Here is a 72,089-nt window from a genome sequence, read left to right on the forward strand (position 1 = left end):
CAGGTGGGGTGCATGAAACTCCTGGGCCCACATGGGGCTCTTGGTCCAGGCTGTGCCTCACATGCAGCTGAGACTCAGAAACCCCATTGCAGGGGTTGCAGTGCAGCTGGGACCCAGAACCCCAGCATCTGTGGAGACTCCAGGTCCCGGCTGTGCATGGTCCCTATGGCTGGGAGTCCCCTCAGCAAAGGGGGCTTCCAGCCATGGGTTCCCGCTTCTTGCTGATGTGGGCCCCCCTATACCCGCAATAGGGTGCAAATGGATCCAATGCGCAATCTTATAATTACACCTCCTGCAATGCATGTGTGGTGTGGCAGGATGTATGATTGTGTGGATTACACATTAGCTCCAACTGCAACTTTCCTTGCACATACAGAGGGGCCTTAGATGCTTCATTCAGTGTTGCTCAGTACTTCAGGATTACACTGGATGCATTCCTTCTCATAATCATCTGTACTTAATATTTCATATTTGGACCCTTCCCACGTTTACAACATTTACAACATTCCCATAATAATAGTATAAAAATAATGAATATTTTCAATGCTACTTAGGCAGAATATCTAAATGATGAAAAGCATGCACTGGAATTTTTAACAGCCCACAGGCAGGTTTTTAACTGTGCCTGGAACAAATTAATTTCAATGTGAGTTAGGTACCAAGCTTGCTTTGGGGACATAGGTTGTAGCCATGTTGGTCTAAGGACATAGGCGACAAGGTTCTTTGGGTAAATCCAATATCTTTTATTAGACCAACTCAGAAAGTTGGAAAAATTCTTCTTAGCAAGCTTTTGGGGGCAAACACCCTTCATCAGCCTGAGGAAGCATCTGCAGACGGTCTGTTCTCTTCCTGGATGGAGCAGTAAAGCAGCCTGAGGCCAGTACGTATGCAAGAAAGCCAGTCAGCTAAAATATAAATTTATTTTCCATGGTGTGTAGTACCCATCTCAAATGGCAAAATGCAATATCTTCCAATTTTCAAGGGTGTAGTCTGTAGCTGTGTTGGTCTAAGGACATAGGCGGATTGATTGGCTTTCTTGCAGATGTACTGGCCTCTGGCTGCTTTACCAGAGTAATCTAATGGACAGATTCTGTTGCCTTACTTCCATTTAGTGATGCTTTTCTCTACTAATATATTCTCTGAAGCCTGTGGAACCTAGGGCTTTTGAACTCAATCATATGGATCTAGCTGCAAAGAAAGCAGAATCAAGTCCTAGGATGGTTTTCAAATTTTGCAGAAAGATTCAAACACAGTAGACTAGATTATTAATGACATTTTATCTGTGTTTAAAGGGACAAGATTTCAGGTCAGATTTTTTTGGGTTGGTTATGACACATTAAGGGTCCAGAGAGATATCATTTGAAATTATTGCACCAATAGCAGGAACAGCCACATGGAATACCTGTGCATCACACTAGGCATTATATGGTAACCTCTCACAGTGATATAAATCAACTGTGGCAGGGCAGCTTTTTCCTTCAGGCTGTTATCCTTCTACTGTTTTTGTTGGGCCCATTTTACATAGGCAAAACTGGGTATTTTCCTGCTTATACATATATTTTAATTTTAGATTCTTTATCAGTTGATCTGAAGACATATATTGACCTAAAACATAGTTATTTATAGACCTGACTCAGTTTTGTTGTATATCTAAGATTTCTTATAATGTATAATTTATAGCAGAAGGAGAACTCATCTGATGTAAGAAGAGAGCTTATGCTTTATAAAGTGTGCGTAGCTGCCAAAAACCTCATGCATATGAACTGACTCGATGTTTGACGGTGTGTGATGGGAATACTAGATGTCAACTAATCAATGTATACAGAAGTTCCAAGAAAACAAATTTACAGATAAGAAGTTACCCATTTTCTCTTTGAGCTGCTGGAATGAAAATCAAGAACTATTGAACAGCTATGTTTGTATGGTTGTGACTGGGGTTGTGTTAAACCAAATGGGAAGAGATACTCTTGGAGAAGCAATTCTATGAAAAGTCTTTCCTCTATTTGATGGGAGAATAAAATATTGGGAAATATGATAAGCACATTGAAAAATGCATCAAGCACAGGCTCAAAATGTTGTTATGAAGCATTATATTAAAAGAAGTCAAAGATTTATATACCATACCTTAGGATATGTAAAGGGAAAACGTTAAAATCCTAAGCAAGCTGCAGCTGGGCTATGCAAGTGATTTTTTTCCCCAAATCATTTGGATCTACACCAAAAAGGTTAAAGATTTTAAATATTTAGCAAGATGTACCTTTTAACCTTCACTCCTCCTGGGAAGCAATCTAAACTCTACCCAAATCATTAAATTAATCCTTGGTGGCCTCTGTAAAATTTCATTTCTTTAGCATGCAAATGATACTATTAATGTTTGAAAATATACAGCACAAAAAATCATCCACCTGTCTAATTAGGTTTTGGCCTGAAATCTTTAGCATAGTTACTCTATAGAAATGCAATATAAAAGTAATTTAAAATTTAGTATTATGATTAGATTGGAAAGACTAGCTTCATTTGAAGGATAAAAAGATTAGTCTTTTCCAGAAAGCATATGTGCCTGTATTGTAAACTGGATAACACATAAAAAGATTGTATTACTGTTTGTGTTATTTTGCATTAATTTAGTAACAGATTATGAGCATATCCCTCTTCTGTAATTAAATGGTCCAGATTTTGAGAGGTGCTAAACATCTGCAACTCTATGCTGGCCTACACTGTAGTATTCCTGGGGAAACTGAAAAATACCACAAATCCCTTTCATGCACACAATAAAAATGTTTAATTTTGACTTGGACCCAGGGTGGATTGATTTCAGTTATTGATTTAAATAAACAAGCCAAAAGCCCAAGGGAGCCATGCCCCCAAGAGAGTTATGAACAGACAGACAGACACACAGACAGGCAGACTAAGCCCTTTATATATATATAGAATATATTTAAAACTATATATGTGTGTGTGTGTTATCATATTTGGAATGACGGTGGGGATGGAGCATCCCACTGCCCTGCTCTGTGTCTGGCCCCGTGCCACCCTCCCCCCAGCTCTGTCTCCTCCATCCCCATCATAATAACGATGCTCCCTCCCTGCTGTCACTTTTGACAGGCAATTTGCGCCCCACTCAGCACTGGCTGGAGCTATGCCCTGCTATGCACTCAGCACTGGCGGGAGCCATGCCCCGCAAGACTGTTATGGACAGACAGACAGATCGACTAAACCTTTATATATAGAGAGAATATATTTAAAAGTGTCTGTGTGTCTGTGTTATCGTATTTGCATTGTCACAAATCCTACATTTTAGTATGCTATAAAGTGGTGAAGTATATATTTCTTATTCACTATATGATTAACTTTTTCTCAGATTTGTAGTAAGCTGTATTAAGATGACAACTTGAATTTAATTAAATGCACAAAAACAGCACTTCAAATTTATTAAACAGAACTTTAATGTTTAGATTACAGAAACTTTTTATCAAAATAAGGTGCAAATTTACAACTAACCAATTTATTAAACACTAGTAGTAACTGTTATAGCATTAGAAGTTTCTTTCAAGTTTTTAGAACTGATGAATCTCATCATCCTCTACCTTTTTATTCTAGATTGAAAGAAAAAAAATAAGCTTTCCTGCTTTTTCAACTCCCAGTCTATTTCTCAGCTTCGAAGGAACCAGTCCAAATGAAGAGGAGCTCCTTACTCTGCTCCATCTCCCTCCTCCAAACAAGACATTAACAATAAACCAGGACTCCTCCTTGTAACATAACCTATCACACCTTTCCTACCTCTTCCTCACCCTCCCCAAAAAATGACTCTCCCTACTAATAATCCATGATTTCTAAAATTGTATTTTAGTTTAGAAACACTGATAGAGCATTTGAGACATTAATATTTATGTCTCTGTACTTATGCAAATAGGCCAAGAAGGCCATTTAACTGAAGTACCCAGAACCATTCAGAAGCAGGGAGTTGATAGTTACTGAGCACATTTACATGAGATGCTTAATACACAATAGCTGAATAACACTGTGCAGTAGCGTGTCACAGTACGGACCGTGCTAATATCTACTGCGCGGTATTATTAGTCTACTGTATGGTAGTGTTAAAAAGGCATTTGCTGGCACTACTGTGTAGTAACTCTAGTGACTGCGCATTTAATTAGTACTCCTATGGAAATACACCCATGGAAAATCTATTTTATCATCAGAATAAGAAGTGACATAGCATTATGGCTGTAGGGGCAGAGTAGGCTCATACTAGAAAATGTTAAAATCTGGCCAGTTCTGGGCAACATAACTATCAGGTCAAGGTTCATAAACATTAACTGGAAATTGTGACTGGCTCACCCTTATTTTCTAGCATGTCTCATTGCAGCAGTATGTAACCCATCAGATTTCATTCAAGGAATCTCTAACCTGTATCCACAGGGGTATTTTCATGGGAATTTACATGCCTAAGTACTGCAGTTAGTGGGTTAGTGGGCTGCTGATAACATTTGGACATAAGTCAAATTCTCTGACCTCATCTGTGCATGCACAATTGATTTCTTGTGGAGTGGATGCACCTATTTGAAAATGGAAACTGACTCTCACACAAACCTCTAAAAATTACATATATATCACAGACTGGCAAACTGAAATAAGCACCAAGAAAGTTAGGGAAAATATTCCTGCTGGAAGGTAGGCTTTTTTTATTAATGAAAATGATTGAAATTGCTTGACTGGGGTATTGAAGAATTACAAAGCACATATTCAGTCACTTTGCCTTTTTAGACAGCTTGCCATTACTAGTAGACGTGGATCAATGAAAGCTACAGAAAATTGAAGCTACTGTACTTATTGAATACAGTGAGGGTTTTTTATCTAATCTGCTCTGTTGCAAATAGAAGTACACTTTAATGACCTTTCATATGATTATGGAGGAAAAAGAAAAAAAACCCTAGAAAATATGAAATATGTATGACATGCTGGAGTGATATGGCTATATGGCAATAAAGCAGTCACCTGAAAAATGTTAACTGAAATGTTAAATATTGAAAACTGGTAAAGGAATTATGATGAAGTAAAGCTTCATATTTAAGCTTGGGTCCAGTCCTAATGTTTCAGCTAGATCATGTCTTATGAATAGCATCAGTGGGGCTGTAGTTTAAGGCTGTGTGTAGATGAAATGAGGGGCATGTGTACACAGCACTTTAAAGTGGGTTAAATGCTTTTGTGCAGCTTTAACAGTGTTGGTGTTTGCCCGTGTTGGCAGCGTATTGCACAGTAATTCCAGCTGCTGTAGCAAAGTTGGCGGTGTAATGCGCCTTAAATGACTTGGGGCACAGCAGACTAAAACTCTGAGGAGGAGTTTTAGTTTTCTGCCCTACAGCTGTAGAGTGAAGCACTAGGCTCTGTGCAGCTCAGGGGCTCTACAGGAAGCCTGTGCAGGCAGCCTGGAAGCAGCCTGGGAAGGCAGGCCCACCTAAGAAAAGGAGTGAGTTTTATCTTTTGGGTTTTTTTGGAGACTACCTGCCTGAACTGCATGGGGGCCTGGTGCTTCCCTCTGTGGCTGCGGTGCCCCCCAGGACTGCCTGAGCTGGGTGCCTGCAAGTGCGTGCCACCTAAGCATGGGTTGCCACTGCTATGGAGGGAAGCACCAGGCCCTCCCACAGCCCAGGGACCACTGCACCTGCTGGCAGCTTGCTCTCCCCTCCCTGCCACTGAAGAGGCAGGTAAGTTTGGATGTGTGCATGACATGGGGGTTTAAAGGGTCCTAAATTGTAGCGGTGTTTTTAAAAACCCACCGTTTCAATTTAGGGCCCCCATTTCATCTACACATGCCCTAATGTGCCATTTTTAAAGTACCTGTAGATATAGGTACTAAAAATCAGCCTTTTAAATTAATGCACTGAAGTGCACATGTAGAGGCTGATCAGGAGCAAGTTACTCCCAGTCAGCTTAGACAGCAGGGGGCCGCAGGGGGTGGACACAGCTGTCCCAGCTTAGTGGGACAGAGCCTGCCAACCCCTTCAAGATCAGGACCTATTACAATCTCCACATGGCTGGGAAAGCTGCCCTGGCTGCCAGGCAGCTGCCTCTCAGCCATGTGGAGACTGGAACCCATCCAGATCTCCACGTGGCTGGGAGAGTAGTCCTGAGTGCTGAGAAGCTGCTTTCCAGCCACATGGAGATCAGGACCCATGTGATTAATTTCTACACCCCAAATATGGAAAGTGAGGGGACAGAAAGGCACTGTTTCTGAATTCTTTCTGTATGTATAGTAATCCATTATGGGGGCTACATTTGAATAGTATGATTTTTGAAGATCAAGATTGCTGAATTTACTTGAATATAAGACAAGGTTTTTCTCCCCAGTCAGTAGGGGAGAAAAGCTGCTCATCTTACATTTGTATACAAAGCAACCTCATTAAATACATGGCCTATCATTAAACTGTTGCCAAAAGCAGCACATGCTCAATAACAGAAACCAACTATGAAGCTGATTAAAGCACATGGCCCATATTGGACAAATATACTGATGGGAATTGTTTTTCAAAACAAATTTCTATTAAAAACACACTTATCACCCTACACTTAGAAAGTTATATATATTGAGTTTTATATATATCTATATATCTATATCTCCTTGTTTTACCAAGACTTCGTATCACAGAAAAAACTCCATATCAAAAACATACAATTACCAAGTTAAACCCTTAAACAATATAACTCAACTACCCACAAAAAACATATTTTTTGCGCTTACTTATTTTGCATAGACAACCAATCCCAAGTCCAGCAGCCTCCATCCTCCTATCTCTCTTGCTTTGTACAGTTCAGCTCTAGCCAACCTTTCTCTTCTGGCATACCAGAAGAATACACGTTTCCCCCTGTATTTTTGTTGTATGCCACCACATTGGTGAGAACACATTTCCCGTATACAGAATAATCTTCAGTAGCACAGCTTTAAATGCCACCACTTTTCCGGAAAAGAACAGTATCTTTCCAGACAATAACCAAAGTATTTGCTGTAGCCTTGTAGTCACCTTTTCATATGCTATTACTTTCCCCGTTGGTGTTCACTGGCATCCTTAGCACTCTGATTTCTCTCTCTCTTATTTGAAAGGCCATTCATTGCAATCTTCCACTGATGACTACTTCCACTTGCTTTGCTCTCAGCTTGGGGTTCTTGAATAATATTGCTTTTCCTGCCACATTTGTCCCTCATTACCAAGGTCCCCCATCTCTATCTTTTCTCAAAGTGTTTATAATTCCTTTCCCCTGGCATACCACATTCTTGCAGGCAGATTATATCTGTCCTTACTTGGTATAACACTGGTTCAATCTATTCCCATTTTTTTCATGTTAAGATATTCCCGATGTTAAGCAAAACTATTACTAATGTCGTTTATGCTTGTTTTAAAATGAGAGTTCCTTTCCCTTTAAGGTTTGTACAGGTTTGCTTTGAGCTGAGAGCGCCTGCCCCTTTAAGGTTCATCTGTGCTCCTGCTCATGGTGGTCAAATCTCCTCCGCTGCTCCTGTCTTCCTTCTGTCATTATCACTTATTGCTGCCTCCACCACTGCTCCTGCTGTCACTTTTTCTTTCTTCTACACCTTTGTTCACTCTCCATCTATCCCCAGATCTTCATTTTTGCTCTTCAACTCTTTTTCCACCTCATGCTTACTTGCCACCAGTGTCATTATTTTGAGCTTTGGGTCTCCCTCCTTTACACCTTACACTCCAATACTCTGTCAATCCCTTTCTTTGCCTATAAGGCATTGATCAGTCTTAATATGGTAATGGAAACCTGTTATAAAAAAATCAAAACAACTAAAAGAAACTACATTAACACAGAACTTGACAACCTCCCCTACAACTATACCTTGTTCTTTGTACACTCTTTTTCACCATTAGCACAATAACCAGTCATCAACTACCCATAACCTGGGTGGAAGCAACAACTTTCACTCCACCCCGATGTCCACTTTTACCGTATTCATTATTGGCATAATCTTATCCCACCTCTGTCTCAAAAAACACAATTCTGACATTTATAGATGCAATACACAAAGTTAAGCTTCTCTGTTTAAATTTCACATCTCTAACACTTTACAAGTCTTCTATTCTGGTACTTGACGCTGTCAGCTCTAATCTTCTCCCTCTTTGCATCCCTGTAGTCTTTGCCAGTTGTGTATTACTTTAACATTTAAGAAAGGGTCTTCTTTCCCCTTTCTCACATCTTTCTGCTTCCCCCCTCCGCTTCCCCTCTCTATTAAACCCAGACCACATTGGCGCAGATGTGCTTTTTGTCAGCCTCTCCCCTGCCCCCACTTTTTCCCCCCTAAGCTGCATAGGAGGTGATTTCTTTCTTTTCGCAATTTGGATTTCTTCTTTCTCCTGCTCTATCCTTATTCTTCCTCCTTCTTCTTGTATCATTCTATCCTCTTTCCCTTCTCTTTGCTCTGTTTCAAAGTCATCTGTTCCACTTATCTTTCCTTTCCTTCCCTCCTCTTTTGCCAGCTGCTCCAGTTCGCCTACTTCCTTTTTGTGGTGTTTCCTCCACTGTCATGCATTCTGACTCAACACCATCTTCCTCCCCACTTTCCCTTTGCTGTTTCTGCTACTTTTCTGTGGATGTAACTTCATTTGAGAAGGACCATAAGCACCAGTGCTGTACTTGTCCCTTTTCCCTGCAAATAACACACTTCAGTATTTTTTAACACTCCATCACCCCGTGCCCCTTTCCCTTCATATCTGTAGCATATTGTATACCAGCAATATCTAGCCTTGTGTCCTTCTTGCCCACACATGCTACAAAATTTAGAGTGTCTGAAATACATTGTAAACTCTTGGTGTCACCCTACTTGGATTACTGATGGTAAATGATCCCATCAATTCTGCCAGAATGAGTGATTCTACTCATCCGATGCCAGTCCCAAGCCTAGATAAAGGAGGGTGGTTAGCATCATGAACAGAATCTGACTGTAAAAAACTTCGCCAAATCATCATGATATGGATCCAAAGGGCCCATTCCTGTTCGTGGTCATGATGGATGTGTCTACTGAACAAATAAGGAGGCTATGCTGGAAGATGATGTTTGTGGATGATGTGGTCATTTGCAATGATTGTCTAGAGGAAGTGCAAGCTGGATTGGACCAATGTAGAGAAATGTTGGAGGAAAGAGGAATGAAGATTAGTCAATCCAAAATGGAATATATGCACTATGATTTCTCTGAGATACCTGATATTGGAAACGGAAATGTGATAATCAAGGAGAAACGTGTTCAAAAAGTTGACATGTTCAAGTATTGGGGTTCAACCATTTCATCTAACTCTGCATTTAGTGGAATGCAGAGTTAGATGAAATGCTGAACCACTGAATAATGGCAGGTAGGCAAACTGGAAATTGGTAACAGGAATATTGTGGAACAGGAGAGTATCAGTGAAGCTGAAGGGGAAAGTCTACAAGACATGTGTGTGTCCAGAGCTATTGTTCAGAGCAGAGACATGACCTCTGAAGAAAACTCAAGAAAGGAGGCTGAACATGATAGAGATGAGAATGTTTCAATGGATGTGTAGAGTGAGTGTGTCAGTGACAAAGATGGATAAAGTGAGGAATACTTACTTACATCAGGGGATTGGTGAAGATAGTGGCATCTAAGAAAGTACAAAAGAAAAGACTGGCATGGGCATATTCACAGAAGTCTGGAAGAATATCTGGGAAAAGAAGTAACCAGAATGGCACTACCAGGGAGAAAGGGAAGAGGAAGGCTGAGGATGAGATGGAGAAATATAGTGACAAAAATAATATGTATGGCTGAAGTTGGTGGAGAGCGAGGATCCACAATAGCAACCCCACTCAGACAGGACAAGTGAGGGAAGAAGACGTGCATTATCCCACCAGGACTGCTCTAATCTGCCCTTATTACCACCCAAGCTCTCTATGATCCATCCATATACTATATTTATCATGTATCTTCTCAATGTACATAACTTTTTGTCCTTAATTCTCCAACCATTTTTCTGTCTCCTTCATCTCAAGCACATCCGTGTGCATTAGAATAATTATTGTCCTTTCTCTTGTCTTTTCATAGATTTCATAGACATTAGGGGCTGGAAGGCATCTCATGAGATCATCAGGTCCAGCCCCCCCTGCCATAGGCAGGAAGTCAGCTGGGATCAAGTGATCAAATGATCCCAGAAAGAAATAAAACCAGCAGTTTTTTGAAGAAGTCCAGAGTAGGTGCTTGCACCATCTCTGGGTGGACAGGGGTGGTGCTGGTGGTGGTGGTGGTGGTGGGGGGGGGTTGTTCCAGACCCTGGACACACACCATAAAGAACTTTTTTCTTATATTCAATCTAAATCAGCTGTCCTGGAGTTTATGGCCATTAGACCTTGTTATCCCTTGGGGAGCTCTGGTGAACAGGTGTTCTCCCAGGTCCTGATGTACCCCTCTTATGAAGTTGTAGGCTGCCACCAAGTCCTCCCGAGCCCTCTCTTCTCCAGACTGAAGAGTCCTGAGCCCCTCTCCTTGTATGGCCTTCCCTCCAGGCCTTGGATCATATGAGTGGCTCTCCTCTGGACTCTTTCAAGCTTCTCCACACCCTCCCTGAAGTGGGGGACCCAATACTAGACACAGTACTCCAGTTGTGGCCGAATAAAGCGGGAGGATGACTTCCCTGGTTTTGCTTGAGATGCATCAGTGGATGCACGCCAGAGTTTGGTTAGCTTTGCCTGCCACCACATCACATTGATGGGTCGTATTCATCTTGTGGTCAGTCAAGACCTCCAAGTCCCTTTCAGCCATGGTGCTAGCAAGTGTAACACTGCCAGGCCTGTAAGTATGCTGAGGGTTCTTCCTACCGAGGTTCTCTGCATTGAAGGCTGTCTGGTTTTGGCTGGCCCCCCTTGAGACTGTGTCCAAGTCAGCCTGTATTCCCAGTCTGTCCTGTGGTGTGACAGCTGTCCCCCATAATTTGGTATTGTCCATGAACTTAACCAGTTTACATCTGACTCCTGAATCTAGATCATTGATGAAAATGTTAAAGAGTACTGACCTGAGTACCGAGCCCTGAGGGACTCTACTGGTAACCCTGCACTACATTGATTTGCTCCCTTCAGTTAGTACTCTTTGGGTCCAACCCCATAGCCAGTTGCCTAGCCATTGATCAAGGCTACAGTTGCCCAGCTTAACCATGAGGACATCATGGGGAATTAGGTCAAAGGCCTTTTTGAAGTCCAGATATATGATGTCCACATCATCTCCCTTGTCCAGGGCATATGTTACCTGGTCATAGAAGGAGATGAGTTTGATCAGGCCTAACCTGCCAGTCACAACACCCTGTGGGCTGGCATTTCATAGATTTCATAGACATTAGGGCTGGAAGGGACCTCGGAAAATCATCGAGTCCAGCCCCCCGCCCAAAGGGCAGGAAGTCAGCTGGTGTCATAGGATCCCAGCAAGATAAACATCCAATTTACTCTTGAAGGTGTTCAATGTAGGTGCTCGAACCACCTCTGATGGCAGGCTGTTCCAGACCTTGGGGGCTTGGACAGTAAACAAGTTCTTCCTTATGTCCAGCCTGAAATGGTCTTGCAGTAGTTTATGACCATTTGACCTTGTCAACCCTTGGGTGCTCTGGTGAACAAACATTCCCCAGGTACTGGTGGTCACCCCGATAAACTTATAGGTGGCCACCAGATCACCCCTGAGCCTGCACTTTTCCAAGCTAAAGTGCCCCATGGCTCTCCGCCTGGCGTCATAAGGTCTGTTTTCCTGAACCTCTGATCATGTGCGTGGCTCTTCTCTGGACTCTCTCAAGCTTTTCCACATCCTTTTTGGATTGTGGGGCCCAAAACTGGATGCAGTATTCCAGCTGTGGCCTCACCAAGGCCAAGTACAAGGGGAGAATGACGTCCTGGGATTTGCTTGAGAAGTGTCTATGGATGCAAGCCAGTGTTTTGGTCACTTTACTAGCCGCAGCATTGCATTTCAGGCTCATGTTCATCGTGTGGTCAATGATGACACCCAAGTCTCTTTCTTCCATAGTGCTAGCCAGCGTAGCACTGCTGAGCCTATAAGGATGATGCAGGTTTTTCTTCCCAAGGTGGAGAACCTTGCATTTTTTGGTGGAAAACACCATCAGGTTCTCATCTGCCCATTTGCTGAGCCTGTCCAGGTCAGCCTGGATCACTCGCCTGTCTTCTGGCGTGGATGCTTTGCCCCAAAGTTTGGTGTCATCGGCGAACTTGGCCAGTTCACTTCTGACTCCAATGTCCACATCATTAATGAAGAAGTTGAACAATATGAGTCCAAGGACAGAGCTTTGGGGGACCCCTCTGGTCACAGGACACCATGATGATTGACTTCCATCAATTACTACCGTCTGGGTCTGACCACAGAGCCGATTTCCCAGCCAGCGGATCATGGTGGACCCAAGGCAGCAATTGGCCAGTTTTGCCAAGAGGTGATCATGGGATATCAGATAGAAGGCTTTTTTGAAGTCAAGATATATGACATCAATCTCTTCTCCCTTGTCCAGGTGATAGGTCACCTGGTCATAGAAGGAAATGAGATTGGTCAAGCAAACCCTACCTGCAACAAACCCGTGGTGGCTATCCCTTAGGATGTTGGTGTCAGCCAGTCCATTAAGGATGGCCTCTTTAATAAACTTTTCTAAGATCTTCCCCTGTATAGAGGTCAGGCCTGATGGGCCTGTAGTTTGCTGGATCCACTTTCCTCTCTTTCTTGAAGATCGGCACCACATTGGCTTTCTTCCAGTCTTTGGGCACTACACCAGAGCACCAGCAGTTTTCAAAGATCCGTGCCAGAGGCTGGGCTATGATGCTTGCCAGCTCCTTGAGTACCCTGGGGTGTAGTTTGTCAGGGCCAGCTGACTTGAAGGTATCCAGCTTCTCAAGGTGTTCCTTCACAAGGTCAGCATTAATAGAGGGCAGGGGATCTCCCTCACCCGGACCTCCCTGTCCTGTAGCAGGCATGGGCATCCCATGGGATTGATGAAAGACCGATGCAAAGTACCCATTTAATAGGTTGGCTTTTTCCTGGGCGTCAGTTGTCAGTTGCCTCATCTGGTTCAGCAGTGGTCCAATGTTGCCCTTGCTCTTCCTCCGGCTCCCCACATATCTGAAAAAGGACTTTTTATTGTCCTCGATGCTCAAAGCTAGTTGGAGTTCAGTTGCAGCGTTGGCTTTTCTGGTTTGCTCCCTGCAGGACCCGACCAGTGCAGAATAATCCTCCTTGGAGGTGAATCCCATCCTCCATCCTTTGTAGGCTTTTCTTTTTAGCCTCAGGAGGTCTGCTAGATCCCTGCAGAGCTAGGGGGGCTGCTGTGCCCTCTTGCTGCCATTCCTCCGAGATGGAATAGAATTAGCTTGTGCATCAAGGATTGCTCACTTGAGGAGCAAGCACTCTTCTTGAACTCCCCTCTCCCTGGGGTCGTGGTCCCTTAGGGCCTCACTGACAAGCCTCCTGAGCTTGTCAAAGTCAGCTTTCCTGAAGTCAAGGAAAGCTTGCCTTCCATTAGTTTGGTGTTGATGGATCCCTTAACAATTTTCTCCAGGATTTTCCCCGGGTCATCCCTCCTCCCTTTCTTGTAGATAGGGACCACGCTGGAGCTTTTCCAGTCATCCGGGACCTTGCCCAATTGCCATGATTTTTCAAATATCCCTGCCAACGGGGATGCAATGATGTCTGCCAGCTCTTTCAAGACCCTTGGGTGCATTGCATCTGGGCCTGCAGACTTACGAATGCCCATTTTCTCAAAGTGTTCCCTCACCTGATCCACATAAATTTTGGGCCTGACACCCACTCCCAAATTGGCTTGTGCCATTCCTGGCAGTGTGATCCTCATAGGAGGGTGAAAAACTAATGCAAAAAAGTCATTTAGGAGATTGGCCTTTTCTTGGGCATCTGATGTCAGGTTCCCCATTGGATCTTTCAGGGTCCCAATACTATCCTTGTTCTTTTTTCTACTTGCCACATATCAGAAGAAGGACTTTTTGTTGTCCTTGATCCCCATAGCTAGCCTAAGTTTTATTTTCTCCTGCACTAAAACTTATCCCCTTCAGTTCACTTCTCTCACCTACTACTGCATACATCTTCCAAATATCCTCATAAATTTCTCAGCTCCAATACAAAATTTCGCAAGATTTCTAGTTAGGAAAGGTGACCAAGCTGTTCAAACGTTATGCTTCAATATCCAAAATTTCAAACAATATTTTCTCCATAAATTCATATCTATTTATTGTCTGACTTCTCTGTTTTTCTTCCTCTGTTACTAATGCTCTTATTCTCATGCATAGATTACCTTCTGCTCCATCTCTTGCTTTCTCTCATTACATCTTCTCTCTATTTGCAGATATGATTTATTCCTCCCACTAATCATCTTCTTTTTTCAATCACCATTTCATTCCTCATTTCTCACTCATGACCTCCTCTCCTCCTGTTCTTCCTGCTGACAAAAACTCTTCCCTTGTTGCTGTCTTCAATAAAGTCTCCTCCAACACCACCAGTTCCACCATACCTTTCTTTCCCATCTTCTTTCTTTCATCCCTTCTTCCCCACCTTTATCCATCTTCCATCAGACTGGATCTTTGCTTCTGCTCTCCAATTCACTTTTATCTCCTGGTTTACGTTCCCTTCCTTAACTGTCACTCTTCTCTGCAAAACCACCTCCAATGCTGTTCCAGGCTTTGAGAACTCCTCCTCCTCCTACATTCTAGTGCTCCATCACTATTCCCCAAATGCTTCTGGCATCAATCCAAGTACTATGCTGGGCCTCTGCTCAGCCACCAAACTTGGTCTTAGCCAAAGGAAGCCAAGACGTTGTGCTGCTCTTTGGAACCTACCACAAGAATAGGTTAGTCCAGCCCATCAAAATAAGATATAGTTCAGATTATGCTCAGTGTCCCTCAGCACCAACTTTTTTTCAAGACTTGGTGAGCCACTACACTGAATACATTTTAACTTATTCTTCTCTTTCACAGCTGAGCTGTGCCCTTTTTCGCATTTCCAATGTTCCTATTTAAGGCTGTTTCTTCATCAGCCTTAAGTATCTGGCAAACATCATCAAATGGGGCCACAAACAGTTCACTCAGAATCCCTTTGTTGCTTCCTCTCTCAGCCCGTTGCATATGTAGCCCTGCCCTCCATGAAGTAGAGCCAGATGAGGTTTCACTATGCCTCATTTGAATGACTGTGCAGTAACTGGAGTTACTGTGCAGTAGCATTGTTGAATGGCTTTTACTTGACACTGACTATGCAGTAGTAATGAGCATTGCATCATGCTTCATGACATGTGATGCTGCTATGCATGTCATGTAGATGTGCCACTAGGTACCAAAGTCCTGCTTTATAGTATACTTATGGGGTACCTGCGCTAAAACTGGCAGCAGGTTCAAAAAAGGTAAAATATATCAATTCTGGATGAACTAAGTCTATTGGGGGGCGGGAAGAATTTGAAGGGTAAAAGGAAAAAGGGTCAACTGACCCCCCCAGCTTTATTTTCTGTGTTGTAATTATCTCCAATAATTAGATTCTATACCTGGAAAATTATAACAAATGTATAAATTTTCCATATAGAATTGAATTATTGGGCAGACATCTTATATTCGAGTAAGTACAGGTGTTTTGTAAGTATCATTTGATCATTCATCTACTTTTGCCTGTAAGTATGAATTTAATGTCCTAAGACAAGTTTCACAACTTGTCAACTCACCAAACCAAATCTTTTCCAGCTCTATTTAGTCCATATTGGCTGCAGATGTCAACTGTCAAGAGGACAGGAAAAAAATCAGTTTTCAGTTCTCTTAAGTAAATTTACACCTCCCCATTGTTCACATTAAATCTTTGTGTTTTACACTAAGCCCTTCCCATTCTCCTTTTCCCAACAAAGTCTCACCTTTGCAATTCTGTATTCTAGCTACTTCATTACATGTCCTAGTTCAGGGTGGGCAAAACATGGTCCACAGGCTTGATCTGGCTCATCAGGTGACTGGATCTGGCTTGTAGCTGCTCCCACAGTGGTCTGCATAGAGCCAAGCCCCACCTGCACCACCCTGGCCAGCGCATGTAGCTTGTAGTGCAGCTGTTCCCAGTGCAGCTGCAGCTGTGTCTTCTCTGCTCCTCCTGCCTACAGCAGCAGCTTCCAATATTATCTCTGCCATGCTGCACTGCACTGCTCCAGGCCACCTTCCTGGGAGCTGGAGCCAGAGCCCTGGATGCCGGGGCAAGACCCACCTGGCTGAAGCTGCCCGCACATTTACCTGCCTACTCATCTGGTGCAGTGCAGAGTAGCAGGGGCAAGATCAGGAGCTGGAGCCACCACTGGAGGCAGGAGTATGGCATGTGTTGTCTCAGTGCAAATGGGCAGGGTTCAGTCCTATGCAGAGTGCCAAGGGGTCAGCATGGACTGCACCACCCAGGCAAGCTCTGCTACATGCACCCCTCTGCCTTTGCTCCCTTCACTCAGAGCAGGTTCCTGGAACCTAGTGCTCAGGCAGCCCCCCTGCCCCCCTCCTCCCCCCACACACATATGAACATGCCCTCCCAGCCCCCAACTCCTGTACCCCCTGGAGCTGTCACTTCCCCACAACCTGGCCCTATGATCCCAGCCTCACCTACCTTTCCCTGCTGCTGTATGGGAACTATAGTATGAGGGGGACAGAGACACATGCAACCTAAATGTGTGTTTTAATATAGTTCTCCCAGGGACTAACTTTTTTTTACAGTCTCCCTTGTATAGCCTGAACTCTGTGACCACTCCACATTTCCCTTTGTGGTTGGATTTGTCTCTTTCTTACCACAGGGGCTGCTACTGCTTAGCAAGCCTGAGCTGTTACAGAAGAAAGAATGGTCCTTCACTTTTTGAAAGATGAAGAGATGTGACAAGATACGAATGCCACTGCCACTTCAATATTTAAATAAATAAGTTGCATAATGGATATTTTATGTTCATCTGGTGATGTTATAAAAGGATGAACCACATATACTTAAAATTAATTAAACCAGCTATTCAGTTGCCAGTGGTGGTTTGTGTATTTTTGTATGCCATTGTAGGAAATGTAAGATGACCTTTAGGCCTATATTCCCAATTTTTCATAGATACATAGATTCATAGGTATTAGGGTTGGAAAGGACCTCAGTAGGTCATCGAGTCTGATCCCGTGCCCTGGGCAGGAAAGAGCGCTGGGGTCAGACTCCAGCTAGGTGCTTGTCCAGTCTCCTCTTGAAGTCCCCCAAGGTAGTGGAGAGAACAACCTCCCTTGGAAGCCCGTTCCACATGTGACCTTACTGTGAAGAAGTTATTTCTAATGTCTAACCTAAATCTCCATCAATTTGTGGACATTGTTCCTAGTTACTCCAGGGGGTGCCCTAGTAAATAGAGCATCTCCTCTTCTCTGCTGCCCTCCTCCGATGAATTTATAGGCAACCACAAGATCACCTCTCAGCCTTCTGTTGCAAAGGCTGAAGAGATCTAGGTCCCTCTGTCTCTCCTCCTAGGGTCCTGACTGCAGGCCTCTGACCATATGAGTGGCCCTCCTCTGAACCCTCTCCAAGATTCTTTGCATTCCTCTTGAAGTGCAATATCAGCACCGTTAGGTATGCAAGAGCCTACATATGATTCACAAGATAAACCCAAAGATTTCAAATACAAAACCATAGTGTCCAAAACATTCTGATCTGTTGTGGTTTTTCATGGTTTTTGGAAACAGAATAATTGGTCTATTATATTTTTATATTAAAAAAAATAAATAAAAGTGAAAACTACAAGCAGGCATTTTCCAAGGGGTACCTTGAATCTAACAAGGGGTACCTGGAGTCTAAAAAGGTTGAGAATTACTGCTCTAAGCCAACAGTGAGATGGTCACTCCAGATCAAGATTTAGGCACAGTGAAAATGTGTACGTGTTGTCACTCTCTTTACTGATTTGTTCTATTAGATGTTTCAGTAGATAAAATCACTCTTCAGAACTCCGACACCAGCACAATTAGCAGTTAGACCACCAGAAACAAACAAACAAAATCAGTAGAGCAAAAAGACTTAAAAGGTTCTTTGCTCACTACAGTAAGATATGGTTTCTGCCATATAATGCCTCTTGAAATTAATTGGGAAATAACCATTCTAGAGAATCCTAGATCTGCAGTTACTTGACTAGGTAAGAAGGAAAATTTCTACTAATTTCCATACAGGTAATGCATAAACAAAACATTCAAGTCTACATTTAAACTACAAGTAGAAAATCTATTTTAAAAAGATAATGGTTTTACAAATTTCAACAAGATTTTCATGGCTGAAAAATAAACAGAAGGGAAATTGAAATGATTTGAAAAGAATGTTCACATTCTATCATGGAAATCATTTGAACTCAACCTCTCTCTTTATGATTTTCTGAGTTTTCTTAATCTGCAAAAGCCCATATAAAATCATAAGGGAAACAAAAAGGTAGTTTATAATGAAAGATGATTTTTGTGATTCATTCTGACCTGGTGATGGACATTATAACCTACTAGCTAATTGTCCATCAAGAACAACAGATTTCAGGGAGTGCTTACATTGCGCCCCATCTCCCCCTGCTTACCCTTCAGGGCTGGCAATGTAAAGACTCCCTCCACCACTGTCGCCTCCTTCTCCAGCTCCAGCAGGGGGCTTCCTCCCCCTGTCCACCTCTGCCTTGCAGCAGGGCCTCCCTGCACCTCCCCACAGTTTCCTTCCCCCCCTCCCCACTGCTTCCCCCTCGCTGCCGGCTGTTATTGGGGCTGGGCTGCAGGGAGGGTGCCACCATCATGACCCTGCCTCCCCTTCTTTCCCCTCTTCCTTCCCTTCCTTCCCTGTAGCCCAGCCCTGACAACAGCTGTCAACACAACCCTTCTCTTTGCCTTTCCCCACCCCGCACCTGCCTGTGCCCATGCAGCTTTCCTCCCTTCCCGCTGCCTCCCCCTGTTGGTTATTGTCGGGACCCCATTTCTGCTCCCCTTCCTGCCACCTGGCCCTGACAACAGCCGCCACTGTGACCCATGCCTTCACCCTCAGGCAGGGAGGCATGGGGAAGCCCCACTGCTTGGGTGGCTGGGGCATGTTTGCTGCATGCTCAAACTTCCCCAGCTGTAGCTCAAACTTGGTCCCACACAGCCAATCACCACCCACCATCTCCATGGTGCATGTGCAGTTGGCCAAAAGTGTTATGGGCAGACAGACAGACTAAGCCCTTTATTATATTAGAATTTTAAGATGAGAGCTGCACCATTAAAAGCTCAATCATTAAAACACTGATATAACCAGGTTTTAGTAAAGTGCATGGCACACGCCACTATGCAAGCCTATACAGTTTCATACCCCTCCCACATGTGTTTGGACTAATTATCCTTCCACCTGTGACTAACAATTTATCAGTGATATTACATGCTTATGTGGCAAGAAAACTTCCCAAACTTTCCTGTATATAATTTGGTCATTCATTTTATACTTTTAATAGTTATTGTAGTTTATAACAACATAGCTCCAAATCATGAATGTAATTCTTTCTGTCATTAATTATTGCATGTATTAATGTTCTGTAATGACTTCTATTCAATCAACTGATCAGGCTTTACAAACATTAAATCAATGAGGTCTTAGAACATCCCTGTGGGATATGTAAGTGTTATCATCATTTTACAGATAGAGAAACAGATGTGGAAGTACAGAAAGGTTAAGTTCTTCTACCAAGCAGGAATGGGTCCTAAGTGACTCATCCACAGTCACACAGGAAATCTCCAGCAGGGCTGGGAACAGAACCCCAAATCTCTTGCTGCCCTTTAGTGAACTTTCCTGACATTTTGTGACTTTTCCATGACATTAACTAGCCATACTTTTCAAGAAGAAAAAGAGTTTTGCCATTTTTTGAAGTAACTGGGAAGAGGGGGGTAGTGCGTGGCTAAGTGTTTTCCTCTTGGTTATCCCCTATTCAGGATAGAGGCAATTGCACACAGTATTTGACAAAGTTGAAACTACTTCTACAAAAGCGTATTGCTGAGGGATGGGAAACTGAGCTTGACATTCTGTATTTACACCTACTTTATCTTATTATCAGGAGGAGATAAAAAAGTTACAGTTTGTAGCCTTCCACAGATTAACTCTTATCTAAAAGACAAGCATCCATGAATGACTAAGTAGCACTACAAATCAGATGTCATAATGAATTTGGCTAGAGGCAGTTTAGATGTGGGGGGGAGGGAGCAGTTGGTGTGCATCGGTCTACATGTTGAAGTGTATATATATAACTGTGGTCTCCAAGAATGCTTGGTTCAATTTCTGGCCCAGCAGCTGATTTGTTAGGTTAGTTTTTAAGAATCAGTTCCTTTGTAGACCAGTTTACAAGCCAGTAAAATGGATATAATGCTTACCTGTACCCCAGGGGCTTTACAATAGCATTTTAATTCATATTTGTAAACATCATAGAAATGGCCTAACTGGATAACCCTAAAGTGTATCTACCCTGTACCTTGTTCCTGACAGTGATCAGCTTCTGATGTTTCAGAGGAAGGTACAAGAATCTTTGCAGTAGGCAGGTGGACTATAGATCTAAACAAGAGGAACATAAAAGGTTACTTTTTTGTGCTCATCATTTTTTAAAGATATTTAATTTTATTGTAATTTTCATGGTGCAAATAGTAGCATTTATCACCTCCTTGGAGGTTTTTAAGACTCAGGTAGACAAAGGATTGGGTGGGATGATATAGCTGGGGATGGTCCTGCTTTGAGCAGGGGGTTGGACTTATGAAAAAACATCCTGAGGTCCTTTCCAACCCTAATATTTTATGATTCTATATTTCTCTTCCAATGTTGCACCATTTAAAAATGCACCTTTCTGACAAAATCATCCAAATTTGCAGTGTCATAGTTTGTTTTCATTTGAAATGGTGGGGAAATAGAGCAGGTATAAAAATATTGCTTAAATCTGTACCTCCGCAGAGACAATCTGTCTCTTAATTTAAGAATATTTAGGTTGTAAAATTCTCTTTTGTTTTTCTTGACACAATAGAAAATCCCACTACAATTGCTTTTCACAAATATTTATTTAACCATTAAGTGTGTGTGTGCAGGTGGGAGAGGAGGGGGAATCTTAGCAACTGGACACTCCATATATTCATGCTACTCTGCATGGTCTATTAATTTAGAGAGCCAAATTCAAATGTTCTTACATAATATTATTACTCTCCCAAGGCAGACAAAAATCCCTGTAGCCTCAATGGACCTTTGCTTAAGCCATGACTGAATAACCACTTCAGAATCTGGGTCCTAGTGGAAATACACAATCTGAATTTAAAAGGAATAGCTCTGAGTATACAGATGGTTACAGCATTCAAGGGTTGAAAAGGTGAATTCACTGCATCCTAGGTTTTAAATTATTAACTCCTATCTGAATTTGTTATGCTTTGCTTTCCCTCAAAACTTCCTATTTCTTAGATATTTTGAAAGAAATTTCCCTTGGCTCTACTGGTTTGGTGTCAATCAGCCTTGTACTACCCCACTACCAAGAAAAGAAGTCAGTGGATTGTCTAACCATGCTCCATGGAATCCATTACTTGACAATGGGTAACCTACCTCAGACTATACAGCCACAGGTCAGTCCCTAGCTTTATTAGTGGTGGAGGGTGTAAAAGTCTAGGGAAAGTGTTTTTTGTTTGCGAATCAGAATTGACTCAGCAAGCTTTCTTAATGATAAATTTCCAGGGCCAAAAATATCACCAACTCATGAGGAACCAAATATTTTGATCACATGAATCTTTCAATAAAATACACAAAGAGAGCTTAGGATGTTGATAAAAAATATTGACCCCTTTCTCTGATCTTTTATCACTTCAAATAATATTTTGCTTTCTTTGTCTTTTATTTCAAGGGTGTTATTGGATATTTGACCCAAGATGGACATTTATATTTTAACCACACATGTATAGAAAGATATACATCCAGTTCAGAGGATTTCCTATACACGCCTAGTTGTTATTACCTTGTTGCCTACAAATTCCCTTGAAGCCACTCTAATTAAAGTGCCTGGAGCATCACATGTATCAGCATTCCTGCACTGAAAAATGGTGGCAGAGGTGCTTTAGCTAAAGCTCATTGAATAGCTGCTGCCAATTTTCAGCACGGGGATGCTGATCCACATGACCCTGGAGTCTGCTGGAGCACAGTAATTACCATGCTCCAGCAGACTTGATTAATAGAGTCTGCTCCAACGAGCTGTAATTACAGTGTGTCAGAACAGCCTCACTGCATGTGTTTAGGTGCCCGACATTTCCAGTTTAATCATGCCATCACTTCATACCAAGATGAAATGAGGCTGTGTTGGCTGCTTTATTGATAAATTTCCTAGCTTTGTTGGCTTCTGTGCTTGCTCCTGCATTTACTCTGAAGCACTATGGGCCCAGTAGAACTTAAATCAGACTGCATGATGGAACCCTGCCCCCCTGTCTGTGGGGGCGTCCTGGCAGGGACCATGAGGCCAGAAGGGGGAGGGGAGAGTGGGAGCCCCCTCACCTGTCCCTCTTGTGTCCACCTTCAGGCCTTGGAGGAGCAGGTGAGGGAACTCCAGGAGGCAGTGAGCAGGCTGAGGAGGATCAGGGAGAATGAGGTTGTGATTGACAGGTATTTCCATTCCTTACAGCTCCAGATGCCTATGGGAGAAACCCCATGAGAGGGATCCACAGCAAAGGAGTGGCAGACTGTCACCTCCAGACCCAGGCAGCAGGAGCTGGCATTAGCTTCTCCATTGCATCTGGGGAACAGGTATGAGGCCCTGGCAGATTTGGTGGAGGATGCAGCAGAGGAGGTTGCAGAGGAAGTAGTTCCTGTGACCCCCACTGGACAGACTGGGGGACCATTGCCCAATCAGAAGAGGAAAAGCTGGGTTATTGTGGTGGGTGACTCACTCCTGAGAGGAACAGAGGGTCCAGTCTGCCAACTGGAACCTAGGGCAAGAGAAGTCTCCTGCATGCCCAGAGCTAAAATTAGCAACGTCACCGAAAGGATTCCTGACCTCATCTGGCCCTCTGACTACTACTCCATGGTCCTTGTCCACGTGGGTATGAATGATGCAGTTGGGAGTAGTTCTGACCGTATCATGAAGGACTTCTATGAGCTGGGGGCTGAGCTGAAGAAGTTGGGGGCACAGGTGGTATTCTCCTCCATCCTTCTAGTTGAAGCAAATGGAGGCATCAGGGTAGTCAACCAGTGGCTACAGAGATGGTGTCTTCAGGACGGCTTTGGATTCTACAGCCACAGTCAGAACTTCCAGAGAGGAGGCTTCCTGGGATGGGATGACCCTCATCTCTCTCCTAGAGGTAAGCATCTGTTCTCCCACAGGTTGGCTGATCTCCTCTGTAGAGCTTTAAACTAGGTTTGATGGGGGATGGGGAACCAATGGTGAAGGAGAACCCAAGGTTGGTGAGCCACAAACAAGGCACCAGACCAAACCAGGTAAGCACTGAAGGGCACACTAGACATCAAAACAAAGGGGCACCAAGAGTACCCACTGGGGAGCTAACGTGTCTTTACACAAACACCAGGAGTATGGGGAATAAGCAGGAGGCACTCATAGTTTCATAGTTTCTAGGGTTGGAAGGGACCTGAGTGGATCATCTAGTCCAACCCCCTGCCATGGCAGAAAAGAGTACTGGGGTCAAGTGACCCCAGCAAGGTGTACATCTAGCTTCCTCTTAAACACCCCCAGGGTAGGAGCCAGCACCACTTCGCTTGGAAGTTGGTTCCAGATCCTAGCTGTCCTGACCATGAAGTAGTGCCTCCTGATATCTAGCCTAAATCTACCCTCTGCCAGCTTGTGACCATTATTCCTAGTCACTCCTGGTAGTGCTCTGGGAAACAGGGACTTCCCCTAGTCCCTGTTTCACACTCCTACTTGCTAGCACCCAGCATGACCTGTTTGGCTTAATGGAAACATGGTGGGATTCTACTCATGACTGGGCAGTAGGCATTGAGGGGTATAGGCAAGACAGAGTCAGGAAAAAACGTGAGGGTGTAGGTCTCTATGTTAGGGAGCAATACACATCTACCATCATCAAGGCAGGGGAAGAGGAGGGGAATACCAAGGCATTATGGGTCAGAATACAGGGGGGTCCAAGGGAAAAGGATTTGGTAGTGGGAGTCCACTACAGACCTCCTCATCAGGATGGAGAGCTAGATCTCGTATTTGCCAGGCAGCTCTCAGGGGCCGTTCAGGCGAGAGCGGCAGTGGTCATGGGGGACCTAAATTACCTGGACATCTGCTGGGAGGAGCAGATGGCCAAAACTACCTGCAGGACCTCCACCTAACCCAGGAGATGTCCAGTCCCACCAGGAGTAATGCCTCGCTAGACCTGGTCTTAGCAACAGGGGATGATCTCATGGGTAACCTGCGAGTGCACAGTAGCCTGGGAGATAGTGACCATCATTTGGTCAAATTTACAATCCAATGAAGGGTGGGAAAAATAACCAGCAAGGCTAACATGTTAGATTTCAGAAGGGCTAATTTTAGTAAACTTAAAAGCCTATTTAGTGAGGTGGCTGAACTCAAGAGCATCGAGCTTATGGGGTTCCAGGAGGGTAGGTGGTTTCTCAAGGGAGCGATCCTTGGGGCACAAAAGGAGACTATTTCATTACATTGGAAAGGGGGCAAGGGGACTAAAAAGCCCCCTTGGTTGAACAGGGAACTCTAGAAAAGACTGAGGACAAAGAAAGAGATTTATAGGCAGTGGAAGTGGGGGGCAGCCACCAAGGAGGAATATACCTCCCTGGTACACTATTGCAGGGATTCAGTTAGCTAGGCCAAGCTAGGGCTGGAGCTTAGGCTGGCTACATCAATGAAGGGCAATAAAAAGTCTGTCTACAGATACATAGTGAGCAAAAGGAAGATGCAGAATAACATAGGGCCCCTGCAGGACAAATCAGGCCAGTTGTTGGCTGACACAGAGAAAAAGGTGGAGCTCTTCAATGATTTCTTTGCTTCAATATTTCTATGTAATGGCCAAGACAATTCACCCAGTTTGAACATAGATGTCCGGGAGGCACTAGACCACCAATGGTTAGTGCTGACTTAGTTCAGGAACACTTGGAGGGGCTGGATGGATACAAGTCAGCAGACCCGGATGACCTCCATCCACGGGTGCTGAAGGAATTGGCCAATGTCATAGCTGAGCCACTGGCATGGGTGTTTGAGTACTCATGGTGCTTTGGCCATGTCCCTGAGGACTGGAAAAGGGCCAACATGGTGCCCATTTTTAAGAAGGGAAGAAGGGATGAGCTGGGTAACTTTAGACCAATCAGTCTTAGCTCTATTCTTGGGAAAAAACTGGAAAAAAATCATTAAAGAGTGCATTTGTGAAGGCCAAGCAGGGGAAATGATTCTGAAAGGTAACCAGCATGGGTTCATCACAGGTAGATCCTGCTTGACAAACCTTATAGCCTTTTACAACCAGGTAACACACTGCCTTGACACTGGAGCTGAGGCAGATATCATCTACTTGGACTTTAAGAAGGCTTTTGATACCGTTTCATATCCTATGCTCAAAAGGAAGCTAGCAGGCTGTGGAGTGGATGCTTACACAGTCAGGTGGGTGGCAGACTGGCTTAGGGACTGCACCCAGAGAGTGGGGGGGTGGATGGGTCATTTTTGACCTGGAAAGAGGTGGGCAGTGGTGTCGCACAGGGGTCAGTCCTTGGACCGGTGTTATTTAATATCTTCATCAGTGATTTGGACAAGGGTGTGGACAGCACCTTGTCCAAGTTCACAGATGACACCAAGTTATGGGGCAAAGTTAACTTACTGGATGGCAGGGAGCAGATTCAGGCTGATCTGGACAGGTTGGGTCAATGGACTGACTGAAACAGGATGCAATTCAACAAAGCCTAATGCAAGGTACTCTACCGAGGGAGGAGGAATCACTGGCACACCTATAGGTTGGGGGATGACCTCCTCAGCAGCTCAGTGGCTGAGAGGGATCTTGGAGTCATAGTTGACTCCAAGATGAACATGAGCCAACAGTGTAATGAAGCCATCACCAAAGCCAATCGCACCTTGTTGTGCGTTAGCAGATGTGTGACCAAGAGATTGAGGGAGGTCATGCTCCCCCTCTATGTGGCACTAGTCAGGCTGTAGCTGGAGTACTGTGTCCAGTTCTGGGCACTGCACCTCAACAGGGATGTGGAGAATCTGGAGAGGGTCCAGAGAAGGTTAGGGGCCTCTGTATGATTAGGGGTCTCTGTACAAAACCCTATGAGTGGAGGTTGACAGATCTGGATTTCTTCACAAAACACATGAGGGGAGGCCTTGTAGCAGCCTATAAGTTTATCAAGGGAGGACAACAGAGAGTTGGAGATGTGCTATTTACCAGGGCACCCCTAGGAGTAACTAGGAATAATGCATGCACACCAGTGGAGAGTAGATTCAGGTTAGATACTAGGAAAAAAATTTTCACAGTAAGGGTGGCCAGAATCTGGAATGGGCTGCCAAGAGAGGTGGTACTATCACCTAATTTGGAGGTTTTCAAGAGGAGGCTAGATAGGCACCTGGCTGGGGTCATCTGACCTCAGTCCTTTTCCTACCTGTGGCAGAGGGTTGGACACGATGATCCTTCGGGGTCCCTTTCAACTCTATAATTTATGAATCTATGAATCCATAAACTGTTTACAACTCCCTGCAACGCCTCGTGAACTCAGCAAGGTAAAGGACCCCCGCTCTTATGTTATCAGCGTCCATGCTGCTCAGGCCCCCTGCAAACTTAGGGAAGAAAGCAACTTCTATGAAGTTAATAACATACAGGCTAAAAGGACCACAGGGAAAATTTTGTGATTCAACCAGCTTTATGTAGAGTTGAGAGGCCTGGGTACAAATCAGTGACTGGCTTGAAGCTGGCTATAAATTGTCTCAAATATAAACGCATACATCATCAGAGTAGATGCCCCACATAGATTCAAAATTTGGTATGCAGATTATTCAGGCAAAACATATTTTCATATTATTATAGCAGAAGGAGTTTGCTAGTGAGTCCAAATGAATGAGCAAAATATATAGTGAAGGAATCCAAGTTTTAGCCCGGAATGATGTGGGTTTGTTTTTTTAAAATGTATATCACTTTCAATTTTATCTTCCGAAGAGCATAATTCAAAGTTAAGAAAATACCATTTTACCTCTTTTTTGATTAAATATTACCACTTTACATTTCATTTCTACATGACTTCATATCACAGGTGAAATTTTTCTCTTTACTTCAATATTAACTTCAGCAACCCTTTATTCTATACGTTCAGACAAATGGGGTTACATAATATTGATGTCAATCAACTTAAGCCTTCTTTAACTCTAATCCAAAAATATACAGTATATTATGCCATTTTATTTCAACGTTCCTTCCACCTCAAACTATAACTTACTGGGTAACTATCTCTCAGTATAACATACACAGGTATTCTTCATCAATGTCATATTCTGAATATAAAAATATCATAAAAATATTATTCTACCTATAGGATTTGTCTTTTGTACTGGGTACAGAAATGACCTCTTTTTGTTAAAACTGCATTCTTCATTTCTCTGCATTACTGATCTACTTATCTAGCTCCTTATCACCATGGTACCTGAGCCCCTCATAATCCTTAATGGATTTTATTATTGAGATGCCACTGTAAGGTAGTGAAGTATTACCCCATTTTAAAGATGGGGAAATGAAGCACAGGGTAGTTAAATAAATTGCTCAAGGGCATTCAAAAAACCTGCATGTAAGTTGGGAATTAAATGAAAATCTCTTATCTACTAGGCCATCCTTCCACTTGATAGAACTCTTCAAATGGTCCTATACAGAGCTGAGAACATAAGGAATAGTAAATAATTCATTAAATAAATTTTACCTTTCCTTTTTTCCATGAATTTCTTGATTTTTTCAAAATACTGTCTATGAACAAATCTTGGTGCATAGAGTATTGTGAGCAGTCTGCTTTGAGCACATGGTACTAGAAATATGAATGAGTTTCCTAATGTAGGCCACCGGGTATATTTCTACTTTCTGCTTGGATAAGCAAATTCTTAGAGCAGGTTTCTGGTGTCATCACTTACGATTACAAATTAAAAACTCAAGTCCCATGAATATTGTCTGTTTAGGCAATTAGTCCTGCCAATAAACTCATTTGCTGGAATAAACCACAGGAAAAATAACCTAGCAAGTATACAAGGGGAACATATGTATGTTTATATAAAATAATTCAGGACACAAGATTTGGTGGATTCACCCCACATCTGAAGTGGCAGTGCTGTGCAATGCAGGATTCCTTATGGTAGTCACATCTTTAGCATCTGCAAAATGAGTAGGTATCATTACAATTGGGCATATTGCTCTTGTGCAGCTACCTGAATCTGGTGCTGTTCACACATTAATAAGATTTGCTGAGATAATCAGAGACTACTGGAGCATGAACAGTGCCACATTAAGATGGCTACACTGCCTCCTGTTTGGGAGGTAGGATGTGTGAGAAGGGAAGAGGCCACCTCAGTACAGCACTCTGACTTGTGCTGTATAGACAGACCAATGAGGGTTAACCTTTCTGGCAGACATGGCCAAAACTAAGCTTTGTGCCCTCCATGAGTACCGCTCTGATTCCCTTTCCTTGCTTGATCTGCTGCTCTGCTTTCTGTTCCCAATCTGCTGCTCTGTTGTCTACTCCCTGCCTTATCTGGTGCTGTACTGCCTGCTCCCCTCCCAGTCTTCTCTGTGCCAAACGAGGCTGGGTGTGTCATTTGTGAAATGCATGCTTCATTTTGGCCACCCCTGGTATAGACATATTGCATGAACAGTTTGTCATTGACTTTGACTAGAATAGGATAGGAGCTCTTGCCTCTTGAATGACACATGAAACAAAACTGCTGTGCCCTGGAGGATAGTTTGTTGAGACATAGTATCTTTGAAGGTGAGATATATATATATATATATATATATATATATAGGGAAGATGGAATGAAAGAAGGAAAATTAGAGAGCAACTAAGAGACAGTCTGTGGCAGTCAAGGAAAAAAATGCCTCATTCAAGCTCAGTAATGATGCTCTGTCTTTCAGCGCTTTTACTATTTCTCTCAATCAGTTTGATTTAAATGCTATCACTATTCCAATATATAATCATATCATACATGTTAGGCTGCTGTAAAAATAGCTGCTCTTTGCACACTTTTCCAAATCAAATACTAACTAGTAACTTTCTCTTTTCATAAATATGAAAAAATAAGAAAAGAGATGCAAAGGGATATCTATTGAGGCAAAAATAATTAAAAAAATAAATAACTAAATGAAATTTCTTTCACTGAACAAATAAACAATTAAATGCTAATGACTCTTTATTCCAAATAATTCTGACAATCACAAGACAGAGTCTACCCTGAATGATCCATGAAGTGACTAGATGGCAGTGCTCTTGTGAAAATGTAAATTGCTCTTATAGCATGTATTCGTCCTTTCCTAAGAGTCTTTCCTGACCTGAATTGAAACCTCTATAATGATTCAATTTAATAAGAAAAAACTGTAGGACACCCTATATAATAAAGCTGCATGGAAGCTTTGATGCTATCTGCCAATATATGTCCTTTTTCATGTTTTACACTACAGCCAGAGAACTGAATCTTTAATTTAAATATTATCTATTATGTGTGGGTAATTCTTCAAATAATATGATGGATTAAAAACAATTAAAGACATGATTCTGAAACAGAAACACTAGAATGTGATTTATCACATTTTTCCATACGGTTGCTACTAGACACTATGCAACAATTTCATATGATAAGCAAAGATTACGTCAAGTTTCTTTTGCAAGATGTGGACATCACAGAAAAATTAATCCCTAGTGTAACACCAGTAAAATCTATGGATTTGCACTGAGGATGAAGTTGGCCTAATATATTTAAATTAGAAATCTAAAAAGGCATCTTATTTTAATAACCATGCTTTTCTGTCATCTCCCATAGAAGGCCTGGGGATATTTTTGAATCCCATAAATCTCAGTGCAGGGTTACCTGATATCTCTTTTCCATAAAATGTTTTGCCACAGGCAAACTTTCATCTTCTCCCTTCTTCATATGCTTTTGTGTTCTGATATTCTGACCTTCAGAGATGTAGGCATCTCACCAACAATATCCATTAGACCACAAGGGCACTTAATCATGTAAACGACAAATTTGGTGTCACAGGTAATCCTTTGTCTAATGGCAAATTCCGTACTAGTGTGTACTTTGATGATGATGATGAAAGCAATTGCCTTTTATCATATTATAATACCCTGCACATCTACAGCAGTGAAAGCTAACCTGTATGGGTTGTAATTATAATAGATTTTTTCCTTCTTGATTGTGTATGCATTAGAGTCAGATTAGATTATAATGTCTCTCTGATTTGGCTTTTTTTTGTACATTATGAAAGGAGGAAGGTCAAATGTACCCAATAACATTTTCTCTGTGAAAAGAATATACCACTTTGTTAGTTACTTCAGTGAAATAATGGTGTGGGTGTAAAATCATAACAAAAACTTTTCAAGCCTAACATAACTTCCATGGCAATGGCTCTTATCAATGGTGGCTTACAGTAAGTATCAAAATGACCTGACTTGTGGTTTGTTGTGTGGAATGAGGTCAGCTGATAATGAAGATTATAGCCTGCCTGAAAGGGTTCCTTCTTTTAACAGAATTAATAATTCCTTTGAATGAAAATAATTTTGTTAAGAGGATGGGTAGTTTATCTCATATAGATGCACTACTCAGAGCCACAAAGCTGTGGGTGGGACACCTGCCGCTGAGCCTCTGTTTTAGTGCAGGGAGGGAGCTGCTGCTGGGAAGAAGCAAATGGGAGGGCAGGCAGGGGCTGGAGGTCAGGAGTGAGGGGCACTGGCAGGGCTGTGGGGTTGTAGTTGGGAGTAAGGGGCAAGGGCATGGGTAGGGCAGGGCACCAGCATATCAGTGCATAGCAGCACCACAAAGAAGCTTTGGGGACAGCTGCAGCTTTACCTGGTTCCTGCGGAATGAAGAGGGTAGGGGAAGGTCTGATTTCCTATGAGAAAAACCCCAAAAGCAAACACCAAAATATACAGATATTCAGAATGTATTTTATTATAATTACTGAGGCACTGGTAGGCTCCCAAATTGTATTAAAATTGTAAATATACCAATAAAACATTGTGCTCCACTGATAATATATAATGAAGTTTCATTCTAATTGTGGAAAAATATAGATTTTGGGGGTTTTAATCAGAGAATTGGTTGTTTTTTTTTTAAATCAGAGAATTTGTGATTTTTAAACAGAGAAAACCAGGTGAGCAAGTGGGGGGACCTGGGTACAGGAGCCTGCCCAGGGACAGCACCAAGGACCCACCTGGAGGGCAGATGAGGTGGCTGACTTCCTGGCCATTGAGGGCCAGGAGGATGTGCTCCACGAGTTCAAAGCAGCCCACTGAAATGAGAACATCTTCCAGGTGATAGCTGCCCAGATGGGAGAGCAGGGGCACTGGAAGACATGGCAGCAATGCCACACAAAGGCCAACTGTATACAACCACAACCCACTGGCAGCTGGCCCAGAGGTGCAGGCAACTCTGCTGCAATTCCTGTGCCACAGCCCAGGCAGCTGTGCAGTCCCCATCCAGGTCTGGCAGTCACACAACCATGGGGCCATAAGTCCAAGGGGGCAGATGCTGTTGCAGGTGTCCAGCATGTCACAGCCAGACAGAAGCCCCCAAAACCAGACTGCTGCAGTGGGTAGAGGGTGCAGGGGCTGCCCTAGATGTGGGCTGCTGCAGCTGCAGTCCAGTGGCACAAGGGGCTAGTGTCCCCTGATATCAACTGGCTGGGCCTCAGAAAGTTCTGAATGCAAGTAGCCCTGAGTTGCATGCTAGCACAGTTTTTTATACTGTTGGGGCTAGTGCTGGTGCTGGCCTCAGCCTCCAGCTCTCCCTGGCTGAAGATTTGGGAGGCCCAAGCAGCACAATTTGCCCCACACTAAAGTGCCCATTTAGGCTGCATCCAGATGTGTGTGGATGCTTGGTTAGCTGGGGACAACTAGCAGCGATACATCTTGTGCCGCCCCTAGTTGTCCCCATGGACCTATGCCGTGTGTGCTCTGGTGTGCAGCGAGTCACCCAGGGGTCAAAACCCGCTTCTGCAGTGCTGTCTTGCAGAGTGGAGAACAACAGAATGTGCAATATGTGGCACCGCAGTTGTGTCTGCGGCACTCCATACTGCACAGCTGTGCTCATTTGGATGCGGCCTTAGGCATGTGTGCTGAGGCACAAATCTGCGGCACAAATTTGTGCTGCCGCTCTTTGAGTTGCTGCCAGCACATATGCCTGCATGTCTGGATGCACCCTGTGGGGCAAATGGCTGTATGCACCCCTGTTGTCTCTTGTATTTCCAGTTTTAGCTCCAAAGGACTTGCCAGGTGCTGAAAATCCTCAACACTTATTGACTTCAGGGATTGGGAAAGGTCATCAAAAATGGAGTCTCAATTTAGGAAGCACTTAAGTTTATTCTTAAATTCCATTTAGCGAGTAGAGCTGGAAGGAACCTCAAGGAGTCATCTAGTCTAATCCCTGCTCAAGGCAGGATTACTCTCATCTAAACTAACCTGGTCAACTTGTTTGTCTAACTAGTGTGTAGCGACTTCAAAGGATGGAGATCCCACAACCCATCTGTCAAGCCGGAGCTGGCGAGCCAAGCTCATGGTATTGGTCATGGTGGTGCGGCTGGGTCGTAGCAAATTGGATACGGACAGGTGGGAGTTTTGGTGATGGAGTCTGAGCGGCACAGGAAGCGTATTGGTTTCTTAAACAAGATGGAATTTATTTAACTTACGCTTAGATGCATAGAAAACTATGTCTTCAGTCACAGTAAACAAACAGGTGAACAAACAAAGGGGTCTGTTGGCCCACAGGGTTCCCCAACAAGCCCTTGCTTTCTACCCCTGACGGGATAGGTGCGGCTGCCTGTTGGATAGTCCTAGGGCTGGTCAACAGCTCATAATTGGATGACACACAACGAACTGTAACGTAATGATGAGCGATGTGACGCCAGTCTGGTAAGGAGAACGAAGAGTCGAGATGGTGTCTGAAGCCGAAGTCAGGAGCTGGTGTGACGAACCGAGGACACAGCCAAAGCCGGTGAGGACGATCTGGATCAACGTCGATAGCCAATGCCGAAGGTAAGTCAAAGCCAGGAAATCAAAAAAGCGATGCAGTACTAGCAAGTGACACGAAATGCCAATCGAGGGAGGAGATCAATAGGCCCAGAAGCCTGACTGAGAGACAGTCCCTGGAACACCAGCCTCTGTCTCCAGCGACGCGATCTCTCTCCCGAGGGAGGGGCTCACTGAACTTTTATCTGAATTTGGTGGCCAATCAGAACACTTACAGAGAAGAAATTTCTAGTCAGATTACCTCATGCTTTAGGTGTCACTGAGCATGCGTCTGTGAGGAAAGTAGGTCAGCTATGACTGACAGGCCCGCAGGTCCCCCAGGGGGCAAGGGCTGGGTGAGCCTTGGCACTTTCCACTCACAGAATCAAACCGTGCATGTCAGTTACAGTTCTTCTGTGTTGGCAGCATATACTTAAGATTTTTCCGAGACACCATCTAGGTAATTTATTCCAATGCTTAGTTAGACAGTTCTTCCTAACATCCAATCTGAATTTTCCTTATTAGAATGTAAGACTATTCGTTCTTGCCCTGTTCTCTGTAGCCAGAGAAAATAGTTTATCACCATCTTTTTGATGCTTTTAGGTATTTGAATATTGTTATCAAATGCCAAACAGGGTCTACAAGACTGATCCAAATGCAATTATAGTTAATGTCCTCCCACTGATTTTAATGCATGTTCAATAAGGATGTAGACATAAGGGCAAAAAATAGAAGAATATAGTCTGTAAAGACATAAATGGAACTAACTATTCAATTATATTAAATAATAATAGTGAAAAGGATACCAGAGCATTTCATCTTCATTTGTTTTTTATCTCCTTTGTTCTACTTTTATTTGGCAACTTTTATACTGAAAGGTCCTAGCTTAGAATTTTCTACCTATTTAATGCCTGGTTAAGCACCATTTAATCACTTGGCACTGGCAAAATGTGTTCCCATTAGTCAGATATTATTCTTTTAACTCTACCAAATGAATAGCAGATATTACCACTCACTATCATTAAGTTAAAAGACACCCTGGGAGATGTCCCAATAAATGTTTGAATGGTTGTGCTCTAAGTATGTGCCATTTACTGTATATTACTAATGACACAGAAAAAACCTGTATCTATCCATTGACACAAGTACAGAAGTTTTAAATGTATTTTTTAGGCATTTGAGAGTCTACTGATACTGAACTACAGAACAGTATGTTAAATATGACCTGACACATTTTTCAGTAATTTGAGTAAGATCAAATAAGATAGGTCCCATATCTTATTCTATCAAGGCAAACATGATTTATGATTTCTATACCTTTACCTGAGCCCACAGAAAAAGAAAATGGCATATGCTGGGCAATTTTTTAAAAACTTGTGGTAATCTTACTGTGACAGATTGACTTTAATCTGTTAATAATTCATGTTTCGGATAGACTTGAATTAATGTTAAGAGAATTATCAGAATAGCTGAACCATGTCTCTTTAAACTCCAGATGCTGGGACAAAGCAGGAAGAGAGTTGGTTACCTCCAACTAGGGCAATTTATTTTACAAAAGTATGGTCCTTAGGTTAGAACCAAAGATCGGATGCTCTTGGGGTAAAGAACAGATATTTATTTGAAAATATGTGTAAAAGTGTAAAGAAAAATAAAACCAAGATCCAAATATGGTTGTTTAGAAGAAAAAATATTGCAACAAAGAGTGGCCAGGAAAATATGCAATTGGCATGAACAGAGTTAGAGTCTATAGACATATGTATGTTGCTGTTTTTGGATTGATAGTTAACTATGCATATCAAAGAAGCCAAAAATGTGTAATTCTTTAATGGAAAATACCTTTTTAGGAGTTTCTCTGACATACTACCTGACCAAGGTAAAAGAAAAACATGTGAGCTGAGGAGGAAATATTCTCTTTTAACAGATTAAGTCATGAGCCTGCACCCTTTGAAGTCCATGAAAATGTTTCTTTTAACCTTAATGATGTAAAATCCGACTTTAAAGCAGCTGTGAAGAGTTTAATATGCACTATGAAATGCATATATTTTGGTTTTTTTACATCAAATGATCTCTCTAAATTATCTTAATTTGATTACAATGTGGTTGATTTACACTGTTGGAGTATTTCATACAGGCCATTTACAAACTTGCAGCCTGTAAGAAACATAGTTATAGAAGGGGGTCTGAACCATTCCAGCCAAAGTAAGTTCCTCCTAGTAAAATCTGTTGCAGACTTAGCTGGAACATTATTGATTCCAGATGCCATGACTATACCAAGAGAACTGTGCACAGTTCAAAGATCCAAAATTCAACACCTTCCCCAACCCAGAATTCAGCCTTAAATTAGAAACACTTGGATTTCTTGCCTAAAATAAGTAGCTAAGCTTACCATATGATTGCATCTGTGACTACTGTGATTTTATAGGGCCCAATCTGCAAATCTTATCTATGTGACTGGTGAAAAGCCTTTGCTCAGTTAAACTCTCACTTGGCTAAATTCTGAAGAGCAGTAAAGTTAGACTTGTTTTTTGTGATCTTTCCCTGAATAGGAACTTCAGGATTTGGATTGTTTTGTCTTAGAATAAGTTCACTGGCTATACTGATTTTAGTACTATTTGGAGGTTTAATTGAATACTAGGAAACAAGTGGGTTCTTTTCTCATGTGTTTTTTAAGAAAATGCTTTAATTTCCAAAAATAAATTTATTATTTAAAAAAAAAATCTGGAAATAATTCTTTTTTCTCATCTGTTCTGATGTCCTGGTTGGAAAAAAACCTGAGAACATCAGATTAAAAGTAATGTAGTCCAGCACCACTTTTCTTTGTACCAGTCATGACTAATAAGTTCAAAAACACATCTGTGAAGGTTTTTGTACCCTTGACTTAAATGTAAAGGTTAATGTAGAAGCAATCACATAGCACTGGTTAAGCTGCTCCTTGTCAAATCACATATCACTAATGAGTTTTTGGCTACAAGTCAGGTTATTTAAATCACCAGATTCTTATTGTATTTATTCAATATGATTAAGTACCTAGATAAAAATACCTGTACTATGGTGTTTGCATGCTTGAGGCAAAATAAATGAGGCTTTTTTTCTTTTTTGGCTGGAAAAAGAACAACCAAAATATGCAATGCTAATAAAATTAGATAAAACCAAACCAGATAACTAACTAAAGAACAAACAAAAAAACCCAAGAAAAACCCAAACTCTAGAAGAAGGTATATTTTAACTTCTATATGCTAAATATTTGGCATTACTGGCTTTTTTCAAAGTTTTAAATATAATCAGAGAGTGTCCAAAAATTACTTCCCAGAGATTTTTTTATTTTGCAACTTTTTCTCTGAAAAAAGAGCCAGGTTAAATTTATAACACAGCATATAATACATTTTAGACTAAAAGGGATTTTTTTTTAAATTTAAAAAATGTAAACACACTCTGTTTTTCAAATATTGGGGGAATGGAGATATTTCTGCATTTTTACAAGTATAAGTTTTCCAAGAAGGTACAATGAAGATCTTAAGAAAAAGAAATTATGTGCTGAGCAATTTCAGGATGTTATGAAGCAACTTTGGACAAGAGGGGTCATTCCTCATAATTTGTTTTAGAAATCTAGTATAGCCATTCTGTTTTTCCCCAGATATACTTAAAAGAATCATTATGAGAAAAATATTCCTTTTAAGAAAAGGAAGTATTTTTTTAATGAGTTTCACAAATGCCAAATGCTTATACTTATTTTTTTTACAAATATCTACGTATTAGTACAGATATAACATATTTTTTTTTCATCTTAGCTCAATCTCTAAGCACTGTAAAGAACTACTGAATAAGAACTTTGTAAAAAAAATTAGACTGTTGAAACATTTCAAATCAGGTAAATTACAAAGACTAAGATGGAAAGTGGAAAATGATCAGTGGTTAGGAAGAAAACTAGAAAATAGCAGTATAAAGACATAGTATATTAAACCCTTAGGCTACTCACCTTATTTATGCAACAAAGAATGTCTATGGAATAAGAAACCAGTTCAACAAGCAGAGGTATGACTAAGAGATAGGTATGAATTACTAGTTTTGTATTCCTCTCACATCTTCTCTTTCCCCAGAGCAGACAAAATGAAAGAAAAAACCCTCCTGAGCTTTCTTGCCCACTCATCCCTCTCAAATCTGGTGCTCAATGTTATAATAGTTATATTTTAGCCTCAAGCAGCATAAGGTACTGATCTTAGGTGACCCCTTCCAAATTAAATCACCTACTCATAATACATTTACTTTTCTTGTTTTTTTCAGGAAGGGACTGGAGTGAAGGTCCTTCATAACTAATAAAAGTCTAGAACTTCCTTTTTGGTCCGATCAAGTGCCTGGAGACAGAATGATCTTGCAGGCCAGTTCTGCAGGTCCCGGGATTTGGATTCTAATTTTAGAGTCATAGACTTCCTGTTTGAGTTTATACATATGGGACCCATTTTTCAAAAATAAGTTGTAATTTCAGCATCTCCAATTTTTGGGATAATGAACTTGAAGCCCTCTTTTGACAATTTGGCCTTTAACTTCTTATACCTCAGGTTCCATCTACAAAGTGATGAGAAAGGCATGACATACATAACTCCCTTGAAAGAGCGTCTCCAACCAGGATGTTGTGAAACTCAGTGTTTATCAAGTGATTTGAAATCCTTAGATGGAAGATACTATGACAATGCAAAGTATTACCATTAGAGTCAGTGATTAAAAAGTCCCAGTAAGATAGGTCACCAGCAAAGGTGGATCCAGAGGAGGTGCATTGGTGTGGTTGCCCCCACCATCCAGACCACATTCCAGGAGCAACAGCTGGGGGCTTTTTTAAAATCTCTGAATCAGGCAACTCCAGAGCTCCTTTTCCCCCACTCCAGATGGACAATATGGGGACCTAACAGCACCAGTAGCAATGGGCAGGTTTCTCTGCCCTGTGTGATTCCTCTGGGTTTTCTCCACAAGCCTGGGAGCAGGCTTAGGGAGGGCCTATTGTCCTACTGCCGTTGCTGCTGCTTTCTCCAGCTGAGCCCAGCTCTGCATACTATCCATCTGGAGTTGGGCAAGAGTGACTCTGAAGCCCCCTCTGCCCCTGAGGATGCTGGTAGTGGCCAGGAATGGGAAGGGAGGAGAAAAGATGTGTCACTGAACACCAAAGGGAGGGAGGTGGGGACCTGATTTAGGAACTTAAATATAATTCCTGGCTGCTGCTCCTGCAGCATGGTCTGCCCTTCTTAGTGTTGGGGGGGCGGGGATGGGATGGAGGGGGGAGCAGAGCTGAGAGCAGGAGTGCAGCCAACCTTGCAGCACTGGTTGCTGTTTCCATGATCCAGCCCCACATTACAAAATCCTGGATTTGCCCACCGTCAACACAAGCTAAGAACAAACAGTCTAGCAGGTGTAGTACTTTTTCACTGAAATCCTTTTGTGTGCTTTATTATGTATTATTAACATTGGGTCTGATCCTAATAAATACACATAGCACCTATTCTTTTTCTTGGGGATATGTTCTTGCTCAATGTCTGTAGAACTGAGACTTTCGCAAATGTTATATTGAAATTAATGGAAAGAAGGTGTTCTATATTCTTCCTTTTAAGTTATATGATTTTATTCAATTTGTGTAGTTATACCTTTAAATGTTATTTTTTTGGCCAGCTGTATTGCAGTCTTAAAAAAGGAAGAGTTAAAATTTAAGTAAACCGGTCAATGATGGGGAATGTCAGCTTTGTGCAGAGAGCCCATGTTTCATATTGGACTAAGGTTGTTGAAGCCTTGAGCAGGACATAAATGGCATGCAGGCTTTGTTCACAAGGGCAAACAGAATACATGTACAAGCTAGGCCTTAGGATCACAGAGTCATAGAAAATTAGGATTGAAAGGCACCTCAGGAGGTCTTCTAGTCCAAACCCCTGCTCAAAGCAGGACCATCCTCAACCATGTCATTCCAGCCTTGATCTTGTAAACACTTACGCAGCTGCTTGTGAGAGTGTGAGTAGTTGCACTGATTATTATATAGAAACATATTTGGTAGTCTTTATTTTGCACATGCAATAATGCCAGGTACTGTGGATTCTGCTAACAATTTCTGCTTCCCTCCATGATACAAAAACACTGGAATAGTTGTGAGCACCACTGAGGGTGGAAGGAAGGGATCTTGTACATAACATTTGCATTTAACAACCTTCCTTTTGTCAAATTATTTCTTTCCTGCCTTGTAATTAATAGTAGTGTGGTTTGCTCAAGGTGCATATCTGTAATTTGGTAATGACAGAAACATATGCCATGCCTGATGAACCTGAGAGTGAGAGGAGGTGGGAGCAAATTTGCTAAAAGTCTTATTCCAGTTGACAATCTGCCCCTTGTGATGATAATAATGCTTCAAGTATTTTGATATAAATCAAAATATAGCCAGAAGCAAGTCATAGACATTGCAGGGGAAACTGTAGACTCTGCTGTTTTAATATCCCTGGAGCTGATGAAGCAACACTGCAGCTTTTAGTAGAGAAGATAGCACCATCCCCGTAAGGCAGGAACTCTTAAAATAACAACATTCAGCATCTGGGAATGTATAGTGATTCAAGCCAAGAGTTTCCAGGGCAAAATGAACCTAATTTAAAGCCTGATCCAAAGACTAGTGATGCCTACTAGTGACTGTTGACCTTAGTAGGCTTGCGATCAAGATTGTATGGTGACTTACTTCTCAGTTTAGTTTTGTGTCTTGTGAAAAATTCTCAAATTTCTTTGACCCAATGTAGCAGCTTGATCCTGAAGTCAACATGCAGGCAAAACATTTAGTAAAATGCAGTGAATGGGAGTTTTAACTGGGATTAAGAGGTTTAAATGGCGTGGATTTAAAGCCTTATACTTTTCCTATCAGGACAAGTGAATTTCAGGCTTTTTGGGTGTGTCTACACATGCAATTAATGAGCCTAAATTTTCTTCACAGAAAATTCAGGCTTATTAAAGTGCTCCAGGTTGCACATCTACATGTATGTCCCTGTTAGGAGAAAATTGAGGCTGGTCCTGCTCTGCTCTGTCACACTGCAGCAGCCAGGGGAAACTCTGGGCTACCCTTGGTGCCAGGCCCAGGGCTGGCAGGGGGCACAGAGGTGGTCCCAATTCCCACATGGGTGGCAGGCAGCATCCCCACTGAGGAGGAAGAGCTCTCCTGGCTAATGTGCATTAAGCATCATTTAAAAACCATGGGTACTTTTACACATGCTCTGTGGGGGCGGGGAGGGGATATGCTTTAATTAGAACAGCTCTGAGAGTTGTTCTAATTAAAGCACTGCCACATCTCATGTATCAATGTCCCTGTGCTTAAAAATGGCAGTGTGTGCACTTGAACTAAAGCCTGTTCAACCCCCCTCCCCATCATTTTTAAGCATGGAGACACTGATATATAAGACATAGGAGGCTGCTGGAGCATGGCAATTACCATGCTCCAGAAGACTCAATTAGTTGAGTCTGCTCTGACATGCTGGAATTCCAGTGCATCAGAGGAGTCTCTGCACTCATGTATAGGTACCCTATGCTCTTTGGTTAATGTGCATTAAGGCAGTTGATGTGCATTTTTCTAGTACCTCACAAGGGAGGTACTAGATTTAATGTGTGTGAACTAAGGCCTGTTAATGCACATGTAGATATACCCACAGGGCATTTTTATACATGCATGTGCTGTGGTATCAGGTGCTCTAAAAAGTGCCTGGCACTATAACACATGCATTTGTATAAGTGTCAAAATATGCTCCAGCATACAGAAAATGGTGGCAGTCCACTTTTGAACTAAAGCACATTGAGGGTGTTTTAATTCAGAAGTGGACCGGTGCTATTTTCTCTGTGCTGCTGTGTATTTCACCGCTTCTACACCTTTAAGTGATGCAGCATGGCGTGTGTCAGCTTGTGTGTGGAGCAGACTCGATTAATTGAGTCTCTTCCAATGCACTGGATCTCCAGTGTGTCACAGCATTAAAACGTATTTGTATAAATGTCCAAAGGTACTACATTTAATACATGTTATCTAAAGCACATTAATGAACATGTACATGTGTCTTGTATTTCCTTGTATTAGCAAGTGGTGCATTAGCTTAATTTACTGCACAGTAAGTCCCACGCACATGTAGATGGTGACACTTTACTATGCATTAGATTAGTCTAATGCTTAGTAAAGCATCTCATGTAGACATGCTTTTTGATTATTGCAGTCCCCCTCATCTTACTGATAAAGAAGGGTATAGACAGTCCCTTGAGCTAAAGGACTTGGATAGGGATGCTTAACATGGCCCCAAAGTGGGCTTTTTCATTTTGTGCCTAAGTCTCTGCCTAAGAGTGAAAGGGGCTATTATTATAAGGGAAATATTCTTGTCCTAAATATGGCAATGGCTTGTATTTACTTAGATATCAGTGCCAATAGAGTCACCTGCTTTTCCAGCATCTCACCTGTGGGACTTTGAGTACTTTTGGCTAGTACTCTGGAAGGATAAACTCCATTTCCTTTCTAACCCAAAAGCAAATCCTGCTCTCAAACTTATTTCCCTGAAATAAGCTACATGCAGCAACATTAAAAAAAAAAAAGAATAAAGGAAAAGGTCATGAGACAAGATATCAGTTACATTTTTGTAGTGATATGCTGAGTGTGACAGAAGGACTCAGCAAATCTATATTTTTTAGGTTCTTTGCACCTATAAACATATAGTTTAACTAAGTATTTTTCTCTTCCAGCCAGAAATCTGGAAAGTCCTAGGGTCACCTAAACTAAAAATACTCAGTCTTATGTATAATGGATGAAACTCTTCAAGTTGTTGCTTCTGGCAATATTTATAATCCATCTTTAGCTTTTCCTTTTAAACCCACATTTTGTTAACACCTTTATCACTAACTACTACAATGCTTTTAAATTCAGATTCAAACAAAAATTGCAAGACAAGCACTTGTACCACAGTCTTGAATACAGGCAAAAGTGGAATATACGCTGATAGCCCATTTACACTTTTAAAGCAGTATTATTCAACCCAGTGAACCTTGCTATTATAGTTTCATAGTTTCTAGGCTTGGAAGGGACCTGAGCAGATCATCGAGCCTGACCACCTGGCATGGCAGGAAAGAATACTGGGGTCAAACGACCCCAGCAAAGTATACATCTAGCCTCCTCTTAAAGACCCCCAGGGTAGGAGCAGGCACCACTTCTCTTGGAAGTTGGTTCCAGATCCTAGCCACCCTGACCATGAAGTAGCGCCTCCTGATATCTAGCCTAAATCTACCCTCTGCCAGCTTGTGACCGTTATTCCTGGTCACTCCTGGTAGTGCTTGGGGGAACAGGGTCTTCCCCAATGCCTGCTGGTCCCCTCTGATTAGTTTGCAACAGGCCACTAGATCCCCCCTCAACCTTCTCTTCTGGAGGCTGAACAGGTTCAGGTCCCATAGCCTCTACTCATAGGGCCTGCCCTTCTGCCCCCTGATCATGCAAGTGGCTCTCCTCTGGACCCTCTCCATGTTGTCCACCACCCTCTTGAAGTGCGGCGCCCCGAACTGGACACAGTAGTCCAACTGCGGCCTGACCAGTGCCGCACAGAGGGGGAGGATCACCTCCTTGGCCCTGCTTGAGATGCATCTGTGGATGCATGACAAGGTACGGTTGGCCTTCCTGACTGCATCCCCACACTGCTGGCCCATGTTCATCTTGAAGTCAATGATGTTTCCAAGATCCTTTTCTGCCTCTGTACAGACAAGAAGGGAGTTCCCCAACCTGTAGGTATGGTGCCAGTTCTTCTTCCCCAGGTGCATCACTTCGCACTTGTTGGTGTTGAATCCCATCCTATTCTCATCCGCCCACCCTTGTAACCTGTCTAGGTCAGATTGCAGCCTATGCCTCCCTTCTAGCATGCCCACATCCCCCACATCTTAGTATCATCAGCAAATTTGAACAGGGTGCTATTTACTCCCTTGTCCAAGTCACTGATGAAGATGTTGAACAGTGCGGGCCCGATGACCGAGCCCTGCGGAACCCCACTGCACACATCCCTCCAAGTTGAAAATGACCCATCCACCATCACTCTCTGGGTGTGGCCCTCCAGCTAGTTGGCGACCCAATTGATTGTGTGGGTGTCAACACTACAGTCCCCCAGTTTCTTAATGAGAACGGGGTGAGAGACAGTGTCGAAGGCCTTCCGAAAGTCCAGGAAGACTATGTCCACTGCTACCCCTGCATCTAAGGATTTGGTGATCTTGGCATAGAAAGCCACCAGGTTGGTCTGACAGGACCTGCCACTAATGAATAATCTCCCCTGCTGACCCCTTGTGGATATACGCCAGAATAATTTTCTCAAAAAGCTTGCTCAGGATAAAGGTAAGACTAACTGGCCTATAGTTTTCTGGGTCCTCCCTCCTCCCCTTTTTGAAGATGGGAACCACATTGGCCCTCTTCCAGTCCTCTGGCACCACACCAGAGCACCACAAGTGCTCATAAAGCCGTGCCAGGGGTCTCACAATGACCTCAGCCAATTTCCTCACTACTCTAGGGTGGAGATCATCCAGACCAGCTGATTTGAACACATCCAAGCCTTCCAGAAGTTCCCTAACTAGTTCCACTAACCCATGGCCTAGGTGTACCTCCCCTGGTATCTAAGGGGGGCCCAGAGGGGGGCGTGACTGTTCCATTCCCTGCTTAGGAAAATGGAGGCAAAGATATCATTAAATATGTTGGCTTTGTCATCTGGTGTGAAGACCAAATTTCCTAGCGTGTCCTGCAGGGGCCCCACATTACCCGGAACCTTCTTTTTGCTCCCTATGTATTTAAAAAAGGATTTCTTGTTGTCCTTGATCCAGGAAGCTAGTCTCAGTTCCATCTCCACCTTGGCCTTCCTGACTCCCCCCCTGCATTCCCAAGCAACTATAGTATAGTCCTCCCTGGTGATGGCCCCTCCCTTCGATTGGGTGTACGCCTCCCTTTTACCTAGGAGACATTCCCAGATGCTTTTGGTGAGCCATGGGGGCTTATGTGCCTTCCTGCTCACTTTGATCTGTGTTGGGATTACCTCCCTTTGGGCTTGGAGGATTGTCTGCTTAAGGAGTGACCACTGTCCTTGGACACCTGGCTCCCCTCCCCTCCTCAGTTCTTCCCCGACTATTCTCCTTAGCTCCTTGAAGTGCGCCTTCCTGAAATCTAGGGCTGCTGCCTTGCTGTAGGCCTTTGCCACCTTGAGCTGGATGGTGAATTCCAGCAGGCGATGATCACTGTCGCCCAGGTGGTCAAGCACCTGCAGCCCCCTCACCAGGTCATCACCCGTGGCCAGCACCAGGTCCAACAAGGCATCTCCCCTGGTGGGGCTGTGCACCTCCTGGGTTAGATGGAGGTCCTACATTCTTGCTAGGAACTTACGTGAGCAGTCAGACCTGGCTGACTGCCCTTCCCAGCAGATGTCTGGAAAGTTCAGGTCCCCCATGATGACCACATCCTTTGACTTCACTACCTCCATGAGCTGACTTAAGAATTCCTGGTCTAGCTCTTCCCCTTGGTTCGGAGGTCTGTAGTAGACCCCCACTGTTAAGTCTCTTTCCCCTCGACTGCTTTGTATTCTAACCCAAAGCACTTCAGAGTGCCCCTCCTCTGATTCTTTGCTAATTCTAAGGGAGTGAATTCTCCCTCTGATGCAATGTCCCTGAAAGACAGCATCAGTCAGGTGTACACTCCAGCGAAGGATGAGACCCTAAATATCAATAAACACCCTTTTGATTGAGGACACAACATGATCAGGAAGAATGTCCATGTTGGAGTTTGAATTTCATAGAATCTTGTCATAACTATTAAGCTGTAGTTTGAGGAAAGAAAACCAACTAGCTAAGGTAATTAAGAGGCTCCTTACAATCTATTCTGTCTTAATTGACAAATGTATTACAGTTCTTGAGAACAACTAAGGATAGCTAATGCAGCAGGTACAGTTAGTTGATTTAAGGATCTGGCACAATGACTGATCAGACAGAAGACTGTAAGCTTGACATATAACATGATGGAACTGGAAAAGCAAAGCTCTTCATGGAAAAATACAGGAGTCTTCAGGTAATTGAGAAGATACATTTTGTCATCTCTGCATATGGCAAATGAAAATAGAATTTCTAATTATCCTTCCATGGCTCTCTTGATAGGGAAGCTAATTGACAAATATTAAATGTGAGACATCCTTCCTCAAATTGATTCTCCACATGTAAGCCTTTTTTGAAGGCCCAAGTCTTAAACACTGCATTTGGACTAATGTAAGGACCATCTGTACCACCAAGGGATCATGCACTTAGTCCTCTGTTTTTGGTTCCCAGAACCATTCTGAAGTGGCTTAATTACACCCATCAGGTTATGGCATGCATGGTGCAGGTGTGCCCTGCTTCCCAGAAGTGCTTCCTCAGTGGTGAATAATCCTTTGACCCATTATTTTTGCTGCTTTGTACTGAGATGAATATTTTAAAACATATTGACTTACATACCTTTTGCTGATTTGGTCAAGAATCTCCTTCAATAATTTCATTCTATGTTGTACCCTCTTCCTTTATCTTTCTTTGTATGCCCGTCCTTCAGTATCTGAGGAAGGAACCACATTTATATGTCTGTCTGTCTAAAGAGCTCTTAGCACATTGGGTACTGGAACAGAGCATGCTTGCCCTTAAAGACAGGCTACAGGCCCAGCAGGAGAATCTTGAGACTTGCAGCCAGTTCTGCATAACACCATTAATGAACAGCAAAAGATAATGGCAAGACAAACCCAAGTCACAATTCAATCATTTTGAATCACTGCTTTTTTAATCATTGTTAAAATAATCTCAACCCATTACATACTCTGCCCCCTCAAACAGCAGCATGTTATTTTTCTTAATAAGTTTCTTCTCTTATATTTGGATGGTGTTCAACTGTGCCTCTGTCTTGTACTATTAATTCCTCTTTTTTTGCTGTACAGGTAAGTTATCCCTATAACACTTTTGGATGGACTTTCTATCTTGCCTTCCCTTTCCTGAGGTGCCTGTCCTACAAGGAGCTGTCCAAGAGTTCTCATATTTCTTGTAATAAAGAGTTGCAGACATCAGGCACATTGCTATCTTGACCTGCTGGTCTTGTTCAGAGAACATGAACAAGATCCCTTAGGTAAAAACATGGTGGTTTACAGTTTTATGACTATAAAATAGGATCCCATTTTGTTTTAAAAGTTGCAGCAATTTTTTAGTGTATTCTCACTTTATTGTTTGTGAGTTATGAGTTTGTTTCTTTCATCCCTTGAGTGTGAGCCCACAGTTTTGAGAAGCATCTTTTCTTTTTCCAAAAATGATCTTAATTTCTGAAGGACTTTCTTGTAAGAGGCAGTCTAAAAGTATTCATCTTTCCCTTTCCCATCATTTCCCTTTTATTTAAGGAATTACATTGTTTTCTTTCTTTGAAAAGGGCTTTGTGTGTTTTATACTATTATGTTCTCTCTTGGTTTGGGGAGCCTGTAGTGTTTTGGATGCTTAGTATTAGGTCTTCACTGCTCAGCCCACAGACATAATAAATATGATATTAAGTCTCTCTCTAACAAAGTGAGCCAAATGTGCTGCTCTTATTAAGAATATAGTGATGACAGCTCATGTAATTTACCTCTTCTACTGCAGCTTGTTAAGAGAAATGGAAAGCTGATTTTACAGTCTGAAGAGGTACCTTGACAATATAATATCATGTGTCTCATTGATAAAACACAATAAGATATATTTCATTGATACAACATCCCAGTCTCATTTTTAATAAGCAAACAGCTCATGGTATTATTCCACACAATTCTTTCTGAGATCAAAGTATTGGCAAACTCTTTTTAAAAACCCTGACTATTGGATACATTCTCCTTCATTTCTCCACAGCACATATAGCATTTAGGACTAATTATCACAGTTTCTTTTAGAAACTATCTTCGAAACTGGAAACAGAATAATTTAAATTCCACCATAGCTACTACATGACAATGATTTCTTTAAGCCAGCAGGCAACAGCATGTCTTCAGCAGTTCAGAATCATTCTGTATCTCCAGGGAGAATGACCCCAACTCAGCATGACAGAAATCTCACTGCAAGTTTGTGAGAGTCAATGCACTAAGCAGGGAGTTTGCCATGCCAAGCTAATATTCTCGTGAAATCTACTTGTTAAAAGTATTGTTTTCTTTGTAAAGGGATAGAAATCTTCAGGATGTGTATACAGTCATGATGCTCATGTATCTCTATATTTAACACAAATACACAGGAAAGAACCCGAGGACCTGAAAAGCTTGGAAACTATAGTTTGGGAAATTAGTCCAAGTTAATGAATTACAATTTAAAAAACTCAAGGCATTTTAAAGAGAACATTTTAGCTGAAGTGAAACCTATTTGGACTGCTGCAGCAGGCAAAACATCAAAAAGTGAACTTGGCATAACCTGATAGTTGTGTAAGTAATTTCTAGGTAAAATATATTAGATTTTTTTATTCCCCTCTTCCTCTCAGAGAATACTCTCTCCACTCCTTTTTCCCCTTATTTTTGGTAGATTTTCTATCTATTCCCTTAATGATCCTTCATTCATAGTCTCTTCTCAGCAGAAAAGCAATCAAATGGTGTTCAATTTTTCACCAACCTTTCCAACCCATGATGTTCAAGTTTTGAAATTAATCACTCTGAGTATACCATTCTGAAATACATACACAGATGTGTACAAAGATGGACCACAACTAAAAACACTTATGGCATGATAAAAAATAATCCCACAAAAAACATATGGCTTTGCAAATATTAGATCTTGATCCTCAGTACAATAATGTATAGATTACCATATTTACTTAAAAAGAAGACAACCCTGATTATAAGATGATTCCCCAATACTTAGATTTTATATATGGAAAATGTATAAATTAGTTATAATTTTTTAGATATAGAGTATTGGAGTTTACCTTGAATGTATCCCCCCCTCATGGCACAGAAAATAAAAATGGGTGGTGGGTGGGGGTAGGGGGTCACGTAGCCCTTTGCTTTCTGTTTCCCCTGAACTTTTTCCTCTGGTAGTTTCTTTCACCTTTCCTTGCTGTCAGAACCTGCTCTCCCTGACCACATGGAAGTAAGGAGCAATTAAAAAACAATAATCTTAAAATTAAATGTGGCTGTAGCAATTGGCTTGTACAGCCCATGCACTTAGTTTATCCAGAATTGATGCATGTTACCTTTTTTGCAACTGTGGCAAGTTTTATCACAGGTACTCCATAAATACAATTTTAAGCAGCACTTTGACTTTTACTTATTATATGTAGTAAAGACTTTTTGCCATATATATATATATATATATGTCTTTTTTCTTGTATGTATATATATGTATATACCTATCACTCTACCAACCTGTCTTGTGACTGATATGTTTCACTTGATGGTCTAACACCCACCTTTACAGTTATACCATACTCATTCCCATTACAATAACTTCCTCACATATCCATGCTTCTGCATGCCTATCACCATCACCTAAATGAAGTGGAGCAGCTAGCAACAGAGGAGAGAAAAGAAGGAAAGATAAGTGGAACAAGTAACTTTGAAACTGTAGAGAGTGAAGGGAAAGAGGAGAGAATGATACAGGAAGAAGAAGGAGAAGTGAGGCTAGAGCAAGAGAAAGGTGAAAGAGCCAAACTGGGAAAAGAAAGTAATTCCATGCTGTGAATCTTAGGAAGAAGGCAGACAAAGAGAGAGATGGGGAGGGAGATGGTTGATGAAAAGCTCATCCGAGCTAATATGGTCTAGGTCCAATGAAGAGAGGATAAGGGAGTGGTGGGGAAAGGTGTGGGGGATAGGAAATGAAAACCTTTCTTAAAGTTAAAGCAATAAAACAACAGGGACGTGAGAAGGGGACAGGTTAAAGCAGCAGCATAGAAGACTTTTAAAGTGATAGAGATGTGAAATTTAAGTGGAGAAGCATGACTTCATGTATTGCATCTATAAATGTCATAAGTGTGTTATTGAGGAAGAGGTGGGATAAGATTAGGCCACTGTTGAGTGGGGTCAAAGTGGATATATATTAACAGAAGTGTAGAATCTCATGGGAGAGGGACTACCAGCATTTTGTAAAGAGATGGGGATGGGGACCATTGTGGTGGGTGGGATCAAACAAAGTAGCTTGAATCACAATTCTGTTCAAGAATGAGGAAGTTTGGCAAGAGCAAGTGATTATGGAAGGGAGACTGCAATGGATGGCAGTGAAGTTTGAAAAGCAAGGGTTAGAGGTTTTTAATATATATGCACTGGCTGAAAGAGAAGGAAGGATCATCCTGTTTAAGACATTTGAGGTCAGAGGTAGGCAGCCTGGAGTGGCTGGAGTAATGCTATAGCTGTGTGGCTAAAGTTTATGTTATAGCCCAGGGGCTTGTGTTTTGGTTTACTGTTAGAGGATTGGTGGCTCAGGAGAGGCTATTAGGGGATGGAGGAAGCCTCATAGGGGGTTCATGGCAGCATGGGGATCCAACACCAGAGAGGGCACAGCGTTGGGGGTGACCCAACCTTGAAGGCACAGCGTTGGGGGTGCGCTGACCCCGAACACCGGAGTATGTAGGCAGAAGTAGGCAGCAAATTCTGCTGGGGGATTTCAATTACATTATTGGGGAAGAGGATAATAAAGGGGATGGGGGAGAGCTAGATAGCTCATCAAAAATACTGGTTAATGTAATAAAAGAAGGAAGTTTAAAGGATGTATGGGCTGTTTAGAGGTGATTATAAGGATGGAAACAAATGGGAGACAGATGCTGAGGAATAATTTTGTATTAATGCCAAATGGCCTAGAGATTGGAAAAAAGGAGATCTTAGATGTGGCTTTCAGTGATCACTGGAGGTTGAGAATGGGAATGAGTGTAGATAAAGGTGAAGGTAGGGGAAAAGACATATGGAAGTTAAAGGTTCCATTTTTACAACGTGGGAAGGCCTGTCAAGAATATGTGGATTGGTTTAAAGAATGGAGGATGTTGAAGAGATACTACAAAAGTGTCTGGGAGTGGTGGACATTGATCAAGAGAAGAACAAGGTAATATTTCAGAAACTGGTTGAAGAGAAGTGAGGAAGAGGTTGGAAGAGTTAGAACAACTACAGCCAAGGAAGCAGGAATTGTTAAAGGAGGCAGGAAGAGGAATACGAGTGAAAGAACTGGAACACATAAAAATGGAACTGGAAGAAGCATGGTTCAAAAAGAAAATGGATGATAAAATCTTTCTTACCAGAGCACCTTGGGTGGAGAAGGGGGAAGGATGGTGCAAGTATTTTTCAGTGGAACTGAGGAAAAGAAGGAAGGAATTGAAAGTAGTGAAAACTGAAGAAGGAATTTGAATAGAAGTGAGTGTAAAGGTGTCAGATGCAGTGGCAGTATTTTATAAAGAGCTGTACAAAAGAAGAGGAGTAGATGGTGGAAAAATGAAGATATTCCTTGAGGCGATAAAAAAGGAATAGAAGATGGAAATATACAAAAACTGGAGGAGAAGTTAAGTATAAGAGAGGTAGAAGACTACTTAAAAACTTGCAAGACAGGGGAGGCACTGGTAAGAGATGAACTTCTGGTGGAATTCTGTGAAAACATTTGCATGTCTAGTGACAGAGATAATGGAGACATACTGGGAAATAATAGAGGATGGAGAGGTAGGGGAAGATTTTGCAGAAGGTGAAGTAATATTGATACTCGAGAAGGGAAAGGAAGACATATTAGGTAACTGGAGGCCAATAAACCTTTTATTTTAGTTGTATGCAAATTGATGGCAAAAGTATTGGCCAAAAGAATGAATGACTGTGTAGCAGGGCACTAAGGTGCTTGCTACTTGTGGAGCAGAGATGAACACCCAGGTGCAGGTTACTGGGACAACCAGTTAATGAGGGAATTGGCTGCACCTGGACCTGGTCAGCTGACTGGAAGGGGCAGGGCCTGGCTCACACATAAGTCCCAGGCCTGAGGCCAGGAGGGCAGTTCCCTGCCAGTAGCCAAGGGGGAAGAAGCTCTCCCGGAGCAAGTAGAGGGGAGAGGCCTGACTGCAGGTACAGCCCCGAGACAGGTAAAGGATGGAGTGCCCCTGGAGTGGCTGGAGTAATGCTATAGCTGTGTGGCTAAAGTTTATGTTATAGCCCAGGGGCTTGTGTTTTGGTTTACTGTTAGAGGATTGGTGGCTCAGGAGAGGCTATTAGGGGATGGAGGAGGCCTCATAGGGGGTCCATGGCAGCGTGGAGACCCGAGCGCCAGAGAGGGTGCAACGTTAGGGGTGAGCCAACCCTGAATGTCCAAGGAGGCACAGCATTGGGGGTGCGCTGACCCCAAGCACCAGAGGGGGCACTGTGTTGGGGGTGCACTGACCCCGAGCGCCAGAGAGGGCGCAGTGCGAGACAGGGCTGTGAAGAGCCCAAGTGCCTGAGAGGGCGCAGAGTGAGACAGGGCTGTGGAAAGCCTGAGTGCCAGTGAGACACAGTGAGAGACTGAAAAACGTCAGTTCCATCAGCGAGGCTTGGGGCATAGTAAAGGGGTAGTTGGAGCCATGCATAGCCCATAAGGGTAGGGTGCACTGAAACACCCGTTACAGAACGAGGCCAGTGTAGAGCAGGAAACCCTGTAAGAGGACGGAAAGGCAGCCTCCCTGTTATTCATTTTCCATCAAAGACGTGGTGGGTGAGAATCGAGGGTGCCCTTTAGGCAAACTTGGCATGGTAGGGGGGCATTAGGGGAGATCACGGTGACCCCAAGGATGCCATCCTGTTATAGACTATTTAATATATGTGATACAAAAAGAACAAATGTGTCGTTCTAGAGAGGAGACCCTATGGTTAATGGAAGATGCCATATGTGATGTAGAAGAGAGGAAAAGAATCATGGTAATAGTGAATTTAGACTTGGAAAAAACTTATGATAGGGTTGAACATGATTTTATGTTTGAAGTATTGCAGAGGATGGGGTTTCCAGTGAAGATGATCAGGTGGGCCAAAGTTCTATACAGTAAAGCAGAAAGCCGAGTACTGGTAAATAGTTACTTTAGCAAAGCCTTCCCCTTACAAACAGGGGTAAAACAGGGATGCTTGCTGTTCTATTATTGTTTTGTGTGCATGACGGAGCCATTGGCTCAGAGATTATAATGATAAACTGATAAGTGCTGTGAAGATACCAGGAGGAAGAGAAGTTAAACAGACATTGTACATGAATAATGTGAACATAGTGTCTCAGGACAATGTATCAGTCGAGAATGTATTGATGCATACTTAGGATTATGGTGAAGTGTCAGAAGTGATATTAAATGAGATAAAAAGTACATTGATGGGTATGAGGAATTGGGAGATTTTACAGAAGTTTGGGCTGCAGGTAGCAGAGGGTGTAATCAAGATATTGGGAATCTTAATAGATGCAGAAGGGAAAGGAACAAAGGCATGGGAAAAATTAGAGTTAAGAGTGAAACACATATTGGGATCATGGAGTGGTAGAAGGTTATTTTTCAACTGTGTCAGGAGTGGTGTATTCATCATCATGGCAACAGATTAGCAGGGTACAGAGGGAGATGTACATTTTTTGGTGGAGAAGTAAAAAAAAAAAGGGTAGCTAGAACACAGATAAAACTAGGGAATTGGGAGCTTGGGGAATTGGAAAGCTTTGTGTATACTTATGTATACTTATGTTATACTTATGTTCTGTAAAGCGATAACAGAGGGGGCAAAAAAGATGGCACATTACTTGGCAGAAAGAATGTTAAGAAGATGGGGCATGTACAGAAGAGAATTGAAAAAAACAATAGGTGTGGCAGCCACCAGCCCACTATGTGAAGATGGAGAGCTTTGTAAGGGTAAATAAATTTGAGAGAGTAGGATTAGAGTGTTTGAAAGACCATAAGAAGGTGATTAATTTGATATGAAAGAAAGATAATATAACAGTAGTTGGGGACCTGACAGAAAGACAAATGGGAAATGTGTGGAAAGAAATGACATATAATAGAGTGGAAGGAAAACATACAGGTTTCATAAGGATGATGATATAGACTAGTCTTCCTGTGAGGGGCATTTAGCATAAATGGGGCTTGGTAAGATTGGTGGTGTGCCCGGGAGGTGGACGTGAAGCTGAAGAATCAGTACTGCATGTATTTTGGGACTGCCCTTTTGTGCAAGGGGTATGGTACGGAGTGCATCATTTTTTGAGGGCAATCTATATGAACTATGACTTAACATGCAAAATGATGTTGTACAGGTTAACTCCCAAAGGACTGGAGACTTGGAGACTGAGAACCATACTACTTTGTGCAACAGTAGTGATATGGAAGGTGAGAAAACTAGTGTTGGTCAAGGGACTGGCTTTCACCAGAAGAAAATGTTTGGAGTTTACAATTTATGAATTGAAATACTCTGTAGATTAAGATGCAGATAAGATGGAGAAGGCAGAGAAGAGATGGAAGAAAGAAGAAAGGTGGTGTTTATTTCAAAAGGACAAAGGGACCGAGTGAAACTTGTTTCTTCCTCAGTTGGGGGTGATTTGTGAGTGGTTAGCATGTTAATGGTGAAAAGGGGTGTAAGAAGAATATGATATTGTTGTAGGGGATGTTATTAAGTTTTTTTGTGTTAATGTAGTTTCTTTTAGTTGTTTTGTATTAAAAAAAAAGTTCCCATCAGTATATCAAATGTAGCAATTTTGGCACAAAAGGGAGGGTGTTGGGGCTAGCTCTGGGCCTCTCAGTGATGTCCTGGTATTGTAGTAGCTCTAGGTCTGGTGCCAGTTTGCTGAAGAGGAAATATCTTCTCTTTTATTTTTTAAGGGTCACAAAAAGGTTCCCATCTGCATGTTTGCTCAATATAGTGCTGGCTGCATTTAATCAACTTCATAGTTTGTTTCCATTGCTGAGCACATGCTGCTTTTGGCAGCAGTTTGATAGACAATGTATTTAGCGAGATTACATTGTATGGGATTATAAAACTAGGGGGCTTGTTTCCCTGTGCCAACTGGGGGAAAAAAACCTCATCTTGCATTCAGATAAAGATGCTAGTTCCCCAAGCAGTATTGTCCAACCGGAGGCCTGTGGTCCCCTGCAGCTACCTCTTCTATGGCTGGGTTGCTAGTGAGAGTCCAGAAGGATGTGTTGTTTGCCCACCACTGCAAGGGAAAAGGCCATACACCCCCATGGCCGGTGTGGTGGGGCATGAAGAGTGCCTGCCCACAGGCAGCCTGCACAGTGGAGAGGGACATGCTGACAGTGGTGCCCGTGATACCTGAAGGAGGGCATCCTTGGGAGGGGGTGGTGCCCCCATAGTATATGGCCCACGTGGTTTATAGCCCAGGGGCCACATGGTGGCACTGTATTGTAGGCCTCTAGGTGGTGTATCCCTTGCCCTGCTTGGTAGATGTACATAAAAGTTAAGTCATCTGAGTAGTGGTTCAGCAAATAACATATTACTGCACATGCCTAATGAATTAAAAGAACTAGAAGATTCCAGAAAGGATGAACTTTGTATCTTAATGAGGAACTGACCCACTTTAGAGATCTGGGCATGCACAGTTAGTCATCAGATGTTCGTGCCAAAACTAGTATAGAGCTACTGTGTATTTAATACCTTTTTCCTGAGGTGACCAAAATTATGATTGGAGTGGCTGATGATTAACAAGAGAGTGACAGCATCTCTGGTGGAGTGATTGGTTAGGTGATTGACAGAGGTGGTGTGATTGGAACCTATGAAAAGAGCTTGTACCTGTCATAGTGAGTCTGGGTGTAAGTGCACTTTGGTTCATTGTGTGTGTGAGGGCTGTGAGTGTGAGGCGAATGCGTATGATTGTGTTAGTATTGTGGTTGTATTTGTAAGGAACTTGGATCTACATGAGTTTTGCATGGAACTCTGAGGACAGAGTTGATTGTGGAGTGTGTGTGTCCATTCGGGTGGAGCAAGACTCCCCAGTAACACAAGCATAGGAGTCAATGCAGCAGACCAGTGCCAGTACTAAGTGCCCAAGACCCACCTTGGATGTGTGATCACTTTAAGGGCTGGAGCAGGCAGCTGGCAGGTGCCTGATTAGGGCATTTTAATGTCCAGCTCTCAAGGCTGGGACAGCAGTTTGTTGCTAGCCAGCATGGGAGGAACCTCACCCTGCTGAGCTACTACTCCAGGAACATCTCAGAGGTAAGGGAAAGGGCTATGGGGAAGGAAAAGGCCCCTGGCTCTGGGCATGACTGAAAACTGCACCATGCTGGGGTGGGAGGCTTGGTGGGACAGCCTGTGGTGGGGCAGTGCCACTTAAATGCTGGGACCACAAACTTCCCCAGTGAAAGGTGGGTTGGGGTGCCTAAACTCCAACCCCTACCTTCAGGTGTGTTGCCAGTGGGATTAGGGGGACCAGGTATGCATGCCAAGACGCACCTGAGCCCATGTGGGTGTGAGACCCAGGAGTTGGGTCCAGGCATGCTCAGAGAGGAGCACCTAAGCCTGCAAGGGTGCAAGATCCCAGCCCCTGGTGTAGGGGTGGAGAGTTGGCCTGAGAAAGGGGCAAATTGGCCCTGGTTAGGGCTGAGGGGAATAGTTGGCCCAGAGTTGAATAATTGCCCAGTTCTGTGGAAATGAAGGCCATGGGAGAGGCCCAAATGGCTGTACCAGAACTGGCCAAGGCATGCGGAGCAAAGTCTGATGGCTCTAAGGGGTCACTCAAGGGATCGGGTTGGTATGAAGGTGATTCTGGAGTGGGTGGAATGATAGAGACCCTGTAAGAGAGGGCGGAGAGCTAGAGGACCAAGTGAGAGAGGGGTGGGGTGTGTGGCTCACGAGGGCAGTGAGTGAGACATCCAACTGTGTGCCCAGTTTGGCCTGGCCTTGAGCTGGAGAGTTAACATACAGTGAGACATCTGTGAGGCATGGGACACGTGTAAGGGGAGGTCGGAGTATGTACCACCCATGTTACAGCTGCGCACTCAAAGGACAGCCTCCCTCCTAATTAACATCTTAATTAAATTATAACAAGGCATGGCAGGAGAGTGAGATGGGTGGTTTGCCCAAAGACAGGAGGTGGGCTGATATTGAGATCAGGCCTGGGAGTTTACTCCTGACACAGGATGGTAAAATATTACCCTTCCATTTCAAAAAGGAGATGGAGTACCCAAGAAGGGGGAAAAGCTCCTGGGGAAGTGTGACGTTTTGACAGAGTTCACTGTGAGTACAGTGCTTGAGGGGTTGCTCCAGTTAAGCTGTTTGTACCAGCAACACTACCATCTTTGCATCATAGCTCTTGTTGTTCTTGTCTGTTGTTATCATAATACAGTCCTGTATTTTTCATTAATCAATAAGCCTGCCTGTTTTGTACTAATTCATTTAGCATTGAGGCAGAGCCAGGCTGTAGGTTTTGGCCTTAATGAGAGTAAGCCACTGCCATTAAATATCCTTTTCTGTGCTGAGCTTTGGAGGAGTAATGCCCTCAACTTTGCAAAATTAACAAAATACGAGTTTAGCCTAAAGGCTTTACTGAACTGGGGTGTGCTGGCTGGATATTGTGCTGCCAGAGTCATTGGAATCTTTCCTATTGACTTTAATGATCTCAGAATTAGGCAGTAGGGCAGTATTAAGGGCTGGAAAAATGTGCCTTGATTTGTACGGGTAAATCCAGTTTTCATCCAAAATTGCACATGCAATTTGAGAGAGTATTTCAAAAAATGTGTCCCTTAAACTATCATTTGCTTAACAGCATGCAATACGATGACAATCAGCTACTTTACTTCATGTGCATGATAATCCAAAATATGCATATTCTTGAATTACTGTTATGTAAATGAAAAGGACTGGAATTGTTATAACAGCAATGTCTGAGGATCTCAAAACACTTTACAACTGCTAATTAAATCCTCAGCATCTCTATGAAGTAGATAACTAGCAGTAAAGACAGAGAAACTCCTCATACATGTTCTTTCTTCTGCATCTGATTTGCTCTGATTAAAACTACCTCCACCGGAAAAAAAAGAAAGAAAAACCTTTCTAGATAATCATTTAGACTGTCATACAAAATAAGTAATAAAATTCTACCTACTTGTACAAAATTCAAATCTCCATTGAAGACAAGGTTAATTTTTAATGATTTTTCTCAAGAACTGGCCTAACTTTTTAAAACTAAAGCTGATATTAGTTCATGACTGAATGACATCAATTGAAATGTACTTTTTTCTTCAAGGTGATTGATGTAATTTTCTATTAAAGTGACCTTTGCTAGAAATGTTTTGACTGTAATGATTTCCTGTCCTTTTTGCTCAGCAATCAGAACAGCAGAACTGGCATAAGCCTGTTTCAGCTACTTGATGTTAATGTGTAAAGGGAAGCGAGCTGTAAAGTATGCATGTCTGTATGACAATGGGTGCTGTGAGTACAGGTGAGTTCCAATGTTAGATTGCTGTAATAACTTGAAGTCGCATCTTGTGGAGTGCTTCCACTGAGCTGAATGTGATAAAGACAACTCAGGACCTTGCAGGATTGAGACATCAGGTTGAACATACAGTGGAGTTGCTATTTAAGCTGATCACATTGAACTTCTGAGCAGGAACTTGTGATGAATTGTACTTATAATATGGAAACAGCACAACTCAGAAACACTCATATGGGCTGAATGTTCATACTAGCTGTACACTACTAGAAATAATTATACCAGCTGGACATTTTCTAGAAATAAATTTGACCTTTTCCAAACTTTACTGGGTCTTCCTTTCATAAAGTGATTCCATAATGAGTCAGCTGAGCCATCACAGATGCAAGAAATGTCAAAGGAATCAAAACTCATGGCAGAGGTGATATCTTTTATAAGATCAACTAGATATAAGCAAAAATATATATATTTGCAAGCTTTTGGGCACAGGCACCCTTCAGTCAGGCATAGGAGATTGCAAAGATTGTAAAAGTTCTCCTAGATAGAAATGAAAATTCATATTTCACAAGAGAGCTGAAGGTGTGGTAAAGTCTCCTGTTTGGAAGAGTTCATTTTGTGCAGATTCAGCTCAAAGAAAAGGGGGAAAAGTCTTTTAATCTCAAAGTTGTTTGGTGGTAAGCAGGATGTAGAATCATATTTTCTTCTGGATACCTGGCACATGGAAGATATTGAATTCTGCTGCTTTTAAAAAACGAAAATTCATATTTTTAAAAGACTGAAGCAAAATTTACCACCAGAAACCTGAGACCCTGCTCTTGCCTTTGTTTGAGCTAATTTGCATTCAAACAGAGCACAGAGCTTCCTCTCCACAAATGAGATTCCTGCCCACAAGAGCATTCCACCTTTCCACTCTTCTGTGAAATATGAAACATCATAACTAGAAGGAAATATAATTCTACATCCTGCTTACCACTAGAAAACTTTGAGGTAAAGAAGACTTTTCTGACTTTTCTCTGAGCCTAATCTGCACAAAATGAACTGTTCCAAACAGGAGACTTTATCACACCTTTAGCTCTCTTATGAAATAGGAATTTTCATTTCTTCCTAGGAGAACTTTTACAATCTTTGTAATCACCTGTGCCCGATAAAGGGTGCCTGTGCCTGAAAGCTTGCAAATAAAGAAAAGTTTTTTTGCAAATATCTAGCTAGTCTAATAAAAGATATCACCTCTGCCATGAGTTTTTATTTCTTTTGCCTCTAGACCAATATGGCTACAACCTGGATACCTGAGAAATGTCAAAGGTTGCATTAAAGTTCTAAAATCTATGATATCAGAGTGTGTTGCATTTTGGGCAAGAAAGGGAAGGGAAATTAATTATTAAAAAGATAAGGTCAAAACTCTGTTCTGTGTAGGATGATAGCATCACTTACTGTGTTAAAATGTATAATAAATTTATGATTACCCTAGTTTTCACTATAAAGAAGCAGCCCACCTTTAACATGTAAGACCATGTTTATCATCATCTTGTTTCAAGATGGTGGTGAGGGTAGAAAAAATAGTGCCTGATATACTCTTTTAATAATGAAGTATAATCCATATTAACACCGACTCCCCAGATATTATTTTTCTTATTATTCTTAGTAAATAAATCTGAAATACAGAATGGAAGAGACATGATAAGATCTGGTCAGAAAATAAGATTGTATTTACAAGCCATCCTACTACCAGGATTTATTCCATATACCATATGGCTTATCTAATTAGGAAGAACACTTCTATACTTCTCTCTCTTAATCTTTTAAGCCAGATATAATACTTTAAATTCTGTTGCACATATTATCATATTTGTCAATTGTGCATGATTTCATATCAGAATTCGTCCTGTCTTCTTTAGCATGTTTAAACCCTCCTGTAAAAGGCTAGGATTAGAAAAAAAGATTCCTAAAAAAATTTTTGGCTTTTGAATTACAGTGGAACTCTCCTTAAAAATTTCTCCTTGATTCTAACTCTCTTAAGTTTATTATTTTGAGGCTACAGTTCTCTATTTTAGAAACTGCTCCTAACTTTGGCTTCTGCCCCTTATTTACAGTTGCTGTTTCATAGTAGTTTCATAGTAGCTAGAGTCGGAAGGGACCTAGGTAGATCATCTAGTCCGACCCCCTGCCTTGGCAGGAAAGAGCACCGGGGTCAGATGACCCCGGCAAGGTGCTCATCTAACTTCCTTTTAAAAATCCCCAGGCTAGGAGCCTGCACCACTTCCCCTGGAAGCTGGTTCCAGGCCCTAGCCGCCCTGACTGTGAAGTAGCGCCTCCTAATATCTAATCTAAACTTACCCTCCGCCAGCTTGTGACCGTTATTCCTGGTCACTCCTGGCAGCGCACGGGGGAACAGGGACTCCCCCAATACCTGCTGATCCCCCCTGACCAGTTTGTAGCAGGCCACAAGGTCCCCCCTTAACCTTCTCTTGTGGAGGCTAAACAGGTTCAGGTCCCGTAGCCTCTCCTCATAAGGCCTGCCCTGCTGACCCTTGATCATACAAGTGGCCCTCCTCTGAACTCTTTCCATATCGTCCACGTCCCTCTTGAAGTGTGGCGCCCAGAACTGGACGCAGTACTCCAGCTGCGGCCTGACCAGTGCCGCATAGAGGGGGAGGATCACCTCCCTGGACCTGCTCGAGATGCATCTGTGGATGCATGACAGGGTACGGTTGGCCTTCTTGACTGCCTCCCCACACTGCCGGCCCATGTTCATCGTGGAGTCAATGACGACTCCAAGATCCTTTTCCGTCTCCGTGCTGGCAAGAGGGGAGTTCCCCAACCTGTAAGTGTGGTGCCGGTTCTTCCTCCCCATGTGCAACACCTTGCACTTATCAGTGTTAAACCCCATCCTATTCTCATCCGCCCACCGTCGCAACCTGTCAAGGTCAGCTTGTAGCCTATTGCACCCTTCTAGTGCACCCACATCCCCCCACATCTTAGTGTCATCAGCAAACTTGAACAGGGTGCTTTCTATCCCCTCATCCAAGTCACTGATGAAGATGTTGAACAGTGCGGGCCCGAGGACCGAGCCCTGCGGAACCCCACTGCCCACGTCCTTCCAGGTCGAGAAGAACCCATCCACTACCACCCTCTGGGTGCGGCCCTCCAACCAGTTGGCGACCCATTTGACCGTGTCTCTGACCTCTTACAGTTTCAAGAAGATGCATCTATGACATAATTATTGCTGTGCTTGGGTATTTTGACTTAAACAGGAATTACCTTAAGAATAGATATGTTATCATATTACTACTTACTCTGTTTTCTAATATATTTGCTAGAGTAGGGATAATTTTAAAGTCTTTTAGGTACATACTTTATATAGTAGTCCAGATGCATTTCATTGTTTTATATGCCAGTCATCCTGTTGATTTCAACTGGACCATTTAACGTAAATAATTAGCACAGGATTTGACCCAAAATTTCAGTCTTTACCTCTCTATGCTTATGTGCTAGTAGACCCCAATAGTGCAAAATATTAATTATGTGAAAATATTATAACTTGGTTATAGCTTGGCTTTATGTGGGGGTTTTAGAGAGAAAAGCATTGAAGGGATACTTCTACTCAAAGCCACACAGAGTTGGAAAAGTGAGAGACTAGGCCAACCCTGATCTCTTGTTTCATTTGTTACTGAGCAGACTGGGTGTAAACAAGAGGCAGCTCTACCATGGTAGAAAATCATTCAGTCCTTCCTCACCCACTAGGCTCATTCAGGAAGGAGTCATAAATCTTGTCACTTTTCTCAGTGGTGGTAATGGTTTTCCACCACAGTGGGCGCATCTACACATGAAATTAATTTGACACAATAAACTCTAGCTCAGTTTGTGCTTGGGTTTATTGCTCCCAGGTGTGCCATTTGTATGTGCACCCAGGACCAGAGCACATTGAGCTGTGGCAGTGCAGCCCCAGCTGGCAGGGAGCCCAGGAGGTCAGCTGCCAGCCCAGAGTTGCTTCCTAAAGCTCAACGTGCTGCAGAGGGGCTGGCTGGGGGATGAGGGTGCTATAGTGCAGGGCTAACTGAACTGAAGTACCCTTATGCCCCAGCTACCCACATCAATGTCTACATGTGAGGTGATGCAGAGTAAAAAAACCTCTGCAGCAGTATAGTACTTGAATTTAGTTTATTTCAGCCTTCTAGCACTGCATGAAATGTTTGTGCTGGAGTTTATGGCTTCTGGGCATAGTGTTTACATGTGCGCCCAGGACTGCAGCATGTTAAGCCCAGGGCTGCTGCTGTTCAGTGTGCTGCAGAGAGGCTGGCTGGGGTCTTATTATCTTGAGGCTGCAGTTCTCTATTGTAGAAATAGTTCCTAAGTTTGGTGTCTGCCCCTAATCTAGAGGTGCTGTCTCCAACCTCTTATGGTTTCAAAATGATGCATCTATTTCATAATTATTGCTGCACCAGTGTCAAGTAGAATGAAAGTGCTTTGGTGTGGGGTTAGCCAGCTGACAGCCCCAAACTGAAGCACCCTCATGCCCCAGCCAGCCACTGTCTACACATGTGTTGCAGCAGAGTAAATAACTGTTGTAGAACTGTATTTGTGTTGGGCAGTACTATCCTATGGCGGAGTTAATTAGTTTAATCTGGCTGAATAGCACTGCTTGTGTAGATGGTGATGCTTTACTGGCCAGCTATGTAGGCAATTCAGCAGTAAGTGTCTTGTGTAGATGCACACACTCAGTTGTAGACCAGCATATCAATGGTAAACTTCAGCATCAAAGGACTGAGGATGACTTACATCTGTAATTTTTTATATGCTTTCTTTGCCCTGATTCTGTGAGATCCTGAGTGACTTTAATCCCCATTTATCTATGTAGACTAAAGAATTCAGATCATTTTCCAGGAGATGTTTACATCCTTATATATGCAAACCACTGAGAATTGATGGCACCTTCCAGAAATAAGTTTAGCTTTTTCATAGAACTAGTAATGCATTTCTGTTTGCTTTTTCCCCCCTTTTTTGAGAATACTGTTATTATGTAACAAATGGATACATCAAGTAATAACTGTTTACTATGTGACCGGTCTGCCACCCTTCCATTAAGGAGCACTTTCTGCACAAGTCACCCCATCGATTTCAGTGGGATTATTTGTGCAAGTACAATTGAATGTTGAAAAAGGTGGCAGAGCAGCCTTCTAATTTGGCCACAATTCTGAGTTGGAAATAATTGTGATGTCTCAAATTTATGGTTTAATGCAGGATCAAGTGAAAGGATAAGAAAGAGACATTACACAAAACTTCTGTTTGTACTCAAACATTTTTCCAGTTAGCAAAACTGAACAAACAGAACAAAGATACAAAACACCAGCCCCCCTCCTCTCCTCCCTCCCCCCCCTCCAAAAAATCTGGCCAGACAAACAGAAAAACAACCCAGAGTTGGGCAGGGGGAAAGAGATTGCAGAAAAAACTCACAGAAATTTCAGCCCCATGACTGAATATGATCAATAGCTGAAAGTTTTTTCCATCTTGAGATCTCCTCTGTAAGGTGAAGCAACCCCACCCGTACTATTTTTTTATTTATGAATTCATAACAATGTCAGACATCCTTGGAATCAACTTATTTTTTAATAACAAAAAGTCCAGCCTGTCCTCTTTGAACTACCTCTGTACATTGGCTTATCAATAAATCATTCAAATGATCTTAGTCATCCACTGCAAAGCCGAGAAGCTTTGCTTTGTCTTCACTGACAAATCTGCTTCGAAAGTTACCTATTCATAGATATATGAATATTTATACTGGTGACATTTTCAGAGTTCCTTTGGCCCTAACTCCTTAAAGTAGAATTGTATTTCTATTGAAGTAAAGGTAAAATTGGTCTCTTCCAGTTTAGCATTCACAATGATTGCCACTTATAATTTGATGCTTATTTAGAAAGGCAGAATCAAGGAATTTTTTTATTTATTTGTACACCTATGCCTGAATTCAAAATTTAGAGAGGTTTTCCAAAAATGACAAAAAAACAACCAAACAACACCCCCCCCCCCATTCCAACATTCCATGTGGCTCCATCCCCACTCTATCAATCCTGGCTAAATTCAAAAGACTTATTACACAGACATGTACTCCTTTATGTCTTAAAGGCAATCAACTCTGTTCTGGTGAACTCCAAGTGGGAACAAGTTTAACAAGAAGCCCTCAAGTGCCAAACACCCTCTGGCGTTTAACTTTTTAGATTAAATAACATTTCATCTAAAGTTAAACCAAAGCCAAATATTACCATCATGGAAGATCAAGCATATTTGTCAGTGCTACCATGCAGAGAGTAGAATAGGTAATGGGTCAGATTCTCAGCTGGTAAAAAGTTACACCACTGGGCCTATATCAGTTGGAACAACTGGAATGCACTTATTAAGGAGCTCCCTTGTTGTCTACTGGTTTCAAGCAGGGGGCTGAGAATGAGACATTTTTATTCAAACAGTGTCTCTACCATGGCTCACTTGGACTTCTCAAGTTCTCCATCAGGGAAAAAGTTTGTAATAAGACCTGACTCCCCTAGAGTTGTTGCAGCAAGGCTTAATTGATTGAATATTTGTAAAGCACATGGAAATCCAGAGATGAATGACACTAAGGCAGTGTGCAACATCTTCTGAATGAAATCATCTTCAAAAGAAATATGTAGCAAGCAGTGTTCCCAATGTGTTATCCATTCTCTGCAGCATCTTGAAAGTCTATGCTCAGGGTCATCTTCAAAAGCTGCATTTGTGAGTAAGCATGAAACAGATTTTCCATGCTATTGTCCAAAGTACTTAACTCTCTACATGGTGGGGGGGGGAGGGGAGGCAAGTGGTTTTGATTTGTACATATATTACATTTGCCTTAGCAATTTGTTTAAAAGGGGATTATTCTGTTTAAATAAGGCAACATGTAATCTATATTAGACTTTGTAATCTTTTTATTATATCATTTAAAAAATATTACAGATATACTATTTTATTGTGTGTGTCATATATGTATATATATTTCAACAAAATACCTGCAAATAATGCAGTGGCTGAAATTGATGGGATTATCTAGCATCACAGCCCCTGCTGTGTGAACTCCCTCAAAAGAAGCCTTTGTTTCCATAGGCAACAGAGCTACTGTGGCACTATGGATCAAACACATCCGGATTTACTTTCATGCCCCTGAGGTAAACAGTTGCCTGCTGCACTACATAAATACTGAAAGAAAAACTCTCTTGGTAAAAGACCTGACCAGCATGAACTGAGGGTAACTACAGGCTGTTCTGAAAAGCTGAGCTCAAGCAGCTCAGTGATAAAGGTTCCCTAGGAGAGTGCTACATCCACTGCCATTTTTGCCATTTCTGTCATTTAGTGCTGTAACTTTTCGTCTGGTGTTCACAGTTTTTATATCAGCTTGGAGACATGATAGAAAATCATTAATATGATCACTTCTTCCCATGACTATCTCCAATGAGAACATCTTTTTTTTCAGGAAAAAAAAGGATGTCCTGTTATATCAGTGTTTGAATGGAGGATTTTGAAACATTTCAGCATCTAGCTATCTGATTAAACACCCCATAAAACTATTATGGCTAAATCTAGAACAGGACTTAGATGCCTTGCCTCCAGAATGAAATCTAAAGTCCTGAGCTAGGATCCCTGTACGATACATGGGAGAGCCTGCATCTCATGGGTGCTAGTCCAGCTCTGAGCAGCTGGCTTGGTGCCGCTGCTCCCCTGGGAAGCCCTCAGGACCTTAGGTAAGCCTGCTGGGGCTAGCACAGGTGCTGGCCCCAGCCTCCCCTACCCCACCTGGCTCAATTTGCCATGCATCAGAGTGTGTGTGCAGGGGTGTGCCCAGGGACAAATCACAGGGGCAAAAATATGTGCCACTGCTATTTGTCTCATGAGAAACATGTGCCCCTACACATGTATACTCATCAGGATGTGCCCCACAAAGGCAATCAAAAAACCCATGTGCCTTTTAGAGTTAGTGAATAGGAGACAATAAATGCAGAGTTGTCTCTGAACTTCTGCATCTCCCTAGAGCTAAATTCCTGGTTTAGGGCTCCAAGAGAGTTGCCTCCACCCATTTGGGATTCAGAGGCTGGATTTAATTTATGAGGGCACCTGCAAATATTTTTTTTTAAAAGAAGAGGGCTCACTTTTTAAAACAGAGCTGGAAAGAGGAGTTGCTGATGTTTCCTGCATTATAGTGCTTAGTGGGTTTAGAGGGCTAACCCAGGAAATGAGAGGCCCATGATCAGGTCCCTCTTCAGTGTAATGGGATTCAAACCTAGATGTTCTTCAAAAGAGTGCTATACCAGCCAAGATATAGTCTACTCTGATGTGCTAGTGTATGAGGAATGAGGCACATTCCACCCCTCCTTTTGACATTGGGACTCCATGCATCCGAGAATGAAAGATTCATGAGGCCAGGAGGAAAGGAAGCAAAGAGGAACCTTGATCCATATTTTAGTGGTAAGGAAACTCAGCTAGAAAGAGGTAGCTTTGGGTCCTGGTCCGTGTTCCCAGGACTGTTTACCTGAAAATAGTCTGTGAATAAAAAAAAATCCGAAATAATCCTGAGAGCAGGAACCAGTATCCAGGGTTCTCTCCTACCATTAGGCTATAAAGCTGTGCTCTTTCCTGTTGTCTCTTTCTGGCCCCACGAATCTTGTACACAGTGGCCCTAGAGGATGGGCAGTTTGGGTACCTATAGACGTGCAGGGAGGCTGCTCCAATGTACTGTAATTACAGTGTGTCTGAGCAGACTTGATTAATTAAGTCTGCTGGAGCATGTTAATTACGGCACTCCAGCAGACTCCAGAGTCACTTGTATCAGTGTCCCTGTACTGAAAAATGGTGATGGGGGTGCTTTAACTAAAGCTTGTTGTATGTAGAATAAGTTTTAGTTAAGGCACCCCTGCTGCCATTATTCAGCAGGAGAATGTTGGTATACATAATATTCTAGGTGCTTTAATTAGGGCAGCTCTTGGAGCCACTCTAGTTAAAGGCCCTTCCCCCGTGCCCCCCACACTCCTGGAACATGTCTATAAATATCCAATATTACCTGGTAGCTAGGGCAGCTTTCTAGGTGGGAAGGCATAGGCTGAGAAGGGTATTGGACCAAGAAATTCCAGGTGCTTGGACCATGTTGCAGAGCACTTCGGCACCCTGCTCCTTTTAGAGAGGGGAAACTGCTAGGAAAGAGCCCTAGCAGTGAGTAAGGAGCCCCAGCTGCCAGTTGCCAAGGCAACCAAAGTTAGCTAGTGACCCACACCTGCCAGTGGTCAGCTGACCAGAAGGGGCAGGGCCTGGTTCACATTTAAATCCCCAGGGCTGGGGTCAGGCTGGCAGTTCCCTGCTAGCAGCCAAGGGAGAAGGAGCTCTGCTGGAGCAAACAGAGGGAAGAAGCCTGACTGCACGAGCAGTTCCTGATTGCTGTTACGGGGTGGAGAATTCTCTGGTAGGGATTGAATGATGTTTAGCTGGAAGGCTTAGATTTTATGTTGTAGCCCAGGGTCTTGTGTTTTGTGTTTGCTGTTTAGACCCGGAGGTTTGGGTGATGCTATCAGGGGTTAGAGGAGGCCTCATAGGGGAGCCATGGCCATGTGGAGACCCCAGCCCCAGGGTGGGGCAGTGAGACACCCCAGAGAGGGGGGCAGCATTGATGAATGCCCAGTGAGGCACTCAGCGAAGCAGGGCCATGGAGAGCCCAGGGAGGACGAGGGAGCCAGAGTAGAGTAAGGCCCAGACTAAATGATGTGAGTACTATCTGCGAGGTTTAGGCTGCAGTGTAGGGGAGGAAAGGAGCCACAAATAGTGCCCCCTTGCATTGGGGCAGCAAAATGGGCAGCCTCCCACTTAATTAACTTCTAATTAAGCAATTAACAACGTGTAGCAGGAGGGAAGGCGGGTGGTTGGCCCATAACAGGTGCACGGGGTCACCAGTGGACAGACCCTGAAGGCACACATCTGTCACAGACCACTAGGCTAGAAGTCACTCTAATTAAAGTGCTTGGAGCATCTCCTGTATCAGCGCCCCCATGCTTAAAAATGGTGGCTGAAGTGCCTTAAGAAAAGCTTGTTCAACTAGTTCTGGTTTAAGCACTCCCACTGCCATTTTTCTGTGTGGGGACATTGATACATGAGATGCTGGAGTCTGCTGAAGTGCAGTAATTACAATTAATCAAGTTAATCAAGCCTGGTAATTATGACTAATTGAGTCTGCTCTGACATGCTGCAATTGCAGCGTGTCAGAGCAGCCTTGTTGCTTGTCTATAGGCACCCTCGAGTTCTATTTTTTCCTTGTCATGAAACTAGCTGTCAGTGCTATGCCTTGTGCTGAACTCAGTCTGGTTGGTTTGTGTTAGGCATATTGTTTCAGTTGTGTGGACACAAGTTTCCAAACAAGTTTGGGGCCAGATTTGTAAGAGTACAGTCTGTCTGAAAGATTGGATCTGCTGTTTAGGCTATCAAACTGTTGAGCTCTTTTAAATTTTAACACTTATTATGGTGCCTCTGTGGGAAATGCAGTCCTCTAAAAATCTGCCTCCAATCCTAGCTGTTCGCCCTCCAAAAACTCCTATTGCATCTATGTTTGCAGTGGCAAGAGAATTCACTATAGGCTCAGATTTTAATTACTCTAATTTGAGACTACAAATAAACTATATATTAAGAGAAGGGTATGAATTGTGAGTCTTATTTGAAAACAACCCCTTCAGGTTCAACCAAAAAGAAAATAAATTGAAACAATGCATTATAAATGTATGCACAGGAACAATGACCTTTGAATAAAAAACACTGTTGTCTTATGATTGTTATTATACAAGAAATATGAACTCTGCATATTGTAGGGAAATGTTGGCTTCTGACAAGTTAAATTTGAATTTGCTGAGTTTGCTTATTCATCCGAGTAAAAATATGTCATTCTGCGCACTCCATGTTTATAGTATTTTGCATTTTCTATTTATCTTGCTTATGGTTATGTTCACTTTATGTTAGGTTTTCACAGGTGCAAGCCACAGAGGTACCACATGCTCCAGTGATTCAGTACAGCAAAGCCTAATCCTGAGTTAAGCACACAAAATTATGCAGCTGTTGCCATAAGAATCTTATTGATTGATTGATTTTTAATGGCCCCATTGCCAGAGCACCTGAACATTTCACCCCTGCTAAAAATAATCAAAAACATCAGACAACATCTGTCTCCTAAATATTAAAGTGTGGTAAAATAAATATACAGCCAACTGGTGAAAATATTCTGTGCTTACTTGGATACTTAGAAAATTCAGAGCTTACAGTTTGTCCTGAACCTTGTGAAAGAACCTCTTGAATTAGTGTGAAGTTACAGATTACACTTAGGCAATACTACATCTGTGGAATACTAAGAAGTATTAAAGTTAGAATGCACTGTGGTCAGTTGTATTTAATACTACTTGTTGCCTGTACTGTTCTGACTTACCACTGGAGGGCTGGTGAGCAGGGGCATGGCTAGGAGCTAGGGTATGTGGGGTATATTCCTGCTTGAGGTGGGTGAGGGGCAATGCATGCTGCGGTGCTGGAGCAAAGATCAAGATGACTCGACGTTGTCTTTCTGAACAGTCTTCCAGGTAACTGAGTTTATACTACACTGGTCCTGGACGTGAAGTTCTAGACTAAGCAACATGCTACAACCGCCATGAAAACAGCATCAATGCCATTCTAAAGACATTTGAGTTGCAATTTCTACAAGACTAACTTCTTTTCAAAATACCTTCTGGCGATGTCTACACATGCTAGTAAGGCAAAATGATAAATTCCAGCGCAGTTCATGCTGGAGTTTATTGTTCCCTGGCGCCATGTTTACATAGCAGGTCAGCCTGCCAATCCAGGGCTGCTCAATGTGCTGCAGGGCAGCTGGCTGGGGCAAGAAGGAGCTATAGTGCAGAGCTAGCTGGTAGGCAGCCTCATGTCCCAGCCTTGTGCCTGAAGCACCCTCATGCCCCAGCCAGCTGGATCAGCACTTACATGTATGGTGCTGTGGAGTAAAACACTCTGTAACAGAACATCTACATCCTCTGGGCACATCTACATGAGACGCTTGCTGTGCAGTAGCCTAATAACACTGTGCAGTAGTGTGCGGGCAAAAAACCATGATAATACACTACTGTGCAGTAGTATTAAGCTACTGAACAGTAGCCATCACTAAAAACCTGTGCGCCAGCACTACTGTTCAGTAGTCTGAGTTACTGCGCATCCATTTAATACTTGGTTAACCAAGGAGTAAACTGAATGCACCATAACTACAGTGCATTAATGAACATGTAGATGCTTCCTCTAAGTAGTAAAAAGCACTCTTCTCTGCTTTTCTGGAACAGTGATGGAAAGCAAGGTGGAAGGAGTTATCCTTTTTTCAGGACGACCCATTAAATGAAATGGTATAATGAAAATAATCCTATGTCTGGAAAAAGGAGAAGGAAGAAATCAGCTAGGTGAAAAAAAGAAACTACATATTAAAGTAGAAACCCACAGATAATTCTGATTAATAGAGTTCATTGCAATGTGAGTCTGGTATCCTAGTTTATTCTACCTCTTTTAAATAGTATTAAAGTGCTTCAAGGTCAGGAATGACATACTGGTAATGATGAGCCAGAGGCAGGCTTATGTTAAACTTGTCCTCAATGGTCAGGTTAATCTTTTCATTTATGTTTTCTCCATAAATAAATACATAGAAAGACATTACCTGTGTTACAGAAGTAATCTTTGCTTCTTTTAAATACCCTGCATAGTCTATTTTTCTTAGAAGAACTTGACCTCTACATTAAAACTATAAAATGTATTAGATGTGCTGCAGCCACCTTATGTCAAGTACTCTGTTTAACAAAAGTTAAAACTCTGGTTACATAGGTTTCAGATTCTCTGGGTATAAAAGTTGTAGAAGGAATAATAAATTGAATCCATTTCTCTGCCTTTTACAATTAATCCAAAGTTAAACATTATTTTTTCTTCACCTTGATGGATGCAAAGACAAAAGTTAATGAATCAACCTAATTATAAATATGTAATACACCAAGGAAATGGAAGCCCTATATAAATGCACAATTTTACTGGGCAGTCCTTATTCAGTCCTGTGGAATACAGAAAGATGTTGGGCACCTTTAATTCTTTATAAAGTTTGGAATGGTTTAGGCAATCATAAAAACTGCAGAAATGTCTTTGTGTTATTTTTGTATATATTACCAAATTTACTCAAAAGAAGATGAAGCTTTTTCCCCCTCAATCAGCTTGTGAGAAAAAAGCCCTCATGTTATATTTGTATGCAAGAAAACCTCATTAAACACATTGTCTATCATTAAACTATAATTCAAAATTATTGAAATCATAGTTGTGGGAGTCCAGTAGGAAAAATAATGCTGAAGGCAACCAGCATGGCTTCATAGCAGCTAGATCCTGGCTAACTAACCTTGTTTCTTTTTATGACCAGGTCACAAAATGCTTAGATACAAGAGTTGAGGTAGATGTCATCTACTTGGATTTTAAAGCCTTTGATACAGTGTTGCATCCTATTCTTATAAATAAATTAGGCAGTTTTGGTGTAGATTACTACACAGTCAGGTGGGCAGAGAATTGGCTTATGGGGCACTCACAGAGTGTGTTGGTAGATGGGTCGTTTTTGACCTGGAAAAATGTGGGCGGTGGAGTTCCCCAAGGTTCAGTCCTTGGACCAGTACTGTTTAATATCTTCATCAGTGACTTAGATGAGGGTGTGGAAAGTACTCTGTACAAATTTGTGGATGACACCAAATTATGGGGCAAAGTAAACTCAGGAGGGCAGGGAGCATTCAGGTGGATTTGGACAGGTTGGGAATGTGGGCAGAACAGAATAGGATGCAGTTTAACAAGGATAAGTGCAAAGTAGTATATCTAGGGAGAAAGAATCACCAACACACCTACAGGCTGGGCGGTGACTTTCTGAGCAGCACAGCAGCAGAAAGGGATCTTGGAGTCATAGCTGACTCCAAAAATGAATATGAGTTGTCAATGTGTTGAAGTGATAAGTAAAGCCAACTGCACTCTTTCATGCATTAGAAGGTGTATCATAAGCAGGTCTAAGGAGGTGATACTTCCCCTCTATGTGGCATTGGTAAGACTGCAGCTGGAGTACTGCATCCAGTTCTGGGCACTGCACTGCAAGAGGTATGTGAATAACCTTGAGAGGGTTTAGAGGAGGGCTATTCATATGTTTATGGGTCTACAGGTAAGATCCTATGAGGAGAGATTGAAGGACCTGAATTTCTTCAGCCTCTGCAAAAGAAGGCTGAGAAGGGATCTTGTAGCCATCTACAAATTCATCAGGGTGGGCAACAAGAAATAGGGGATACTCTGTTTACCAGGGCACCCCTTGTGGTTACTAGGAACAAAGGCCATGAACTGATGGAGAGCAGATTTAGATTCAACATTAGGAAAAATTTCTTTCCAGTGAGGGTTGCCAAAATCTGAAATGGCCTTCCAAGGGAGGTGGTGCTCTACCCTATCTTGGCGGTCTTTCAGAGGAGACTAGACAAACACCTAGCTGGGGTTACCTGATCCCAGTGCTCTTTCCTGCCCAGGGCAGGGG

At 42.4% G+C, this 72,089-nt stretch overlaps 1 pseudogene; it reads left to right on the top strand.

Moving 5' to 3' along the window:
• Window positions 1–22,652: 22,652 nt before the first annotated feature.
• On the top strand, window positions 22,653–30,319 carry LOC149864208 (uncharacterized; annotated as a pseudogene).
• Window positions 30,320–72,089: the final 41,770 nt, after the last annotated feature.

Source organism: Crocodylus siamensis, chromosome 5, assembly GCF_052110815.1.
Source record: "Crocodylus siamensis isolate JL-2025a chromosome 5, ASM5211081v1, whole genome shotgun sequence".
Classification (NCBI taxonomy): domain Eukaryota; kingdom Metazoa; phylum Chordata; order Crocodylia; family Crocodylidae; genus Crocodylus; species Crocodylus siamensis.